Source organism: Elaeis guineensis, chromosome 4, assembly GCF_000442705.2.
Source record: "Elaeis guineensis isolate ETL-2024a chromosome 4, EG11, whole genome shotgun sequence".
Classification (NCBI taxonomy): domain Eukaryota; kingdom Viridiplantae; phylum Streptophyta; class Magnoliopsida; order Arecales; family Arecaceae; genus Elaeis; species Elaeis guineensis.
The window spans coordinates 24,191,131-24,263,219 of record NC_025996.2 but is presented as its reverse complement, the minus strand read 5'-3'; the positions used below and the strand labels follow the sequence as shown (position 1 = coordinate 24,263,219).

The 72,089-nt window shown below is 35.3% G+C and overlaps 2 protein-coding genes across 8 annotated transcripts; both read right to left on the bottom strand.

Annotated features, from left to right (window-relative positions):
* Positions 1 to 2,862: 2,862 nt before the first annotated feature.
* On the bottom strand, positions 2,863 to 11,238 carry LOC105043321 (DET1- and DDB1-associated protein 1). The gene is made up of 4 exons (XM_010920827.4): positions 10,903 to 11,238; positions 5,981 to 6,041; positions 3,262 to 3,323; positions 2,863 to 3,175 (listed from the first exon to the last, which is right to left on the bottom strand). The coding sequence occupies exons 1-4, from the start codon at positions 10,987 to 10,989 to the stop codon at positions 3,086 to 3,088; spliced, it is 300 nt and encodes a 99-aa protein (XP_010919129.1). The 5' UTR covers positions 10,990 to 11,238; the 3' UTR covers positions 2,863 to 3,085.
* Positions 11,239 to 14,532: 3,294 nt separating this feature from the next.
* On the bottom strand, positions 14,533 to 71,075 carry LOC105043322 (uncharacterized). Of its 7 annotated transcripts, none has more exons than XM_029264055.2 (14): positions 70,917 to 71,075; positions 70,220 to 70,362; positions 67,656 to 67,825; positions 67,418 to 67,564; positions 67,081 to 67,132; positions 66,382 to 66,556; positions 57,373 to 57,455; positions 51,571 to 51,783; positions 48,545 to 48,661; positions 40,213 to 40,360; positions 34,992 to 35,099; positions 17,976 to 18,041; positions 17,602 to 17,870; positions 14,533 to 15,109 (listed from the first exon to the last, which is right to left on the bottom strand). In XM_029264055.2, exons 1-14 carry the CDS (start codon positions 70,984 to 70,986, stop codon positions 15,032 to 15,034), a joined length of 1,839 nt encoding a protein of 612 aa, XP_029119888.1. In that variant the 5' UTR covers positions 70,987 to 71,075; the 3' UTR covers positions 14,533 to 15,031. The 7 variants fall into 7 exon arrangements, 4 of the variants coding, with proteins under 4 accessions (XP_029119888.1, XP_010919130.1, XP_019705743.1 ...); XM_010920828.4 differs by having other exon boundaries at positions 14,535 to 15,112; XM_019850184.3 differs by having other exon boundaries at positions 14,535 to 15,112; positions 67,430 to 67,564.
* Positions 71,076 to 72,089: the final 1,014 nt, after the last annotated feature.

Sequence of the window (72,089 nt, the reverse complement as noted above, 5' to 3'; positions counted from 1 at the left end):
TTGAGTAGTATTTTCAATAGATAGTACATCTTTTTTTTCAATATATAATTAAATATATCGATATTTTAAAATTTTCAAAGAGAATGTCAGTATTTTTTGGATATCTTCATCATCATCAATTGAAACTAAGATATACTTGCTCTATATTAATAATTAAAAAATTTCTATCTTAATTTAATTTTATATTTTTTTTTATCTATAAGAATACCACTATATAGAATGTTCAATAATTCTTGTCGTGATAATGATGAAGACAGTCTAACCATCCGACTTGCAAGCTGACTGTACTGTACGCTATCTTCGCCATTTTTTATTGTGCCATCATAATATAATAGTAGACGAACCCGAGCATTGATCATTTTTTAAAAAAAATCTGATAATATTAAAATCAAAATATTTAATATTAATAATTATTTTAATAAAATGACTTATATAATAAATGTATCCTATCATCAACTAATAGATAAAGATAGGTCCTATCCCATTCAGAAATTATATTAATTCTGTAGGTAATTACCGTAATCAAACGATACGTAATAGGATTCGAAAAAAATTTTGACAGTATTTTTTCTTAGTTCTCCCCACATGACTGGAGATGTTTGAAAAAAATTAAAGAAAAATACTGTCCAAAATTTCTCTCGAATCCTCTGCATATCGTTTGATTACTGTAATTACCTATAGAATTAATTATAATTCCCAAACTGTTCAAACTAGACAGTCAATTGACCAACGTAAATAATTCTTCAATCTGTATAAAAATATATAAATGTACGGATACCGTAGAATATGTACATTAATCAAGAGACGGATTTACAGTTCTATGTAATGTAATATATTTAAATTTTTTAATCAAATTTTAGAAAAAATCAGATTCCGATTAATTTTTAATAATATAACAAATAATATTAATACATTAATAGATACATTAAATTAACGAATATATTAGCAAAAAAAAGACTGAAAAAGTCCAGAAGGAGAGAAAGAAGGAAGAGGAAGGGAGGTGCGGTGTGGGTGGGGGAGGGGGCGCTGACGAGTGGCTGATCGGGCAGAGGGACAGAGAAGAGATGGCCAACAGGGGGGCAGTTACCATGTGGGGTTGGGGGGGCATCGGACGAGTGGCCGACTAGGCAGAGTGAGAGAGAAGAGAGGCCAACGAGGGGGGGAGGGCGCAGGCGGCCACCGCGAGGGATCGGGGGGTATCAGACGGGTGGCTAGCTAGGTAAATAGAGAGAGAAGAGACAGCTAGTGCAGGGGGGAGCCACTGAGGGGGAGCAGGACGGGGGGCAGGGCCCCCTATATTGTGTCCCATTTTTTGGCTAGGCCTAGCCCTGTTTGGTCCATCAAATTTTAGATCCTTATGGGCCGAGTCGGACCAGTCCATTTTGACAGTACTAGAGGACGATCAAGTTAAAAACAATCCAAAAAGCCAAAAATTGCCAGTCTTATATGATGATGTCTTCGAAATGTAAAGGAATTCTTTCAGACTACTTTATGTTCAAAACATCTGGTGGAATTTATAAACGTACTTCTCTTTTTCCTTTTAACTTCCGTAGTTTTCTACAAGACATCTTTATCTATTAGCATGGATCAAGATCCTCTGCCGTTCGGGGTGAACGGTAGGGGGGATAACTTTTCCCTTTAAAGGGGGAGATGCATGTGAGATGGACCCTCTCACGTGCATCACCATGTGCATCTCCCCCTTTAAATGGGAAAGTTACCCCCTGCCGTTCATCCCGAACGGCAGAGGATCCTAATCCCTATCAGTATCTCATCGCGGCCTGAAACAACACGAACAAACGCTATGCCCTTCATCATATACGACAATTATTTTATTGGCTGGGAACCATGCTATGGAATAGTAAATGATAATTAATTCTTATAGTTATGGATATGTTACCGCAAATATTTAATTATTTATGTAAATATGAGCAAGCTATTTATTTTCCTTGCATGTATTTTATGATTTATGTTCGTGTTATTATCAACTTCAAGGATAAGGATTCCTTGAAGGATGACCATTCCCTAAAGTGGAGAATGCTTGTTTTAGTTTTGGGCAATTGCTAATGCATATTATAATTTTCATCACTGTATCATTAGTTTACGCGGTTGGACAGGCTACAACCTGCAACTTATTGAAGCTAGTCCATAGACCTGGTCGCCACTTTAACTGATTATTTACTATCTTATTGAGTTATAAGCGGTACTTCATTGGAGGTACTGGATCATTAGGTTGGTTTCCGTTGTATCATTGTACAAAATAAAGGCACACTGCTTTTGCTTTGGTTTAATTCTGGACTAGTTTGCAACGTAAACACATGAGCGTGTTCCACAAGCACAAATGCTAATGGCTATACCATCCATGCTCCATTTCATAGAGACCCCCAATGATAATTCCTTGTACCAGAACATCCAACTTCCATTGAATTTCAAGCACAGTCGCTTTCGGATTAGAGAAGAGCACCACCTCAGATTGAAACCAAAATCTCTGATTGCTAAGCAGGGTGTGAGCATTTGGCAACCCCAGTTCAATAATGCAGTCACATCATTAAACTAGTACAATTCTCCGGTTTAACCTTTATGGTTCCGTAAAGGATGGACCATGAAATGTTTCCTTTGGATTAAATCTGGGTGGTAGTTTACTCTGCCTATTTCCTCTTTCACCTACATAGCATTTCTACTTGAACTTGGAACATTGCTGAGTATCATAGACATGACCAGTGTTACAACAGCCTAGAAGGATCTTCCAGATGGAAATTAAATGCCAATCAGTGGTATACAACCAAAAGCTCGTTAAAGTGAAATTTAAGAGGAGGAGGAGGAGGAGGGGGGTGGGAATACTGGAATGCTATGAGATATAAAACATATCACGAATAGAAATTCTACTTCCTTGTTCATCAATTAATTCATTCAGAAACTATAACTATTCACATACACCACATGCCTGCAAAGCATGCCACATACCCCCGGACCTCCCAAAAAAAAAAAGGAAAGAAAGAAAGAATGGAGAGCAAGACTTATGATGAAGACAGCAAGGTAGGAGTAGGCACACTGGAATATGGAAAAAAACTAGACCATCTGATGAAGCTTAATTGCAGCCATCTGCAAAGGCACCTCTAAGCTGCTTGGAGCCATGATCAGGAGTCAAATTATCAGAGGCAGCTCTTTTTGGTCTCAACTGCATGATAGATAAAGCACGAGAAATTAAGGGCACACAGCAGATGTAGAAATGTGCATAAAGAATATCTAAAAATGCAGCTTCACCTTTTCCACGGACTTCTGATAGAATCGTCTCAAAAGGATATGTCTGGTTTCAGTTGATATGACTGCAAATAGGGACAAAAAAGGCTGTTAAACTGTTAAATGAGAAATGTCTGCTCAATAATACAACATGACATCGATATTGTGCCTCAAATTGCAGATCTCATGATGAAATTCAAAGCTCTGTGTAGATACTGAAATATTGGATATGAATACCTCATAAGAAGACACTAAAAGTGATGCAGTAATATTTAAATATTAGAGAATTGGGGAAAGCATGCGACCGTGCAACAAAAGTGAGGGTTATTAACATATGTGATTGTTGGGGCAGGATAGCTGGATATGTATTGATCCAGGCAGAAGAGATATTGAAACTGGAAGGAAGATATTGGAGATAGTCATTCATGAGGCTAGCTCAGCAAAACTGGGCAGTCTGCCAACTCATTCTGCTTGACTCTACTCAGGCAGGTTAGCATACATCTCCAGTTGCAATAGCTGTTCAAATGCAATGATATTCTCACCATTTAGTACTCTGTCAAACTAGAATGTCCTAGTTATGTTGTCCTTATGTAACATAAGATCTCAGAATGAATGTGCCATTCATTTATAGAAGATTTGCAAGTCAGTGTGCCCAGAAGGGACGAGTTTAGTATATAGTATAAAAATATGGATAACAATAAGAAAACATGAGGTTGCTCCAGTCAAGGTTTCTGAATCCAAGCAACTGTTTAAAAGCTGCAACAAGCAGAGAAGCGAGTCTTGGATAGCAAACCATGTCACTGAAAAACAAGGATAGATCCTGATCTACATATGGATTACCTCCTTCAATGTCTGAAACCTACATTAGCATATTCCGACCCTTTTTCCCTTCCATCCTAATCAGAAATGACAATATGAAGATGAATAACGTGTTAGAAATAGGAGCAGTAACCAACTCCTAGACCGACAAAATGCTACAATTTCAATTAATGGCTATTTCTTCTAGAAAGAGGAATATGCAGTTTAGCTGAAAGATCTTTCAGAGCTATGTTGGAGGACATGGATACACATTCTAGCATGTTTATCCTATCCAAATACCTAATAGATGTATCTACATGGGCACAAAGTTTGAATCTCCACTTTTTTGCAGGTCCACCACCTAACCTTGTCACATTTTGAACGCCTAGTCAAATGTGGGAGAGTAATGCAATTCAAAATGGTGGATAACATATATTGGAAAATGTGCTTGGAAGATGTATATTCCCATAGAGGGCTTCAAGTTAAGGCATTGTTATAGGAGACAGTTAAGTACAAAATATTTAAAACACTAGTTTGAGACATGTGAAGTGCACATGATTTAAGCATGAATAAACAAATTACAGTGCAATATAATCCTTCATCATTAGACTAATACCACATCAAACTAATGTTGAGCAACATGTCCTCCAGAAACTAGCATTGGATAGAATTTCCATCGTCCTACCCCTGGAAATTTAAATCTTGCTCTTCATGTACGCACTTGCAATCTTGCGATAAGTACATGATCAGTTAAAAAGATTTTTTGGATCGTGTATACCGTAGGAGAGCAAAAATTCATAGCAGTTCCCAAGGGAAGGAAATGCATATAAATAAACAGCATGCTCCACTACAGTTTTTTTTCGGCTTTTAGAAGAAGAAGAAGAATGCTAATGTGCTAAAGTTATCTAGATTGAGAAATGGAATGAAGCTAGTTTTGGGAGTCAGCCATATCAGAGGAGCTTTTTGTTCTCATTACAGCTAACTGTAATGGTTCTGTATGTTAAAAGTTAACTAAATGGTAATATAATAACCGTTTGTTCCGAAAAGAAACTTCTATTAAATGAAAGGATGGGCTTAAAAAAGACTGGTATGCTATGTATTCAAGAGGAAAACCAAAGTGTATCTAGTATTTCTTTCAGAAACAATCACAAAAAAGTTCCAGAACTGCACCTAAGAGGTGAGAACCCATGTTGCAAAGGCCAGGGCCATTAGGTACGTCCTCATACATCTTTGCAGAGAAAGGAGAACAACTGCATGAAGTCTGGTTCAATGATAATGGATTCAGATAGTTTAATCTCGGTTTTTAATGGTGAGGTAACACACTCGCATGCAAGGAAACAACCCAGTGGACTGGCTTGACAATTGGGTAGAGAGGCTGCTAAAAAGCTGTGGAGGATTGCAAAAATTTTTTGAGATTTTTAGGACCTCGATGCTGAAGGCAACTCAGTCAAGCATTTTTTATCACAAAGCATTTTTTTTAAAAAAAAAGAAGAATCTTTCCCTTGTTAGTTCTATGTGGGGAGTGGGAACCTTTGAGTCAGATGGGTAATTGAGACAGATTTGCATCTAATCATTGAAGCATGAATCATCTGAACATAGACTACTTTGGACTCATCCAGTAGATCATCCAATTTAAAAGACAAAGGACACCACAATCTACATACATTGTAGTTAGCATGTTTCCAATGCCCCGCCTCCTCCCCCACCAACAAAAGACAAGCTAACAAATAATAAGTGCTTCAAGAAAAGCGCTTGCATCCTATTGTATCTTCTTTCCTTTTTTCTTTTTATTTTCTGGAATCAAAGACAGTGCAATTAGATATTTTACATTATGCAATTGCATGATTTTTTTCTAAATAGATAAAATATAAAATTAATATTTGTAGCAGTGCCTCAAAACAAGAGCCACTAAGAACTACTTCTGTGAGAGGATCACTGAAATTACCTTGATTAGGTGGTGGAAGAGTCCTGTTATGCGTAGGATGATATGTGATGGGCGTGAGTTTCTGAAAAGATACATGGGATTGTTATGGAAAAGCACAAAAAGAAAATACTTCGAATGATTCTGTAAAATATTTAATATTTAAGTCTAGAAATAAAAGTGACAGATCAACAACCAAGTATGTGAATAATGTGTACAAGAATGACTAACAGCCCCTTCAATACAGCCTTCATGCAATAAAAGAAATTGTTGATATCATTATAATAGATCAGATTTATATCAACCAGATTTTAAAGTGTCTGGATAACGGTAATTAAAAGGTGCTGTGTGGTTGCATGATTAAGGACATAGTGATAGAGAACCAGATGAGATGATATGTGTGTACACAACAAAAAGTTGATATAAATTTGCAGTTAAAGAAATTGTCGATTCTTCATGATACTTCTTGACATTTCAAATAATAGACCATGATGTTGCCATGGTTGCATATCAACTTTTCACATTTATGTCTTCAGGTTTAAATTTAACAAAGGTTTTATCAATACCATCAAACTACAAATGAATTGGTCCGAGAAATTATTCAATATATACATGCATCTTTACATATTTATAGATGCGTTTATATAATATGGAGACATCCTTGTGTCTGATTGTTTGAAGGTTCCTGTGCATAACTCTTCTGGACGTAGGGACATTGATCTATCTGAGGTGAGATAGGAACTGTGGGGGACATTGATCTATCTGAGGTGAGATAGGAACTGTGGAGAAAAGAAAGAGGAAAAAGAAGGGGATTTCTGAAATCTTGGCCAATATCATAGGAATGGATATTTATAATGCTCGGCTGAAATAGTAAACTGACATTAACTTCCTTATTAAGAAAATTGTTGGTTTATATCGGCAGATATAATAGGGGCCCAGATAAAGCTTATATCATTTGGTGACTGTCTGATGCTGACACAAACTGATGTCTGGGCTGAGATGTCAGCCAAAATAAAAACCTTGTAAGTTAGCTAACTGGAAAAATAAACTACTTCATGCAGGACCCATGTGGTTAAGGCCGCAAATGAGCAACAGTAGGCTTTAAGAAGAGGGAAAGTTTCATGTTTCGACCAGACTGATCCATTTTTGCTGCCACAAATTGATCTCAGTCAAGAGTGAGCTGAAACCAGCCCGTACTTTCAGGCTGCGGACACTTTCAGTTAGTTTTGTCCACAAACAACCAGTTTTAATCCAGATTTGGCCAACTTCTGTAGACAACCTAAATTTACCATGAATGCTATGATTTTTCTAGTGTTACTTCAGGATCATTTTTTTTCATTTCTTAAAGTATTCATTTTTGTCAAGATTTCATCTTTCTTAGTGTTGTTTTCTTCTTCATTTCTTTAATAATAGTAAAAAAAAGAGTCAAAGAAACAGCATGAAGAAAAAAATTAGAGGATGAGAAGAAGAAATCAGATGTGAAAATAGGAGACGTTCTATAATGACGGTGGAACCTTGACTTTTTTTCTTTTCTTTCAACAAAAATAACTATAAATTCTTCAAAAGTTTTTACTTTATATGGGCCCTTGTGTAAAGATGTCAAAACAACTAGCCCTGATCCTAAAAAGTAATGCTATGCAGCTTCTGTTATGCGCATAAGAAAAGAACTCTCAATAACATGACAAGAGGGAATTAATTGCGACTCCAAAAGTTGATGCTATGCACTACGTTTGTTTGAAGTCTGTTACAAAGTGAAAAGCTAGTTTCCACTTTTAGCCTGCCTGTGGGACATGGTGGCCTTTGAGATGCAGAAGTGCCATGTATAGTAGGTGCCTTACATGGAAATTCATAAGGATGGGTGCTTCCAACACTCAAAGTTCACTGCCTATGGTAGACAAATCCAACATGGAAATTAAGTTAGTTTACTTTTGGTAGCGGACCTAAACAGCACCTCACTATACACTAGGGGGTAGTTGAATGCTGAGTTGCCATCTTAAATCTAATGGTCCCAGAGGACTTCTCTTGTGCATGAAACGAGCACTGGGAAAGTATTTTTCAATCCTAAAAGGGCTCTAATCTTTCTTATTATGACTCTCGGACTCTTCCAACAAACTCTGCTCAAGAAGGAACTCAAAATCAACCAAAAACTCCAAGAACATTCAAAACTTCAAAAATAACAACCAAACATGATAAGTAAAGGCATCATAATTTAGCAGTCGAAAGATCTTAAATATGATTCCTAAAAAAACTTTCTAGTGACTCTTAAAGTTCTTTAAAATTTTTACTTACATGGCGTTGGGTGATCCAAATGAGATCACCACAGTTTTCTAAGACTACCAATGATCCGAATTCTAGGTTGATCTAATCCCTATTGATTTGAGATCACCATGTTTGGTAGGCCATGGTCTAGTGATTAAAGATCTCGAATTTTCATGAGTAACCTGTTTGATATTCCATGGGAATCCAGGATCACTGCCTATAAAATACCAAAACTACCCTTGTTATATTCCATAAAAATATATTTATCAATCATATAAATATATTATGATAAAATATTAACATATTTATTAATATATTAATTACTAATATATTCAATAAAAATATATTTATTAGTCTTATAAATTATTAATCCTATAAAGATATATTAATTATTATAAAATTAATATTTTTATTTATACTTATAATATATTATTTTTAATATTGATATGTATTTTGATTAGAAAAATAAAGCAAATAGAAGTATTATAATGTTAAATAATTTCATTATATAGTTATGAAGTGCAATAATATCTTTCCACTATAATTTAAAATCAACAATGAATAATAGTATGAAAATAATATAATTAATAATGTATTATAATATAATATACATCATAAATAAACATATAATATCAATATAATACAATATCATATATATAATGTTGATATCATATATTAATGGTATATTGATATGCCCATTTTTTTCGTTGGATCGAGGGATATTTTTGTTCTCAAGTTTCAACTCAAGATCACTCCAATAGGATAATCTTGGATTTCTAACCTCAAAGATAGGTATCCCATCACTAGGTTAGACAACGATTGGAGGGTGATTTGGGATCGCTACCATGTAGGACCATTGTGGTGCAACCAAATGCGATGATCTCATCATCTCCACCCACATCACCCTTGATTTTGAGATGATCATCCGATACTAAACACCTACTTAAGGAGTTTGGAAAGCAAGTAAGCTCTTTAGCTGGATCAAATCCGAATTGTTGAATGCTCTTGATACTAATATCTCATGGACTTGATCTTAATGAGATCTCGAGCGTTGTGAGATCTAGGCTGTTTACTAACATTCCCAAATCTTAGCTTTATGACACCAAATACAATAGATGGAGAGATCATTATCAAAAGTAAGCCTAGGTAGCACTACTAATTAGTGGAGGCTGTACTCTTTTCATAACAAGTAGAAATCATATTTGAAGTGGCATACTAGAGAAAACCCCATGATAAGGATGTGTGCCACATAAAAGCAGTATAAAAGGTAGGACTGAGCAAATAACCAAAAGTCAAAGAAACCCACCCAATCCGACCTAAAAAACATTGGTTTTGATCAGTTGAAAGACATAAATCGAATGGAATCGGATTAGAGTTTGTAAAAAATCAGTTATTTACGATCGGTTTCGGTTCCTATACTTTTACACCATATGAAACCAAACTAAACCGATGTAGTATTTCACAAACTCACTTTTATTTTAGGACGGCTTCGTTTAGGCTTCAATACTTCATTCTAAAAAATACTGCGTCATCTATTAGAATTCATAAAAATATTAATGTTTAATTGTTGATGGAAGCACATCAATTTGAAACAATTCTAAAGTGAAAGCTTTCAGATATAGTTGCTTTCAAATGAGTAAATCTTTTATTTTTTTATTTTGTTTTATGCAGGTATAAAAATAAGCTTAAAATTCATAACTTATAAGATTTAGATCTTTTTTACATTAAATTGACCAAAAAAAAAGCAAATAAGCTTAAGTGGGCCAATATCGAACTTAAAATCAATACTGGATCAACATTGAAGCCCAAATTGACACAACCCACTCGAATCCGCTACAAACCGTTTACTTCGGTTTCAAACAGTTTATACATAATAAACGATCGGCAGTGAATTGAATTTCCTTCAACCCAATTGGGTTCGATAGGATAAAATTTCTCTCTCAAACTGACCGAACACGACCCGTGCTCAGCCCTAATAAAAGGAGAAGTTTCCATCTCCACATTTTGCCTAGAGCAACTCTTGTAAAAGATAGTAAACAATGGTTGGGGGCTGATGTATGCGTATCGAAAGACACACGCATGCTTACATGCAGTCATGTCCAGCTTTACGGCAAAAGCAAAAATTATCAGTACTAGCTGAAAGGAGTCAAAATAAGAAAAATGTTTGGTGATTCGGTTGATTAAAAAAAAAAAAAAAAGCCTACGTCCTATATTTCTAGATCATATTATTGATGATGTTCATCATCTGTTTGTTCCAGCACTCGTTTATTTGTTTCTCGATCTTTTTCTACTCTGATCGAAGCTCTATACATGTTCAGGATGCAATTTCTAATTATTCTTCCAAGACATCATAAAATTTCTACCTGCAAAATACAAATAAATCTAAACCGAAGAGGAAAGCTTCGTCAATCGAATCTGAATCGGTCCCGACTAACCCTCACGGCCGGCTAAAAGATTTTCTAACAGAACCTCGCAAGATTATCCCAAAAAAGGTTTAACAAACCAAAATCAAGATTCGACGCAATCGATGCTTTAGAGAGAGAAGGAACAGCCACAGCAATCTTGAAACGGTTCGAATAGACCGGAAGGACTCACGGCAACACTCCGGATCAAATAGAGAAAGAAATCTAATAAAATAGATGATGGAGGGAAACAATCCCGACTACATAAAGAGTTAGGGGACTCACGGAAGGCTGGGCGGAAGGATCAGCGGGTCGGATTTGGCTGAAGTTGTGAGGATTGTAGGAGGGCCAGTCGGCAAGCAGAGACCCCATCTGCGATTCTTCTATAGCAGCACCCTTTCTTTTTTTTTCGAATGGAAGCAGCACCTTTAACTTCGCCCAGACGATATAGGTCTTTTAGAGTACTTACGGGAGCATGGCGCTCGGAACAGAAACGAGGTGCGCACTCTCCCTCTCTCGCTCCGGTTTTTCGTCTTCCTACTTGTCTTTTGCCCACTGAGGAGAAAACTCTCCCCCTCTCGAAACTCTTTTATGAAGGGGAAAGACGAACCCTGGGAGGGAAATAAGGGACCAGATGAAACCGAGGGCAGCCAGGCGGTTGTCTGGTGATTTAGGGTGCGTTTGGTTAGTCATTAAAAAAATATATATATTTTTTTTATTTTTTAATTTTTAAAAATTTAAAATTAAAATATAATATTTTATAATATTATAAAAAATAAAAAATATTTTTTTTTTCTTATCGTACTTTTTATCTCTTCGTGTCTTTTTCCCTTCCATCTCTGAACCCTTCTATCTCTTCATGTTCTTCACCTATCATCTACAAATATTATTTTTCATTTTATAGCAACATAGTTATCAAATTTTTTTTTATTTTTTTATTTTTATTTAATAATAAAAAATAAAAAATATTTTTTAAAAATTTAAAATTAAAAATAAAAAAAATGTAACCAAACCCATAGTTAACTAAAATCAAATTTTAATTAGGATTTAGTGGGATTGTGGATCTCCTTGCACCCGTTTTGGCAGAGTGGCTCGCGGGCCTTGCCCATGTTCTTTTTGGTAAAATTATATTTAGCTATTGTAGTGATAGGTTGACCTCTAACATGCCGTATTTTAGAAGTATAAGCATCTTTTGCTTCGTGATTATCCTTAGGATATTTGTTAACGGATCCTCAAGATAAATAAAATAAAAAGAAATGACTAAAGTAATTAGTAAAATAATCTTAGTAAAGACGTCCAGTATTCAAACCGTTATAGCGGGATATTTTTGCCATATTCCTCGAAAGAAAAGAATAACTCCTGTTCTTAGAAAATAAAGAATTTCTTTTGGATGGCATCAAGTGACATTTTATGTCAAACAGAACTAATAGGTAGAAAGAAAAGAAGTGCTAGAATTTTATTTTCAAAATAATACCTACTTTTGTTTCCGTTGAAAATAATTTTGTTTTGAAGGCTTGACCATTAATCAAAAGATTCTTCATTTCATCTTCTTATCCATTAGAAGAAAGTTTGAAAAAAAAAAAAAATCCTTCACTTTATTATTACAACAATACTCTCTCTCACTTCTCTTACAAATTAACAAGTATGGATATTGATGTAGTATACTTTAAAGTGCAGTCTAAAATGTAGAAAGTATACCTACTTTATATTGCGGACATAATAATTTCCACAAAATCAACCTACATGGTAAGCAAGTAATTACCTTTAAGAAAGTATTGCAAGCAATATGTCTAACTCAATTATTTATTTGTATTTTTGTGGATTTTTTTTTCTTTTTGTTTTTTTGGGGGGGGGGGAGGGAGTGAGAATTTGGTACGTGAAGTCCCCCAGTGAGAGGACCACTAGAAAATCTGTATTAAGAAATACGTCAACCTTTTTTTTTTCTTCGGGCAAGTAACTAAATATCAAATATATAGGAATAAGATCTACAATTCAGGCTTTGTTGGATTCTTTGGTAAATAAACCATCTTCTTTGTATAAAATACAAACTCTTAAAGGTGCATCTCCAGCCTTGCACCGAAAGAAAAAAAAGGGTGCATCTCCAGCCTTTAGGGACTCCAACCTCACCACCCATTTTTTGGTGACTGAAACGCACCATCTTCCTCCCCTAAGCATGCTTGACAAATTGAGAACGTCTTGGGTCATGATCGAAAGGGGGTGTTTTTAGACCATGGCACATTTAAGATGTCACAGGTACTTCACGCACGTTGACGATGACCGGTGGGTGGAACTGGCACCATGGGATATGGTACAGAACAAAATTTGGCAGACTAGCAACATTTAACCCTCTGGGCTTTGTTTAACAGTTTTACTCTGTCAACTACTTTCGGAACCCACTTCGTCCGTTTCGCTTTGTGGATTTTCTGGCGAAGGGAGCCTCCACAACTCACAGGCAGATGGGTCAGAACCAACTGTTTACCAGCAGACCTGAGTCGTCCGGTGATTGCCGATGTTTCAGCGCAACGTAGTTGGAACAGCAATTTTGTTCTCACATAACCGATCCACATGGCCCAAACCTTAATCAGCTCTCATGTCTTAGAATGCAAAAAATAAATAATAAAAATATCTGCCGGCTAGAACCGAAAAGGAATATAAAATTCTGGTACAGCTTTTCCATCCACGGTAGGCATAGTTAATTCCATATAAGGCGAGATAGGTATTAATTTGTGTGCACAAAGTGTTCTTATACCGATTTAAAATTCATAGCACCACATGACAACTGAAAATACAGTTCTGTGCACAAAGTGTTCTCATACATATTCAAAATCCATAGTAGCACAGGACAACTGAAAATACCGTTGTTATATTTTTGGAAAAATGAATATCTACAGTCCTCGTCTGATTACCTCTTTGCTAATCAAGAACACTCTTCTGTGACAATCAGTTGCCTCAAATATTTAAAACTAATCATTATTCGCTCCAATGTTTACTAAAATCATATGGTAATATCTCCCCATCCTTTTGTCTGCATAATGTTAAAATTAAAAAAAAGAGATTGCAAAATGTTTGTCAGGCATTCACGTAGTCCAACTTGGACACATTTTCCTGTGCACAGCCAATTGATGTCTTCAGCAAAGCTTTTTCTCGGCCATGCATGAATCATATTTACTTGGTTTTTTGTTGCTTCATGAGCACCTCAGCCAGCAAGGCATTAGAAATTAGAAAAGCATAATTGTTATTATTACAGAAAAGATAATTTATGTATACTCGATAATCCAAAATATTGTTAGTATATGTGTTCGCATGAGCGCACGGGCAATAAGTCGTGCAGCAATACTGCAGAGGAAATCAAGCGCAGGAAAGTCTTTCAGCTGGAGAGGAACACCCTTGGACCAGCTTGCCAACTATAAATTAGGTACAGGTGATTTCAGATTGTAGTAAAACATTAGTGGCATATTTGGTTGAAAGAAGTTAGACTCCAGAATGAAAATGAGCAACTCCTATTACAACCATTTGGTTGGAGAAATCTCATTTCTATTCCAACTCCAAAAGGGAATGGAATAACCCAATCCTCCAAAACTCTATTTGTGAGGATTCATGCAAGCATATATTTAATCTCACATCGATTATTCGCTCAAAAAATCTTCGATACTTGTATAAGATCAAAAAATCCAAATAATACCTTTCGACCGGTCTTTTTGGATGAGATCCTGAATTGTTACAAATGATATCAGAGCTAAATCAGTCTAGTCAATATGAACTAAGATATATTGCAGTATAAATTCATTGGAATTGACCACGAGTCAATCGTGATATTTACGAATGAAAGTATGAATTTGGACCTTTAGTTCGATGAGAATATCAGGACTTGAAAAAAAAAATATATGAGGACCCACGTGGACATATATTTAATCCAACATCAATTATTCACTGAGAAAATCTTGGATACTTATACAAGAACAACAAATCCAAATAATAGTTTCTGACTAATCTTTTTCGATGAAATCCTAAATTATTACACAATCCATATTTCTAGTATTCAAATTCTATTTTCATGCCTATTTCAATTCTCAATCTATTTTAATTCTTGTCTCGAGCCAAACACGCTGTAGATATGATTCCAGTTCCATTGTCCTCGTGCAACTATGCAAGCAAGCCTTGAATGTAAAAATCAACCAATCCAACAAAAAGCCACTTCCTTTATTGGAACAAGTGAACAAAATTAACATAAAATTATTAGTTTCTTGCTTCACTATCCCTTGGGATTTGTGAAAGAGAGAGAGAGAGAGAGAGATGAACGTGGTTATGATGGTTAGATATTATTCATTCTTGCTGCACACACATCTATACATAAATACATACATATGTATATGCATATAAAGGGCATAAAAATTATATATTTACCCATCTTTGATTAACCAATATGTTCTTCAACTTGATTTATGAACCTTTCTGCATCCGACCACCATTCACAATCTTCAACCGTGTCCTCCTCCTGCCAAACATGGTAGATAAGTTATGTTGGATTTTGCCAAAAACATAGTACAATTTTCTCACAAATCCATACACTCAAAGAAGATAATATCAACTAAATCACACACAAGTAAGAAATCTAGCTTGTAGATAGAAAACCTTACTTGTTGGTTGCAGCTATAAGGTCATGCAACCAACAAGAGCGGTATAGATCAGATTGGATTTCAATTGTGTAGACTCATGTTGAGGGCTCAAAAGATGGAGTGGATTCTGCTCACGTGTTGTACATTATGGTCAAGTATCTTAGAATGGCCTACTCAAATGATGTGATAAGATTCACTAGCAAGCACTATATTTCTGAAACAAAATAATGGAGTATACAAGCAACATTAAAAACACAATGAACAAAATAATACAACACAACAACATTTATCTACTTTTGAAATTCCTCATTTCCCTTTAGTGCCTCTTCTCTGTAATTGGGGTTTGTCCATGACAGGAAATGTTCCAACCTAATCTAACCGACTGGTGGTTAAACAGTTCTTGCCAAGTCCAAGTGGTGTGCTAGTATAGATAAAAAACATGATTTATCACACCTGCAAATATGATGAACATACATGCGGTTTTTTCAGAATAGCAAATAGGGAGTGAAACTAAACCTACATTAATTCATTCATATTCAGGTCAACTTTTCTGCAGATTGCATTTTTAATGTAATACTGTTCTTAGATGTTCAAGCGTGGATGCATGACTAAATGACTCCTATAATCTGCTAAGAATGAGCTTAACTAGTATGTGTCATATAAAGCCAGATCAGCTAGATTTTGGGTAGCTCATCAGATTTTCAAAATTGTAGCAACAGTGGTCTGATAAAAGATAAATAAACCATGAAGGAATTGTTAGAAGAATTCTTCTATAAAGAGAGTTTTATCAAATCGAAAACTGTTTTCAAACTAGTTTTGATATACTTCGGATTTATCTAAACCATACAATAAAGATAAGAGTTTTAAATCAAGTTATCTAGGGCCTGGTCGGATTGGCTGGTAGACTTTAAGAAGCAGAAACAGAGAAGAAACCCAGAAGCATGTGATCATTGTTCTAAGGCAAATTTCTGACCTTCATGCTGGTGTTTATCAGGAATTCTATCCCAAGATACAATCGAGATATCCTCTCTTGGAGCACAATCATAGAGGAGACTGACAGATCTTCCAAAACTCAGCAAATTAAACACAAGTAGAAGAGTATTTAAACACCAAAAAGATAAAGTAGGATAGAGAAAAGATGTGAAATACAATCGCTGCTGCTTATTCAAGTGTCCCATGCTGTCTGAACTTGTAGTCTTGTATAGACTACTAGAAAAGGCGAACAAAGGGATGCTTTGACCAATTGATAATGATGGAAAACGATCGATCAACGAGAGATACATCCGTTTGAAAAATACATTCATCCAGTCAAATAGTCAATTGACCGTTACGGCAACAAAGATTTTAAAAAATACGATGATTTAAAATAAAAGGATAAAAAATTTCAATAGTCGTACCATCATCCACACGAACCATGCCCCGTCATGCCACATTTTCACGTGCATGCGAGCTGAGCTAGGCTGGGTGGCTCACGCGTGTCCCTCCTTGATCCAAGCAAAGGTGGATAAGGAAAGAAGGTATATAAATATCAAGAAAAGATTGTCCCTTTCCAATGTAGGACTAAACTCATGACAAAACTTTAGGAACCTTTGGAGGGAAGAAAAATTTTGAGTTTTCCCTCCAACTCCCTAACCAGAATAGCTTCTGAGAACTGTGCTTGATTCATGTTCTGACATCACCTGCAGGTTCTGGAAGCTTTAATTTTTCAAAATAAATCATTGCACCAAACAGTGTATTTGCATTTTGAACTTATTTGGACTTTCTTTTGTTGAATACTTGTAGCACACCGTCTCTTGTAATCTATTATAAAAAAACATTAAAACACCCACTATTTTTCTGAAGTTTGCCACTTCTTCCATTACAGTCCATGTAGACAGAACTTAGATCTGATTGATCCCCATCTTTGATCCAAACTTCTCCAGAAAATAAATGTATAAGCAATAAACTGGATCATCTTTGATGTTCTAGTGCTTCTTTCGTAATTTTTTTTGAAAAAAAGGAGAAAAACATTAATGGGGTGAAGAAAAATGTAATGCTTCGCCCGCAGAGCTTGAATAAAGCATCCATATCTGGAAAAGGAACGCTGCATGCTTCAGTGCAAATGGGCTTTATGTCCAGCAGTGCGAACCAAGTAGCCACATGCAGACTACCCATTGATGCTACACAAATTATAGTTAGTTGAGCAAATAATTTTTCTTTTCTACCAGACTCAAACCAATAAAGGGATACCCAAATGCAACATTAGAACTTGCACCAGATGTCACTGCCAAGAAACCATCAGAGCTTCAAACTATATGTAACTAGAATGCAAAAATTTGGTAAAAGATGCAAAATCATGGGAAAAAACATAATGAATTGGCATACTCACCAATTTGCTTAACTCAGCTGCATTTCTCGTTTTCTCAATGCAGTCAGCATGTCTCATAGCTTCTTGCCACCAGCTGCTGTCCTTCTTGCAGCTGTCAGTAATCAACTCACCATTATCGCACGAATTGTTTTCCATGTTATTTCCATCAAACTGAGTATCAAAACCTATGTCCATAATCTCCCTGCAATTTTCTGTATTTACTGAACTGAATAGTGCCCTACTGTCAGGAATCAGATCCCATGGTACTGGACGCAATGGAGAACGGTAACCTAGTGCAATATCATTTTGTTCGGAACATATAAAGGACATCACAAACTTAGAAGGTAAATTTATAGACAAACCATCAGTAAATTGAGCTAATATCATCTGCATACCTCTACAATCAGGGTCATAGCATTTCTGATAATAGCCAGGCCTTTGGAAATCAACAATGTACATGACTGAACTAGCACAATAATTAGATATTATTTGTTAATGCATATAATAAAGCACAAAAAATGAGTATAGAAGCATCTAGTGACACAAGAAACTTAATAAACAAGCCCATTTGCACTAACTTGGCAGTCGGCATATCTCATGAATTATAAATAAAGTAAAATAAATGAAAGTACAATCAGCAAATACCTCAAAATAACACAGGAAGATGAATGCAGAAACGTAAAGAATGACAGGAGAAAAATGCTAGCATTTTATCATATGGCCCTCCTACATGCACAACTATATGATCATATGAGAGATCATCCTGCTTTGCACAAAGCAACACTGCCAATGCCAGTCCCAAGCCTCAAGGAAAAAGGTACAGGATTGATGTTAGGTTGACAAATAGTGGCAAAAAGCATGACAAACTATGAAAAGGATCCAACTTAAGACATCATGAGTATTAGGGAGCCCTTGACATATGTAGCATGCAATAATCTAGTCCACTTATAGCACAAAACGAGCAAAGATTCACTAGGTAATCACTTGTAAATGACACACTGTGGCATGACCAAGCTGATGAAAAATGAGCAAGGGTCAGCAAGGTCATCACCTACACTCGATGTGCCAAGATGATTGTGATGAGAGATAGGAAATACATTATAGGCTTAAGGTCTCTCCGAGAACTAACACGGCATAATTAGAGTGGTAAGAAAACAAGGTAATCACATCATTTGGAAGAGAATGCGAAGAAGCTAACCGTACAAATGACTTCAGTTGTCATTTGCCATTTCAGTTTGAAAATGCAATCCGATGTTTGGGGTACTAGAAGAATGTTTAACTTGCTACTTGGAATGCTAGAATTTTGATTGGAAAGAGTTGAGAGCCAGTGGACATGACAATATGAAGGGGAATCAATATTGGTTGTTTATAAGAAACAAAGTACAAGGTTGAATGTCCAAGGCATAGGAGATGGTCATGAAATTTAACAATCTGGGAATGATGATTTTTTAAAAAAAATAAAACCAAAGTAGTGGTGGTCAAAGAAATGAAGGAAAAAAGGCGTACATGCTAAAATAAAAAATAAAAAAAAAAACGGACAAACAGCTATTAAGATAGTTTTTTACAAAGGTTATTGTAGTAATCCATGTGCATGCACCACACATAGGTTTAGCAAAAAGAAGGACAGCATTTCTGGGAGAAAATTGAAATGTGAGATATATTAGAGGGTATAAGAGGAAGAGGATGATATAGACACGGAATTACATAGGAATGTAGGGAAGATTGGTGCAGTATATGAGAGGGTAAATGGTGGATGTTCATTTTACAATATAAATCTAATAGGATATTCAATTCTTGAGTTTGCAATGGCCTATAGTCAAGAAAAGGTCAATGCATATTTAAGAAGACAAACAAACATTTAGTTGTTTATACAATTGATAAAATTTGTCACTAACATATTATATTTTCCAATGAAGAAGGGGTACATCATCTTGCAAATATTGCAAAGCGATAATAGAACAAGGCTGAAAACACAAACTAAGATAGTATTTTCAGATATCCATATTGACTGTATGAAGAGCAGAAATGGATCCAATGAAAGCCGAATTTAAAAGGGAAGTTATTATATCTTTTAGGGATGAATTATTAAGAAAATCTTTAATCCAGGTGGATTATCAGACTCGATGTGGATCATTTTACCACTACGAGTATCCAAGAAGATCACTAGACTCAATGTGGATCACTTTAAGCACTATGAGGACTTGATGCAGATCATATTGGCTACTATGAATAAAAGCTGGACAAAATCCAGGAGCAAGATCTGTCACATCAAAAAGCCAAATCACACATCAAACTTCAGGAGGTAATAACTTGGTTGTACGATGCTCGATTGAGATGATCTTTTTTTTTTTTTTTGAAATTAGATATCTTTTCAAAATCTACAACTTTAGACCAGTCCCTAAAAGGCTAAATTGGATCAAAATTCCATCATTTGAGCCTGAAAATAGACTGATCAAACCGAGTCTTTTCTTTTCGAAAAAAAATTTGATTAGGAGTTATCTTCCAATCCTTGAAAAATTAGACAAAGCGATAGAAGGCAAAATTGATATAGAACTCAAGATCTATCTTCTATAAAATTTGAATATTTTTATGATTTTTTATATTTATCTTCTTTTAAGAGATCTAGTTCTATTTAAGCTACGAAGAGAAGTTCAACCCAACTCATTTAATGGTGGACATCTTTCTAAAAGATAAGAAGGAAAATCCGATCCAAATTGTACAAAGGTGGATCTCACTATTATAAATGGGGGCTATGTAACTTACTTTATAGTATGGAGAATTAATTAATAAAAGAAAAGGAAATCTAAGCCCTACTTTCACTATTTTTTCATCATCTTCTTTTTTCTTTTAAGAGATTCGAGTCGAGCATGTTGAAGAAAATTTTCCGTCTTTCCAATCGGATCAAGTTGGTACCAGAGCCATACTCCTATTTAGTGAAGTCCTAACTTGATCTGTTCAAATCAAATTCGTGTCAGAGCTTCGGTCCTCTACATCCATAGGAGGTCCAGACACTAAATACAAGTGGTCGAGAAAAAGGCTATTCGTGTTTGAAGTGCATCGAAGGACAAAAGGCAAGTATAACTGCTCGTTCTATCTCCATGGATGATGAGATGAAAGAATGTCTCACACAACTAGAGAAGATTACCCAACTCATCCAGGCCATATCTCAATTGGCGGTGCGTTCAATACAAGCATCAGCAACTCCTGTAACAAAGTTATTTTCTACATATAGAGATCAAGATTTATCATCTAGAAAGGAGGACCAACACTAGAAACAATCTTTAAGCAAAGCCAAACAGTTCAACCACGAGACGAGGAAGCAAGCATTTCCTTATCCTTAATTCTGATTTAACGAGAGCAAAATCCTTAAACAAGAAGAGCTCTGATGCAAGTAGATCATTAGACTCAATGTGGACCACTGTGATCACTATGGGTATCTAGGAGGATCACCAGACTCGGTATGGATCACTTTAGCCACTATAGAGACTCGATGTGATCATGTTGGCCACTATGAGTAAGAGTTAAACATAATTCAGGAGAAAAATCCACCACATCAAGAAGCTAGATCGCGCACCAAACTTCAGGAGGCGATAACTTGTATATGATGCTCGATTGAGATGATTTTTTTTTTTAAAAAAAAGAGGTATATTTTCAAGATCTACAACTTTAAGATAGCCCTAAAGAGGCCAAATCAAGTCAAAATTCCATCATTTAAGCCTGAAAACGGACTGATCAAATCGAAACTTTCCTTTTCAGAAAATACTTTGACCAATAGTTATCTTCCAATCTGTAAAGAATTAGACTAGACAATAGAAGATAAAGTTGATGTAGAACTCGAGATCTATCTTCTATAAATTTTAGTATTTTTTATGATTTTTATATTTATCATTTTTTTTAGAGATCTAGTTCTATTTAAGATAGGATGAGAAATTCAACCCAACTTGTTTAATGGTGGATATCATTCTAAAAAATAAGAAGAGGAATACAATCCGAATTGCGCAAAAACAGACCTCACTATTATAAATAAGCTATTTACCTTAGTTTATGATATGGAGAATTAATCAATGAAAGAAAAGGGGCTTTAAGCCCTACTTTTGCAATTCTTCCATCTTTTTTTTTCCTTTAGAGGGATTCGAGTTGAGTGGATTGAAGGAAATCTTCCTTCTCCCTAGTTGGATCAATCTCAACTTAAGAACTAAACCAAATAGATGTGAGAAATGTGGCTGTTTATATTATGAAATCAGCAAGAGAAGTTAATGGGAGTAGAAGGGGAAAAATTACACACATAAAGAAACCCAACAATTGACTGGTCAGATAGAAGAGGCAATAAAGTAAAGAAGGTTTGCTTTGGACCACGGCAATGAATGAATGATATCAAGGGCTTTGAAAGATAATAACAACATATAGAAAGATGGGAAAAATTAACAAAGTCTAAATATGTAGCATATGATAATTTAAATCATAGGTTAGGTTAGGTTTAGGAAGGTGAGAATGACATAAAAGTAGCTAAAATGAGAGAGAGTCTAAAGATACTGATCAAGTTAGATGCATTAATTGTAAGAGTGATATGATTTTCACGAAAGGAATTTTTTTTAAAAAAAAGATAATTAGCAATTTCAATACAATAAGAAAAAAGATAAAAATCTATTTCAATAAACCATTAAATGATAGTATTAAATGACAAGTCTACTTGAGAAATTTGTACATAAAAGGCAAGGTTATAGAGTTATTAGGTTCCTATTTGTACAATTTATAAAGTTGAAGTGGAGATAACTTTGAAAAGGATGCAAAAGAGTATCGTAATAGGAAAATATAAGATGCTGATTTTGTTTTGAAAAAACAAGAAGAACTTAGGTTAATTTGCTGTACTAATTTAATGAGGCTTTGAAAACCAAGAAGTTGCTGGCTGACTGGTGGTGTCGTGATCTATGAGTGAAGATGTATAAAACTGCTCTAATAATTGGGTCACCAAACTTATGAGACACTTCATCAAGATTAAGAAAATCCGTCAATCCCAAAGAACCTTAATATTTTATGCTAAAAAAGTCAACAATGGAGATTGCCTCTTTCACTTAGAATATTGGTAAAAAAAAATATAGAGAGAAAAGAAAAAAGGTTTAAATATTGCCTTCATTGACACAAAGAAAGCTAATGGTAAGGTATTAACAATTTTGTGGGATTTAAAGAGGAAGTTGTGCATAAATGTTTCTTTGAAGTTATTGACATGCATGCTGGAGCAATGGCAGGAATTACTTGTTATAGCACAACAACTGTATATTCCAACCACAAAGGTCTAAGATTAAGTATAAATACTAAGATGATATCTTTTTATGCTAATTGTAGGAAGATGTACCATGGTTTATATTAAGGAATGAAAAAACAAGGATCAAATCTATATTGATGAAGGGTGGGTACAGTAAGAGCCGAACTGAGAATTGTACCAATGAAGGGCTTTAATGGGTACTCATAGCCTCACAGGCACACCCCAAAACTCATGATATGGCCTTTTTTGGCTTCCATACTCCAGTATAGGGTTTCTTAACCCTTTTTTTTTTGACTTAGACTGTTTTTGCAAGGAAGAAGGCAGGGTATCAAGTTAACTATCTTAGCTATAGTTCTTGTGCCTATTGAAGTCAAAAACATGCATATTTATCACAAAAAACAACATATTATACGCTACCCAAATTACACATACAAAAGTTTATATTAGGATTTTTTTTTTTTAAGATGAGGTAGAAGTACAAGTTCACCGCACACACATTCAACCGCGCACCTACTTCATGTGCCCGGATGCTTTACTATATCTTGCTCTTGTAAATTTAATTCACAATTTTAACACATATTTTCAATTAATTAAATATAAAGGTTAACAAAAAAATAAATTTACTTTAAAAATGCCTAACCTCTCCAAGAAATCAACATATGATTATAATTTTTAATGTATTTATAAATAACTAATTCGTAAAATTTCTAAATTTGAAAACATAAAACAAATCCAGCAATCCAAAAAATAGTATATTCCTAGCTACATATTATGCAAAATTCTTCGCAAAATTAAAACAATTTAAATACTATAAATATTAAATTCAGAAATTAATTTTGAAAATTTGAAATAATCCAAAATATTCTTTTTCAAGGAATTTGTAGATCAGCCCAACTTATACATCATATAAAAATATCAACTTGAACAGAAGTGTCTTTGTTGGTTTAATTTTGGATTCGTTTAATTTAAGGGCCTAGGCTCTAGTGGAGCCCAAACAACTAAATCGACCCCATTATTGGTGAAAATTTGGTACCATGTGCATGTTACAAGTGCAAAAATGCTACCAACTTTTCCAAAATTTTACATGTTACTTTCGAATTATTTTTCACTAAACTTGATTTTTAGAATAAATGACAAAATAGAGGAAACAATTCACCAGGATTGTGTCTACTTCATATCTGGAAACTAAAACAAACAACGTTTGATTGAACTAGTTCCAGATTAAATGGATATTTTGATGTAGGATTTAGGGTTAACCACAAAACACCAAAATCCACATGTTTGTGCTTAGATTCATGCTTCAGAGCATGACTCCAAGCACCACATAATATTTGTATGAAATTTGGATGGAGTCACCTGTATATTTAGCAATTATTTCAGGATTTTGTTCTGGATTTTTTTTTTTTTTAACAAAAAGAGAGGGAAGAAGCATCTTACCTTGAGTTCAATTTGAGGGTCTCAAACTCTTTGATTTGAAGAAAAAACACTGATCCAAAAGCCCCCTCTTTCTCCTTCCTCTCTTTGTAAAAACCCAACAAAATGACAAATGGAGAAAGAGGGCTTTAGAAGGGTTCCCGAGTGGGACTGCCTAGTCTTGCCCTTACTGGTGGCTTCAAGGGAAAAACAAGGCCAACCAAATTACCTGATCTCAGAGCAATTCAGGCAATTTAGTGTACAATTTAGTTGGTTTCCCCTTGAATTGAGTCTTAGGGAACCAAGACACCTTTGGATCCATACAAGCTGGGTAGTTCGATTTCATTTGGTTAGTTCCTGTTACAATGGCAATCTTGATTGCTCACAAATCTAGCTTGATTCAGTCCTATTTCGATAAGGAATGTAATCTGTATAGTTGGAAACGAATAGAGCAGCTAAAGGATTTTCATTTCAGCTTGAAAATAAATCAGCAATCAGCAAATAAAGCAGTAATGGCTAATCAGTGGATCAGCAAATAAAGCAAGAATGGCTGAAATTATAAACCAGCCCTACCTATTATTTTTCTCTTCATTTCCTTACTAATCTAGCTAGTATAGAAGGCACTAGCTAGATTAATAAATAAGCCTGGCCAGCCACCCTTAAAGGACAGGGATTGCTATTCTTCTCTGATTTCTTTAATTTTCAGCATTAATGTTATTGCCTTCGGAGCCCTTCTCATCCCCGAATTAGAGAGACTCTTGTTAGAAAAGTATAAATCCTAACAATTTGGTATCAGAGCCCAACAATGATTCACTCTTTTTGCTGATTTCTTCTTCGATGTTCATGACGACTTCTCCGACATCTAAACCTATGATGAAGAAAAATAATGCCAAAATTGAAGGCACTCAAGCTCTATCGATCGAACAATCTCTCCAAAAGATATTATCCTCCATCAATGCCTTAACGTGGTGGCTAGAGAAAGTTGAAGATAACCAAAGATTCTTCAAACTCTACTCTCCTGTGCCTGATAGCGTCACACAAACAACGCCTTCGGCCCCGATGTGGCATACTTCAACCGGATCCCTCACCCACGCACAATGTTTCGAACAAAAATAGGGTTGCGGTGTCCCTTATTTTTATCAGAGAAAAAGATATGGTGTTCCCACAAGTCACCGACCCCTTTACAGGTAGGAGAGGCACTTCAGTGCAGCCCCACATAACCGATGCGCCTTATGGCCAAGGAATAGTGTTGGGACATGATAAGAAACACCTTGTTTCTAATTTTGGGGATTTTCTTTCAGCAAACCAGCAATCCAAAGGTTTGCATAAATAGCTCATCTTCATCTATGCACTACCCTCGCAAGATCCATACATTGGTAAGAAGTATGATGATGAATACTTGGAGGACTATAGACCGACCACCTTTACCATTAAGGCTGGCCAGTCTACTGCTGTTTTAGGATAGCAAAGGGTTGGTTTCATACTTCCACGGCTTTCAACTTTTACTTAGACAAAGATACCAGCAGCCCACCATGAGGTTCTACGTCAACAAGATGATGACGACCGAAATCCTTATGATCATGGCCGTGGACAGAGAGGGGCTACAAGAGTTGAGATGGTAGATGCTGAGTGAACTAAAAGAGATGAGCACTTGAAGACTTTAAAGCAACACTTAGCAGCTGTCCAAAATAGCATGAAGCAATATTATAATCGGCGGCACAAGGAGAGGGAGTTCTCTATTGGTGACCATATTCTTCTCCAACTACCGAGATACCAACAAGCATCTACCAAGAGTTCTTTTTAGTCCAAGCTGTCCCCTACTTTCTATAGTTCCTCCGAGGTGATAGAAAAAATAGGACCTGCGACTTATAGATGGAAGCTTCCTTCTGGGGCCCGTATTCACGATGTTTTCCATGTTTCCAAACTAAAGTCCTTCCGAGAAGAACCTCCCACCACTTGTACTTTGCCTCCTGAATTGGTTGAAGATCGACCACATATTCCAATGGAAGTGTTGGATCACCGTCACCATCATGTCGATAGTCATCTCCGAACAGGGATTCTTGTTTCTTAGAGGGATGGCACAAGAGAAGAAGCGACTTGGGAGGACCATGATGATCTCACCCTTCGCTTTCTTGATATTCACCTTGAAGACAAGGTATCTCGAAGGGGCGAAGAGTTGTAATAATGGCAACCTTGACCAGTCACAAATCTAGCTTGATTCAGCCTTATTTTGATAAGGAATGTAATCTGCATAGTTGGAAACAAATAGGACAGCTAAAAAATTTTCATTTCAGGTTGAAAACAAATCAGCAATAAATCAGCAGATCAGCAAATAAAGCAATAATGGCTAATTAGCGGATCAGCAAATAAAGTAAGAATGGCTAATCAACAGATCAATAAATAAAGTAAGAATGACTGAAATTATAAACCAACCCTCGCTATTATTTTTCTCTTTGTTTTTCTTATTAATCTAGCTAGTGTAGAAGGCTATAAATAAACCTTGCTAGCCACCCTTAAGGGGCAGGGATTGCTATTTTTCTCTGATTCCTTTAATTTCTGACATTAATATTATTATCTTCAGAGGCTTTCTCATCCTCGAATTTAAGAGACTCTTGTTAGGAGAGTATAAATTCTAATAGTTCCTCAATCCTTGGTTTATATTAATCCAAGTGATATGGTGTTGACTTGAATTTATTGAAGAAAGCCTGAAAGGATAAAGGACTTGAAAATCAACAACAAAGTATATGAAATCCAATTTCAATGAATATAGAAATGAACTCCAAGTTAAGATTGATGAACAAGAGATGGCACTGCCTATGAGTTTCATTATGAGGAATCTGTTAGGCAAATTATAATTAAGAGATACATGAAGAAATGTGCAACAAAATTATAAATGGTTATGCAGTCAATAAATAGCTTGTCACGCACGCACGCACGCACGCACGCACGCACGCACACACACACATATATATATATATATATAGAGAGAGAGAGAGAGGAATAAGAAAAGAGAGATGAGTATATGTAAGGTGCAGGACATGTGCAACTTTAAAAGAAAGTGATGGAGAACTCATTAACAGGCACGGGAATGTATTTCAAGAATCCAAGGGAAGCTTTAGCAACGAAGGTACTTTAGTTTTTGCAAAAGGATGCAAGAAGAGGGGAAGATCAAGGCAGCCTGGATGGATGTCATGGGACAGGATGTGAGAATGCTCTAAATAACATCAAAGTTGGCCGTAAATAAGAATGCTTGGTGAAAGTAGATAAATAAAGCTGAGGCCAAATTGTTAAGACTAGTCTTAACAGTCATTATTATGGTTTTATGTATGGAACATTTCCATGATAAGGAAACATCAAAAAAAATATAAACACACTGAACTACAATTTCATAAAGGAAACAATAAATTAGCTCATGAAGGTAAATGCATCAAATGTTGGATTCTAGACATGCTGAGGACACTCCAAATTCATAAACAGGTTTCAGCCAAAGCAGTGTAAAGTTTGGTAAAAGATGTACTACCCTATTACAATAACGTTGATCAAACTGCAGCATCCAACCTTAGGCTAAATATTATGTTTGGCTTTTGGGATTTTAATATTATCAAACATTTAATTCAATTCATGTTATTGAACAAAGCAAATTCACTGGAAAGAATTTATTTTAGTTTATTCGTCCATACTACAATTTATCAAAGTGTGAACATGAGAGTTTTGAGATTATTCGTCCATGCTACATTTTTTTTTAGATTATTGAACAAGCAAGTTTTGAGAACACTTAATTTTTATATCTTGTCAAAGTGTGCAACAAGTTAACAGCTAATAGATTTGCATCAGTAAAACATTATAAGAAAACACTGAGAGATTAATATAATTATACACATATGGAAGTAATTGAATAACTTTGAAGTTAAGATTCAAAAGCTCTGTTTCATTTTGGTGTCCAGCCAGACAAAATGTGCCTTGGCTACAGGGTTGTTTTGGTGGTTACATTCTACTTTTGTTAGTTTCAATTGGGAATTGTGAAGAAATATAAAAAGAAGATTAAAATTAAGAAAATTAAAAAATATGAAGAAAAATAAAATCAATCAAGAATAGTAAACTAGAGTCATCATCTGATACGCTAAAATTTGTTTAAACCTTTAGACCAATTGATTTGATAGTTTTGCATTGAAATAATTAAAAAAATTTCAAAATAAAATGTCACTGCATAATACTACCGGCAATCTAGCATCTGATAATAGTAATGACTTCAAGAGCTTTAGGTAGAAAATTTTGGACATGAAGTTTTCTTTTCTTTGAACCTCTGAGGAACATAATATGACAACACTTTTAACCAAATGGTATCAAAAATTGCAAAATTCAAATTTAATCTAAAGAAACCAATGCCAACATTTAAACAAATGAGAAATGCAAATACTAAGAACAAATAACCCATAGTGTTAAGATATATTTAGTATTTTAGTATTGCATATTTCTTTCCATGTATAGTGGAGGTTTTTATAGCATTATTGCTGTATTATTGCTGATCTATGTTACCATATGTGTATATTCTGTACTTTATATATTTTGATCAATGAAACTTCTACATGGCAAGCTCTTTTATCCCCCTTTCATGGTATTAGAGCAGGAACCCTAACTAAGGATATTGATTCATAGCCACCAACCACCAAAACCTCTCCTTCCTCCCTTCTCTCTCCCCTCTCTACTGCGATCCGATTTCTCTTGGCCTTCCCTGGTGCCGTTGGCTTTCCCTAGTGCCGTTGGTCTTCTCTAGTGCTGCCCAACTTCTCTTGCTGCCACCATTAGATTTTCCTACTGCTGTTTGTTTTCTTTTTTTGATCTTCCTTGGTGCTGTCCAGTTTCTCTTGCTGCCGCTGCTGGATTTTTCTACTGCTGCTTGTTTCTTTTTTCTTATCTTCCCTGGTACTGTTCAGCTTCTCTTGCTGCTGCCGTTAGATTTTTTCAGGTTTTCCTTGGCTCGCTTGGCCTTTCCCAGTGCTACTCGAACTCTCTTTCACTCTTTGATCTGCTATTTTTTTTCTTCTGCCGCCACTTGTTTTTCTGATCTTCCCTGGCACTGTTGGCCCTTTCTAATGCTGCTCGGCTTCTCTTAAGAAGTGATCTTTATTGGTAACTTTTGATCTCATATCTTTTTGTTCTAATGGTGCTTTCTTTTGGTGGCAAACATGTCTTTATTTACCGTAACACCGATAGTTATTAGCATCAAAACTCTCGTACTATTAGAACTCACAGATTCTACATATTTGATTTGGAAACAAGTTTTTCTAAATATCTTAAAGAATTTTTGTGTTACTCCGTATGTGGATGGGACCAACATTATCCCTCTTCAGACTATTGAAACTACTGATAAGAAGACAATTGTGAATTCAGAGTATTTAATGTGGAAGAAGATAGATACCACCATACTTTTCTGGATTAATGCTACTCTATCTCTTAGCATACTGCATATGGTTATATCCAGTTCACCCAAAAGAGCCTATGATGCATGAAAAATCATTGAGGCATATTTTCTTCACAAAACCACCTCTATGACCTTTTCTCTGAAATCTGAATTACGAAGCATCAAGAAAAGATCAATGGGCATGTGTAAATATATGCAAAAAATTAAATCCATAAGGAATGCCCTCTAAACGATTGGTGAAAATGAGCCCGATCACAATTTGATCATGACTGTTTTTCTGGCACTATCAGAGGATTTGTAAGTGCATTAAACACACACAGGATGAAACCTACATTTAAGCAACTTCGACCTCTTCTACTGTAAGAAAAAACAAAAGTTCAGCGCCGCGACGAATTGACGACACTTGTTTCTTCCACCACTGAAGGAGAAGCCCTTTATGCAAATCGCGGTCGAGGTCATCGTGGTGGACACAGGGGTAGTTTTCATGGAGGCTGAGGATAGCATGACAGACACAATTCAAATTCTGATCGTGGATATAATAGAGCACACATACATCCTCAGCCCTTTCCTCATCTTAACCAAAAACCCCATGTTCCACGATTTGGCACACAATGCCAGATATATGAAAAATTTAATCATTCTGCTCTTCAGTGCAGGCAACACTTCAATCATGCTTTCACCGCAGATGATATTCCTTGGACCTTCACTATTATGAGCCTTTAGAAGCCTAGTGAGGAAGTTTGGTATCCAAATTCTGGAGCATCTAATCATATGATTGCTAACCCTGGTATTCTTTCTTCCTCTAAACCTTATAATGGATATGAAAAAATTTCTAATTGGTAATGAAAATTTACTTAATATTACTCAAATTGATAAAACATGGTTGAGTACTCCTTCCAACTCCTTTACTCTAAAAAATGTTCTCATTGTTCCTTCTATTAAAAGAAATTTACTTTCTGTTCGTCAATTTTGCCATGATAATAATTCTCATTTTGAATGACTCTTTCGATTTTTCTGTAAAGGATCTGAAAATGGGGAAGGAGCTTCTCAAATGCCGAAGTTCGAAAACTACTCTCTATCCAATTTCTTCTAGAGTTGCAAATATAGGGAATAAGCAATGGTCGGTCTTTGTTGCATTTAGATTTAGTGGAGATATTTGGCATAGACGGTTAGGTCATCCTAGTCTGACTGTTCTTTCTAAATTTCTTAAATAAAATAAAGTTATTTCTGATGGCCATTCTAAACTCAAATTATCTGTTTGCAATGCATCCAATATGGAAAAACATGTTAAACTTTCTTTTCATAATTCTGAATCAAAATCTTCTTTTCCTTTTCAACTTGTGCATTTTGATGTATGGCAAGCACATGTGCCATCTATTTCTGGACATAAACATTATATCATATTTGTGGATGATTACTCCCGTTATTCATGGATTTACCTTTTAAAATTTAAACATGAGGTTTTTGAAAACTTTTTAGAGATTCAAGCAATGGTTAAAAATATTTATCATCACAACATTACAATTCTTCAATGTGACAATGGTAAGGAGTATGTAAATAAAAAAAATCTCTGCTTTATGTTTACAAACTGAGATTATTCAGAGATTCTCATATCCTCACAAACCACAACAAAATGATGTTGTCGAGAGGAAACATAAATATTTATCCAATGTTATTCGAAATCTTCTTTTGCAAGCTTGCATGCCTCCTTATTTTTAGGTAGAAGCCCTACAAACTGCTGTTTTTCTTATAAATCGTACACCTTCACTTGTTATTTTGAAAGAAAAATCACCTTACGATACTTTGCATGGTTGTCCCTTCTGACTTGCAATTGTAAAAGTTTTTGGATGCTTATGTTATCATGATCTACTGAATATTGCCAAACATAAGCTCTCTCCCCGATCTCTCCCTTATGTATTCTTGGGACTTTCAGATAAGCATAAAGGATTTCGTTGCCTATATCCAAGTGCTAGAAAAATTTTAATTTCTAGACATGTTATCTTTGTTGAAACTATTTTTTCATATCCCTGTCTCTCCAAATTTTTTACATCTTCCGCAACTGGTTCTACTGTTTCAGATTTTTACATGTTTCAAAATTTTCTTTCTAATCCTCCTTTATTGGGTGAGTCCTATTATTAATGCACTCTCGTTTCACTTTCATCCATATTTCTACTATTGATGGTTCTAGCACTTCTTGTACCGACTGATCCACTTTGTCTATTTCACCAATCTCTAAGTCATTAACTCAATTTACTACCAACTTGAATAATGATGCCATATAGGTTAAAGATAAGAACCATACCATTGCTACTAGTCACAAAGAGCTTCGAATCTATATAAGATGAACAACCTCCAGGGCTGTTGCATCCACCACTACGATCAATCCTATTCCTACACCTGAACCTCCCCTTTCACTGCATCTACTATAGACCTACCAATTTTACCATCTTCTTTATCTACTTCATCTATTGTTTCTCTACTTTTCCATACCCACTCTATGCTCATCCAATCCATGACAAAGGATATGAGTGCATCTACTTCCTTCCTCGCTTCTACGTATTCTTCTCTTTCCATCGAGCCTAACTCCTTTGTTAAGACTTTTCAAGATGCAAGTTAGCATGCAGCTATGATCGAGGAATTTGATGCCTTATTGACTAAGTCTACTTGAAATCTTATTTCTCCACCATCTATCAATCTCATTGGCTGTAAATGAGTATATAAGGTTAAGCAGAAGGCTGATGGTTCTCTTGAGCATCTCAAGGCTCGGCTTGTGGCTCAGAGTTACAAACAGCAACAAGATATTGATTTTGCATAAATTTTTCATCAGTTGTCAAACCGACTACTATTTGCACTGTTATTTCTGTTGCTTTCTCCTCTGATGGCCGCTTCGGCAACTTGATACGAAGAATATCTTTCTTCATGTTCTCTCTGAAGAGATCTACATGAAACAACCATCTGACTTTACAAATCCTTCTCTTCCTCATCATGTCTGCCACCTACAGAAAGCCATCTATAGACTCAAGCAGGTATCTCGGGCTTGGTTTCAATGCTTTACTTTCTTTCTGAGATTGGTTTTATTGGAAGTACCGTAGATCCTTCCATGTTCATTTGTCGCTCCTCTTCTGGCATTCTCATTCTTCTCTTATATATTGATGACATCATTGTTATTGAAAGCTCCTCTTTTTTAGAGGCACTTACAGACATTTTACAACGAGAGTTTGCCATGAAAGATTTGGAGCCTCTACATTACTTTTTGGGCATTGAAGTTACTAGATTTCCTTCTGGTCTTTCTTTGACTCAACAGAAATACGCGTGTCAACTGCTTGAGCGTCATGATTTTCTCACAAGTAAGCTGGTTGCTACTCTCTCCGAGTGCTTGTCTCTCGACTCATGAAGAGCGTCTTCTTGCAGATCCCTTTCTCTATCGTCAAATTGTTGGTGCTTTGCAATATCTTACTTTTACAAGACCAAACATCTCATATGCTGTTAATACGGTGGCTCAATATCTCCATGCACCTCATGAGACACATATGCAAGTTGTTAAACGTCTTCTCCGGTACATTTGTGGAACACTGTCCTATGGCATTTTCATCTCCCGCTGTCTGAATCCATCACTCATTGCTTTTTCAGATGCTGATTGGGCTTAACTGTCCAGATACATATAGATCCACTCTAGGATATTGCATATTTCTTGTTCTTAATCTAATCTCCTGATTAGCTAAGAAGCAACCTACTATTTCTTGCTCCAATTCTAAAGCAGAGTATTGATCTATGGCCTATACACTTGCCGAGATCATTTGGATCCGTCTTCTTCGTGATCTTGGCGTCTCCTTATGGGACTATTCACATCTATTGTGATAATGTTAGCACAACATACCTTGCTGCAAATCCCGTTTTACATGCCCGTATAAAGCACATTGAACTTGATCATCACTTCTTGCGGGAGAAAGTTTAATCGGGTGATTGGATGTGGTCCATATCTCTTCTGACAAATAACTTGCTAACATCTTCACAAAACCTTTGACCACTTCTCGGTTTTCGCTTTTGTGCACCAATCTTCGCCTCTATGCCAAAGATGCTCAACTTATCGAGGGATGTTAAGATATATTTAGTATTTCAAAATTGCATATTTCCTTCCATGTATAGTGGAGGTTTTTATAGCATTATTGCTATATTATTGCTGGCCTATGTTGCCATATGTGTACATTCTGTACTCTAGATATTTTAATCAATGAAACCCCTAGATGGCAAGCTCTTTTATCCCTCTTTCACATAGATTTGTCATTGAAAGGTAGTTCTATTTGAAAGTGATCCTGGCTTTGGATCAGATTCGGGCTGAAACTGCAATTCCCAATTATGGTTTCTGACGAGTGATGAAACACCCATAAAATGAACAGTTCAAATCTGTGTTGCTCGAAACTTCCGATAAACCCTACTAAAAACCAATCACAAGGACATATCATAACAACTCATATTGAGAAATTTAGGGTGCGTTTGGTTAGTCATAAAAAAGTACTTTTTTTGCTTTTTGATTTTTTAAAAAGCAAAAATCAAAAAGCAATGTTTGGTAACACCATGAAAAGCAAAAAGCAAAAATAAAAAAAATCAAAATAATTGCTTTATATGCAAAGCAAAAAATTTTTGCTTTCCAAAATTTGTTTTTTTACTTTTTTTACTTCCGTACATCTAAAATACCAAACCAAAAAGTAAAGAACCCGAATTCTTCTCCCTCGTCGAGCTCTTCACCTCCCCACCCCTTTCTTCCTCCCTTCCTGAACTCTTCTCCTCATTGAGCTCTTTTTACCTGCCATCTCCAAACGTTGCTTTTTGCTTTATAGCAATGTAGTTACCAAACATACTTTTTACTTTTTTGCTTTTACTCAATAGCAAAAATAAAAAAAAATAAAAAGTACTTTTTAAAAATCAAAAATCAAAAAGTGTAACCAAACGCACCCTTAACTTATTCATCCATGTTCATAATATTGCTTTTTAGGGCTGGAAAAGTTTAAGCTAATAATCTGTACAATAAAATTAACTCTTAAGTCACAATAAATGATGGTCATTTGGAAAATTGAAGTTCACAGTGTTCTTGAATTGCAAAAAAGAACATGCCAATTACACCCTTATTTGTTGTAGAAGCTTAAAATGCATATTTAGCAAAAATTTATAAAAGAGAGTCCCTATGCACATTACTAAGTTTTCGCACAGCATTGATGAAGGATGGTAAATTAATCAGTGAGTCTTGAAAATTAGCATCGGTTGAAATAAAAATAAAGAGAACAGGACAATCAGACAATAAGTAAAAAAGGTTACCATGATTGCTTTTATGTTCTCTTCCAATCCGCTCACAATATCTACTCTTTGACATATTATAGACCATCAAACCACATACTGAAAACCAATACCAACTCCGAATTCTTCCTATAATAGCATAAAAGAACATAACACAAGAATGTTTAGTACTTTAATTAACTTAATCATACCAAAGTCATAAGTTCAGTAAGACCGATAAGTATGATGTATTTGAATACAGATGCTAATGTTTACCTCTTCAAGCTATAAAAAGTAAAATTAAGAAAAAGAATTATAAAAACGTGCAAACATACCCAAAAAAAAAATCCAAAGGTTGAAGATACAGAAGAATCATTTGCACCCAAATTTTAAATCAAATGGCCAGTTGCATATCTAATGTTGTTCATGAAGAAAATTGGAGGCTATATGATCTAAATCTTGCCTCCATTTGGCAAAATTAAAATAAAATGTGCTGGAAGAATCGTAAATTATGTTAGTGATGCACACAAATCCTTGCATGGTCTCTCTAGCATGTCTAGCTTGAAATCCTTCCCTTCATGTGAACTGCATGGTACAAAAAGAATAACACCCACTAAAATAGCACATCACTAAAAATTGTAATGAAAAAATAAGATTACCTAAGCAGGAAAATACTCAAAACAATTTAGGAGTAAGTGAGACCAACTAAGACATCCTTCTACCGAAGCTTCAAGACATCTCGTGAGCTTACCATATAAGTGCTCTATACTATACATGCAATTAAATCTATATTAGTTGTTCTATTAGAATGTAGTGCACCTAAAAGTATTTACCTAAACATTAGTCTGATCCAAACACTCATTTGGGCACTTGGTTCAGATTGTAATTCGGTGATCAGGTTAAAAAAATCTTTTCAAACATGACCTAACATTTTGGGTCAGATCAGAATCCAACATTTTATTAGGTCTAGGCTCTAGGTGGTCTGCTTGCAAAAGGTTTACCTTTAGCCTGTGCCTGTAGCATGTCGATGGCAAGTTAAAGAGCCATACTATTGTGATGAAGCATGCAAATGTTGTGGGAAGAACTGTCATAAAATTTCACAATTTCAGGAAATGGTTACATGGAAACAATGATACTTCATGATAGACAACTTCCTCATGTTAGGTATTTGCCTTTGCGTAAATGAATGCTCATTGCAAGTGCAAGAGGACATCATCTAGTTGCAGGGAAAATATCTTTTTGGACTCAATAAAGCCTTTGGTTGAAAAGCATTATAGCTGGACTTGGATAAAACAAAATCTCACGTCATGACTGTCCAGTATGTCAAGCTTTAAGCAGAATAAACTAGAAGGCAGACTCAGATGCTACTATTTGATTCTATGGCACTTTGCTTGGCCATATTGATGAACAGTTCATTAGTGCACTGATTCTAATAAGGTGCTTCTGGAAGGATTTTAAAGAAGTCATGCTTTTATTCCCTGTAAAATACTAAAGATGCATCTCATGAGGTTGAGTTTTCCTGAGTCATTGAATTGTCAAGGGGCAACAAAGACGTTAACTTATATTCATGATTCTATGTTCCCACACAATTTTGAGATGATTATGAAATTTTGGTATTCGATGGCTTCAGTCTCAATACCAAAACCCATCTCAGTCTAGGGCTGGGTCGATGCATACCAGGACACTCTTGGATTGATTGCATCCCCACTCCTGGGACAACTTGACATCCAGGGACACCAATTTTTAAAAATTTTTATTCTTTTTCTAACTGACTAAGAACTACCCTGGTGCCTTACCAACCAACCCCAAACCAAGATGGGCTCCTCCAATACTAGGACTTGACCCTTGCTTTAAACCATGTATAAAAGAAAATATCAATAAACGAACAATTGACATTGGATTTTCTTTAATGCATGCTACCTCCTAATTCAGTCCATGTATTCTCATTTCTGGCAGTGGCACCCACAATACCCTTTAGTAACAATCATGCGGACCTGAAAGACCACTTATAATATGATCTACTAAATTGGACTATGTTGCTCAACCTTCAAAGAGCAATGGGTATTACTGCTACAAAAGAATCTAACAAACTAGAGGAATGCAATGACCATTGTACATCGTTTCGACTAGATGCGCCAACAAGTTAACCAAACTTCATTTCTCACATGATTGGCTTGAATTTCCTGAAGTGCTCCACTACATTTTAGGTATCTTTTACCATGCCATCAATCACATTTTAACATAAAATACACTTGTTATACAGACATAAAGGAATCAATTATCTAATGAATCCAACATAAAGTATCTCATATAAAGAACCATGGCTCTATTAGGGCACCATCTTCAACAATTTTGTAGCAAAAGCTACCTAAAAAGAGCCATTTGGTTGTTTTTCTATTTCGAGTATTCATTTTTAAAGAACAAAAATTCACTATTAGCATCAAAACATCTTTCTGGTTTACCATATGGTAAAGACTCTTTTTTTAATTTTTGGAGTTGTCAAAACACACACACACACACACACACAACAAAGACAATAGACATCCCTAATGAGAAACAACATATCTCATGCTCTAAACAACAAGGAAAAAAAAGGACAACTGAAAAAAATATAACAAACTTGATAACAGCACATATCGAAACCAAAATATGTTTATACACAAGCATAACTAAAGGGTGTTTTCCAGTAGAATTATATGAAAAGTGATGAAAAAGAAGCTTCTGAGTTGAGCGAGATCACTAGAAAAGGATAATGATATTCCCTACCAAGTGCCTTTGGTAGAGGAGATAAGTTGGGGAATAACCCCCCAAATGGGGATTTATCCCACCAAATGCCCCAAAACAGGCCATGAAATAGCCTTATTCAGATAAAAGTCCAAAAAATGAACCCATCCCCTCCAATTACAGGGTTGCCACCATCCACTCTTTAAACACACCAAAAGCATATGCATGGGGGTTGTACTTGACATAAAATCCAAGATTCCAAATCATTGCAAAAACTGATATGCTCACTTATACCCTCCATTTATCCCTCCAAGCCAATGGGACTTATCCCATGAAATAGGTTATCGGTTCAACAGTATAAAGGATAACCCTCCAAAAGTTATCCCCTCTGCCAAATGCAGCCTACAGGTTAGATGTTCCTATGCATATCAAATATGAAGTGTTCAGTTCCCATGTCAACCACTTTGTTCCACAACAAAGGATTCATCGGATCATGATAATGACTTAATTCATGCACATTCCGCCCACTGTGCCCATCAATGTAGAATGACGTAACAGCCAAGATCTAGGTTGTCATTAGAAACTATTCAGCCATCTCATCTCCCGCACTTCAAGTGGTCATGGGTAATATTTCCGGAGACCTCCAAGAGAGCATTAATTTGCATTTAGTCAAAGCATTTCTAAAGCATTATTATTATTTTCAAACTTTTGAGGCCCAATTTTGAAGTTGTCAGCTATATGTACTTAAATCAACAGCCAGTTCTTTTTATTGCTTCCAAAACCAACATGAGGTTGTCAACAGGTCAATCAATGGAACTAACTGCAATATTTCATGCCACGCCATTGTATAGGGCCTACTAAAAATTTCCTACATGCCTTTTCAAGATCCCAGAGCATCGCCATGAACTCTAGGTGTATTTGAGTACTCAATTTAAAGCCAGAATAACATGACTGTCATTTCCCTCCTTAATTAATAATTTCTGAAGTTTGAATTTGAATTTGAACAAGATAAAGATGACCCACAGGACAATTTGTCTGATCTAATAAATGACAGTGTTAAACTCTACTACAAAACATCAGACTATGTCAACTCAAAAGAAAGGGATCAAAAACATTAATATTTATATGTTTATATATATATAAGTTGAGCTACATCGCCTACAACCATATCAGGAGTGTCTGAGCCTATATCTCATTGAGGTAGTAGAAATAGTGGTTTACCTAAAATGAAACAGCATATCATCAGACAACAATCGTGATTTGCAACATATAAAATCCATAAGAACCAGAAATCAGAAGTTGCACAGCAGGTGGGGAAGTGGATTTGCATGTGCCATGGGAAAGCAGGTGTAACAACTCAGGACCTCACTTAAAAAGGCTAATTAGAAATTATATCTTGAAGTTCTTGGCCCTACTTAAAAGCCCAAGATTTTCTCAGCACACAATCAATGTGGGACAAAAACATGCCCAAATGGGTCCCCCCCAACCCCAAAACCCCAAAAAGGCTGGCCAAAGTTTGCAACATGGAATACCGTACTGCCCCATACTGCTCGGTATGGAGTATACCGTACCATACCGATCTCGTACCGATGCGCCATCTCATAGCATACCAACATTACCGTACCATACCGAACTACGTACTGATATCAAGCAGGATTTTATCGGTACCGGGTCCCATACCAAGACGACAAAACTTAGTTTGCAATTTGGGGCCCTTGACCTTGCTCAAGTACCCAAGGTCTCCCTAGTGCACAATTGATGTCGGACTAAAAACACACTTGCACAAGCCCTCGCATGCAAAACATAACTTCTAGCTAGCCTTGTTGGTGATGTCCTAGGGTCAACAGGGCCCCAAAAAACTCAGGACGTGGAAGGATCTGAAAAGAAATTCTATATATTATAGATTATTTGATTCTTGCAGCTTGAAGAATTTAAGTTATAACAAAAAACTAGTAAAACAAAAAAAACTAATTATATTTATATTTATGATAATAAGGAGTCAATCTATGGTAACACAAGGCAGCAAGGTACATAATGGTAAATGGGGTTGGAAATGTAAGGAAGATAATGTCCAAGGGGAAACATGAAGCAGCTCGTTGTGGCACCTCAAGCAGAAGAGCCTAGTATGGGACACTCTAAACATCAATATCTTTAGACTATATTTTGCTGCAGACCATATTTAGATTCCATCATATGCATAAAAGGCTGCACTCTGTCATTATTGACATCTGAGTTAACTTCTAGAAAAGTTTTGATCAACACTTAGCAATTAAGTCTTAATTCATTCTAATTTATGTAATATGGAAATTCACATGTGCGCACGTGCACACACACAGATATACATACATACATACATCTAATTTACGTAATATGGAAATTCACATGTGCATGCACACACAGAAATAAATACATACATACATATATATATGTACTTATGTTTGTATGTATGTATATGTATATGTAAGTGTATCTATATAATCCAAGTTATTGAACGCCAAGAATTCAAAGCAAAAAATAGCAAATACAAAAACAGTACAACCTGGAACATTTCCAATAGAGGCAATAGATTCCACAAATGCATCCAAAGCTGGAAATGGCGACTTTCCTGAGAAGTATGTGCTTGGAAAATCACTTCTATAAGTATTGAATAAAACAGTTTGTTGGGGATTTGAATTAGTTTCACGAGCCTGGTGAAAGAATAAATTAGTAAAGAAAAAAAATACCGCAAATGTTTGAAGAGAACATGCAAACATTTCATAAATAATAAAATGATCAAGTTCTATAATCATTTGAAAATTTGAACTGCATAGCCATCCGATGCTAAAATATACATACACAAAATTATGAATGGACAAAAGAAAATCTCCTTCATGCCTCAAAAAATGTATCTCATGACAAAAAAGAAATGGCTTTGGTACTCCATCAGTTTTCTCATTGCATTCATTATGGAGACACCTTGCAGCTATCATATGGTCACCATCCACAATTGGCGACTTCATGAAGTCTTCTGTCCTCATCATTAGCTATGACATATTTAAGGAACAAGGAACAAAAGTCTACATACGTACATACTTATTATACATAAGCATGCATGGATAAAGAAAACTTCCTTAATACCTCAAAAAAAAAAGTGTATCTCATGCAAAACAAATCATTTGTTGGGTATCTAAAAATTTTCTTGTTTGATTATTAGACTAACACCTTGTCAATATTTTGGCAATATTTCCTCATTTGAAATCCAGTAGTGCAATTAAGAATGTGCTGACTAATAATACAAAAATTTAAGTTTATTGGACACTAGTGAGTTAAGTGCCATGATATAACCCTATTTCATTTGGATTTGAAACATGGGGATCGTCCAGAGCACTTTCTGACCATTAGTCTCATCTTAACATAAAGCTTGACGTGTGTACAATTTATCATTAATCAGTGCACAAACATAATCAAATTCATTTTCAAAATATGAATTTAGTAATATCGGTATCTTTCAAATATTCATATACATAATCATATATTTAATTTTGAAACCAATCATATTCAAAAATTTGATTCAAAATAAATTCTACTTAACTCATCAGTCTTTAACTATGACCACAATTATACCCTATGATCGGGCCAGAATACCATACTTATACCCTGTGGCAGGGCTAGAATACCATACTTATACCCTATGATGGAGCTAGAATACCACACTTATACCCCATGGCTGGGTAAGAATACCACACTTATACCCTACGACAGGACTGGAATACGACACATTCCTGCGGCCAGACCAGAAACAAAATCATGAGCTCAGAGTGTCAATGCATAACCTCCAATTGCCAGGGTTCAGAACATAATCAAGCTGACAGTCCAAATCCGATTCATATCAAAATTCTCTTCATAGAATAACATATATATCATAATCAAATCAAAATTATGCATATATGATTTCATATCAGTAAACAGTTATAGTAATAATTCAAGAAATATTACTGCAAAATTTCATATCAATTTTCATTCGAAACATATTTTATAAGATTGATAAATCACATATACATCCATTAACAATTTGTTTGATATTTAAAACAATATTATATAAATGAAAAATCTAAAGAAGGTGCATCATTACTTACCTCACATGTAGTCCAACAAATCCACATAATTTCAAAAATTTCTCTTTCAAAATCTAATATCCAAAATCATACTTTTAACAAAATTTAACCATAATTATTTTCAAAATAAAACTCCTAAATCCTCACAAGATTGGCTATGCGATAGCACCTGACATCCAGTCAATTTAATCTAAGACATGAAATCGATCAACTGCAAATCTAGGATCAAGATAGGATGCGAGGATGCGATCGACGATGAAATCTTATGATGCTCAATCCGATCAAGATGAAAATCAGCAAACTATCCAACAATCAACGGTCAAGATCCCTTTACTAGAATCTATCAAAGCTACTAGAGGATCTTTCTAAGATCTAAAAAATTCTAAAAAGAAGACAACATCTAGAGAGAGCTACTTTTAAAGAGAAACTTGTAGAGAGAGAAAGTATGATTACTTCTAGAGAAAGAAAGTAGAGAGAAACTAAAGAGAGAAAGTCATGAAGAGAAACAAATCTAAGGAGAGACAGAGAAGAGGGAAGAGAGAAACTCTCTCTTTTCTTTTTTCTTTTTCTTTTTTTCTTTTTTTCTTTTTTCCTTTTCTTTTTCTTTTTTTGTTTTCTTTTATCTCTTCTCCATTTGGGCAAACAGGGGATTGATGTTTCCCCATTCTTTTCCCTGAAACAGGGGCTACGATCGGTGTGGCTGTGCCCAATGATGGTTGGGGATGTGCAACTGGTATCCCTGATCTGGCGATCAACGGGGACAAACAACACCGACAAATCAAGAAAAGAGAAGACTATGGAAATAGAGGTTTCCTTTTTCTAAATTTTCAGTGAAACCAGCAGCCGACGGCATTGTCTACTGCCATGGGAAGAAAGGAAAAAGAGAGGAGGGTCAAAGCTTACCTTGGGCTCCGATGACTCTCCAATCTAGATTTCCAGCAGGCACGACCATGGCTTTTGGAAAGCAAACTCCAGTGATTTCGCCGGCTTAAGGCCTCGATTTCTTAATGGATGAACAGGAAGCTCCTTCCCTTTAAATAGTGGAGAGGTGAGGATTTGGACCCCTCCCCGATGTCGATTTTGACTCCAATTGGGAGTCCAATGGACGAGAAGACTCCTAACAGGAGTCTTCTCTATGTTTTTTGGGCTGCTTTAAAATGCATGCGGTTGCTGGATTGGGATATTACAGTATGCAGTACATTTCCATCCCATATGATAATCACTTGGGAGTCCCATGCCTTCATCAATGACAAATCTGGCATATAAAGTATTTACCTAAGATTAAACTAGAAAGTTTTGCAATTTTGAGAACATAGAAGCAACTAGGAGTCCAATTATAGGAAATCTAAAAATAAACTAAGAAATTGAAGATAGAGAATAAAAACAATGGACCAGCCCACCTCGAGAGTAAATTCACAAGATTTGAGCTTGACTTTTCATGCCCAAATGTACATACATTAGCCAAGCAATATGTATAATTGTAGTGGCATTTTCAAACTTCCAAGATTACAATTCATCTATTGGTATCTAGCACTTGATGCGATGGTAATAATATCAAGTTCATATACATGTGTAGTTTAATGTACATACATTTTAGTCTTATAATTATCTAAATAGTTATGTTAAACAACTAGATTGCTATTAAATACTATGCAAAAATTTAAATTGAAGTACACAAAATAATGTAACATTTAAAATGGTTTAATATACTGGTCAAATAATTTTGGACATTTAGTTCAAAAATGTTCTAACCATGCATCCAATGATTCTGAACAACAAAAAAAATGAAATATATGCTTTCTTGGCTAGCTTTATCTTACTATTATTTGTCTAATTTTCCCAATGTTTTTTCTACCTTCGTTATTGAAACTCAAAAACTTGAATTATAATTTGAAAAATAAAGCTCAAAAAGTCGGGCCAAAACCAAGTTTTAAAACTTTGAAACTTGCCATGATTGACTAACAAGTCTATTACCAACGGAGTATTGGATAAAACCATCCGATTATGCTCATAGTTCCTGTATTCTTGCTGGTTAAGGTCTCAATATCAGCCAATCAGCAGCCACTCATGAAAAGGTCTTTGCAATATGCAATATCATCAAACAATCATGTGGATTAAGGATGCACATGCTTTATCATTAGTACATAATCATACAAGTGCATATTTCTCTTCAACATGCAAGATAGAAGCTTGTATCAATGTTCTGAATCCGGTGAGTGGAGCAGACTTGTTATGGTGGTGGGATCACATGTTCCCAATTCAACCATGGGTTAATTGAGGCTAGATCGGATGCTAGATATTTTGATTTCTACAGGTGTTTTCCTTCCCTCCCAAAACCTAAACAAGTCATATCTCCTCCAGTCCCTTGTCCTCCCTTCCATCTTCTCCATGTCCTACCCAACTTACCTATAACCTGGTGCTTAGATCTGGTCCTACCACACGAAGATGAAGAAGATCAAAAAAGGAAGAGATAGAGGTTGGAGCTGACATGTTGAAGGATAAAATGACGAAAAAAACAAAAGGAGGGAGAAAATCAGATATATCAGCTCCCAATCCGATTCCTATTGCATCCAAACTTGACACATTTGCTTCTACTAGATCTGGCCTCAATGGCTCAGATCCCGCCCCATCTAGCTTGTGTTCAATGGCTAGGTTGCGATCGTGAACAACTTCTCTCCTCAGCATCAAAGGTGATGGTTGCCAACAAGAGAGGAAAACAGATGGTTCTAGGGAATAATTATTCTTTCCTTTTCATTTTTTTAATATTTCTTCCACTATCCAACCAGATGAGGTACTCAAGGTTGACCTAGACAATTCAAGTGGTTGAACTATCCAAGTTGTCAAGTCAAACAAGTTTCTTAGAACCTAGGCATAATGTGGTCGTAGTTTAAGCCTATTGAGTTGAATGTGATATTTTCAAATCAGACTTCATGAAGATGAACAATATTGAATATTCTGGATTTGTGTTTTAAAATGAAATGATTTTGTGTTTATCTATGGTAAAAACACTTATTTAACAATTACATTTTAATTATTACATGAGTTATCTAGTTAAAGTATTCATTATTTACTGGACTGTTGAGCTTATTATTCGGACTTTTCTTTCATTATAGATTTGGAGAATTAATCACTGACGAGGTACAGCTATATGCACATGATTAGAATAAAGAGCAGTTTGCACCAACAAAGCTTAGAATTAGTATTGTTTCCTTAGTTTAATATCAGAAACATGTTAAAGGTTCTTCATTTTGATTAGTTGATTAGTGTTTACATAATGGTTGATGTAAGATTCTTGTGAATAAAAATTCTAGATATTTCTTAATAGTTTGGATATATTACTTATTAGAACTTGAAATTTGGATTTTGTTGCTTTGACTTGATTCTGCTGCATTATTATGACAATAATATGGAAGTGTTGCATGCTTGTAGAAGTGCCCTATGAGTACACGGTGGTTGCCACATCCTTGTCTCACAATTTCGAGAAGAGGGAATGACTATACTTTTATTTATTTTTAATTATCTCTAAAATTAATTTCGATGGTCTTTGTCTTGCAATAAATTGGAATAAAAAGATGGACATTAGGGAATGAGAGACACCAAAAATAACGATCATTGCGCTTTTGGAGACATCTTAAGGGTTTGAAGCTATTAAAGAGGCTTCAAATGATTCAGGAGTAAAACCATCATCACAAGTTAAGCGGATATTCTATGCTTCTGCCTTCATATCACTTCCTCGAGGCCTTCATTAACAAGAGCAAGTAGCTTTACAAATCAATATTCTAATTCTATCGTGATTCCCTCATCTCATGGAAGTGCAAAAGAAAAAATATCATTCCCCACTCTAATCTCAAGTATTGTTTATTGTTGGATGGCTCATTACACCATGGAGATTATCTCACTTTGTCTTAGATTTGAAATGGGTGACAAGTATACAACTAAATCTATATTTTGGGGACTGAAAGGTTAGTTAGGTTAAAAGCCATTGAATATTTGGAAGAAAAAGGAAGCATGCTGAAACAAAGTGCCAATTCTTTTGACATTGCTACTAGTACAATTTTTCACTTCCAAACAACTAGTCCATCAAACAGGTTGTCTTCTGAAAAAAATCCCAAACTATAAATACATTACAAAAGAAGGTAATTGTAGCAAAGACATGATTATGTTATAATGATATACTTTCATATACTACACAAGAGGACCATAATTGATGGTAGCCATAGTGTTATTACCCTTTAGAGCCTGTTCTTTTGTAGATAAATATCATGAAAAAGTTGGTCAACATTCCCATTGACTAACTACCCATGTTCTCATGCTTTTCAAGTAAATTACTTTCCTATGGGTAGCATTTACCCATGAAATGGGAGAAAATCCTACCCACCTAAAGGGTGGCTAGAATATTTTCCCATCAATCAAAAAAAATAATTTTTTTAATTCATTCCCAATAAACCCTTAACCTTATAATAATAATATAATATATTATATTATTATAATATAATATACTATATTATATTTTAATATAGTATACTATAATATAATATAGAATATTATGTTATAATATTATAATAAATTATTATAATGTAATATAATCTACTATATTATTATAATATATTATAATAATATAATACTATGATAATATAATAATATAATATATTATTTTATATATAGGATTATATTATATTAATATAAAATATTAACATAATATAATATAATATAACAATGATATCAAAATATATAATAATATAATATATTATTATATATTAATATATTATAATAAATTATAATATAATAATATAACATAATATATATTATATTATACTAATATATTATATTATATTATTATAATATATTATAATAATAATATTATAATAATATATTATATTATATTATATACTATGCTATTATAGGACTCATTTGGTTTACAAAAGTGGAGGAAAAAAGAGGCAATTCCTGAGAAGTGGAGAGACATCTTGTTTATTTGGAGTTTTAAGAGAGTAAAAAAAGCTCTTCCCATAGAAAGTCAATTCCCATATTTCATGAGAAGTGAAAATCCATGAGTGAGATGGATTTTCGCACTTTTCATAAGATAAAAAGTAGTAATACTTTTTTCTTTCTCAAAATATCTGTTTAAGATCCACAGCTAAGATTTCGCAAAATATCAATTGATGGTTAGGATGAGATACTAAATAATGATATTATATTATATTAGTATTATCCTAATATTTATATGAATACAATATTAATATTAATATCAATATTAATAAATATTATTTTAATATTTATACTAATGTAATATTTTTATTAATATTAATATAATATTTTTATTAATATATTAATATTTTATTAATATATTAATATTTATATTAATACATTAATATTCTTATTAATATAATATTATATTTAATATTATATTTATATCTATATTAAAATATTAATATTATATCAATATAATATTAATATAGAATAGTATTATACTAACATAATAAATTATTATGATCTAATGTTGCATTATAATATATTAATATTATATTTATATTAATATAAACATAATATTAGTATTTATATAAAGTTTAGGAGCAAAAAAATATGGTCTTATATCTACTAAGGGTATAATAGATATTTTACACAATTTTTCTAAGAAAATGAATATTCAACCAAACATAAGCTACCCTGCGATAAGTCACTTTTCCATAGTCAACCACATATACCAAAATCCTATTCTCAGAAAATAACTTTCTAGAAAGTTGCTTCCTAAGAAGAAAAGTTCTTTCCACAAATTAAACGAGTCCATAATATATAATAATATTATTATTATTATATTATATAATACTATTATATATAATAATATTTATATAATAAAAAATTTTATGAAAAATATGGATAAATCTTAGCAACTTATCTAAGAAACAAGTAATGCAAAAGAACATGGATAACAGATTCTCGAGTCATTTTCCAATGCATAAAAGAATATGAAAAAATTATTTTTCTGTCTAAATGTTGCCTGAAAAATACTTATCTTAAAAAATACAGATTTCTAGATAAATTTTTTACCCTAAAAAAAACAGGCCCTTAATAAATCCTACTTCACGCAGGAAACCATCAAATACTTAGAATTCACAAACAACACACATATATAGATGCATATGCTATACAAAACAAAAGTGTTGTTCATCAACATAAAAGCCCAAGTTTTGTAAGTTCTACCACTTCAAATTATCAAAAGATCACTTCTAGGTGAACATTTGATGTCAAACTACTACAACAAAATAAGGCAGTAATTCATTTTTCTAACTTGTATATTAGTAATTACAAAATGTATGAAAGGAGCTCTAATAAGACTTAGTCTCACAACTAAATATTTAAAGAGTAACTCTGTTACATATCAAGTTAGTCTTTGAATTAACCAATTTCAAATGTCATATTGTCAATCAACTATAAGTGGCATTACATACTATTTTTCAATAATTTTTCATATATCCATCATAAACAAGCAAACATCATAAAAAAAAGATTGGACCAACGCACGAGGCTTCTACCATTGCAAGGCCTAGGGAGGGTTGGATGTACACAGCCTTAGCGCCACATGCGGAGAGGCTATTTCCATGTGTCAAACTCATGGCCTCTATATCATCATAAGGCAACCTTACCATTGCACTAAGGCTCACCCTCTAACAAGCAAATAATTAATCAACATAATTAAAGCTTACAAGAAAAGTATTGACATAGTTGATATGGTTGTAGAGTTTTGTGTAAAACATACTCCAAAGACAAAAACCTGACCTCAGAATCAAAGTACAAGATTTTGTTGCAATCTAAATCCATTTTGCATTTTAGAAGTTTTTCACAATCGACATCCATTCTGCAGATGAGGGATTCCATAAACACCTGCTGCTCACTCTGCATCCAATTTCCAGAAAGATGAACAGCATAAAATCGGGATCAGATAATCTCAGCATTTCCATTTTTACCTAATATATTTTGGCACACAATAATGTGAAACTGTGAATTCAACAATATGAATGGGTTACACGTGTATAATTGATATTTTAGGTGTAGAAGGTGACAAGAATAACATACAGGAAAAAACAATCTCAGCTAGTGCACAACAACCATAGTGCTTAACTTAGTATAACAAACAACAAAGAATGACAGCAACAACAACAAACTCATTTATTAAGTCGGCTATACTGCAGATGAATCCCAAGTCTCTTTAAAACAATTGGGCTTTAGCAACTAGAAGAAAACAAATTGTAGAAAAAGACCAGCTACATCAAACAACAGTGACGGATATGAACTGTTATTGAGTACAATGAAATGGTTGCAGGCATTGAAACAGTACTGTTTTTATTCAACAGATAGCATATCTTTCTCTAACACGTTAATCTGAATACAACAACAGCTATTCATCAGGGCTCTTTTGGCTGAAAAATGCAAATGTCTGCAAGATTCACTTAACCTTTCAAAAGAAGCCCATGTAAATTGTTGATATCCATTCCTTTGTCTATGTGATCATTATTGGATCAGTAAACCCAACCTAGTGGGGCTTCCTAAGCCTTCCAATGAAAGAGTGATTTTGCATAATAAACATGCTTTTTGCCTATCCAAGAATTCTGGCATAACTAATTGAAAACTTATACAGAGAAACATGTCTATGACACACAATCTACATACTTAGGGAAGTGAACCAATGGATAACAGTGATGTGACGTCTCTTTAAATAGCAAATGCCCCATTTCTTATTTTTCAGAAGCATATCATTCAAGATTTCATTCAAATTTTTTGCTGCCCGGCTGCTCCATTTCTGACGAGTATGGAACTAGATTATTCTATGTGACATCAGGATGAAAAGGCTAATGCTTATGAGAGTTGTTCACCAATTATGCATATACTTATGAGCAAGGTTTTATGTTCCAGTTGGATGAGGGGCGTCCCAGCCATCCCATCCCATTCCTGTGAGAAAACATGACCGAGATGGAATCGAGACTACGAAACCCATCCATGCAAGGAGAGAAGAAGAAAGAAGAAAGAAGATGAAAGGTAAAAAGTGAAAGTAAAGAAGAAGAAAAATGAAAGAAAAGAAGGGAGAAGAAAAAGAAAGAAAGGAAAGAGAAAGAAGAAAAAGGGGGAAAAGAAAGAAAGAAAGGGATAAGAAAAAGAAAAAAAAGAAAGAAAGAAAAGAAGAAAGAAAGAAAAGAAGAAGGAGAGAGAGACGGAGGATATTTATCAGGATGTCTGACTGGGACAACTACAAGGACGAGACAGGATAGTAGGGCATCCCATTCCATAAAGATACTGGGACACCTCTATCCCACAGGATTTAAAGCCTCGCTCATGAGCATCTCTCCCATAACAATTTGAAGAAACTAATTTTAAGGTGAAGACATAGATCACTGAACTTGCTCTTGAAACTTCTAGTTTTTCTTTTCTCAATCCAATGCAATGTTGTTGGACCTCTCTACTTTTAAGTATCCTAAAGCCTTATTTCCAAGTTCCATTCTATCTTGCCATTGTTTTAATTCAGCACTGATGCTTTGTGTACCAATGGTATGCCAAAGGCTGCATCAAAAACCTAGCCTAATAAAGAGATTGCAGGAGTGTATATGAAACAGATCAAAATGAACTGTATGTTCTTTGGTGTATATTTCTTATGTCAAAAACATTCTTCTTACTTCATATGACTAAAAGGAAATTTTATATGTCAAAGAAACTCCAACATAACAAATCTATCACCAACCATATGAAGGTGCTGTTTGGTTACAGCCTAAGTTTAATAATGATACTTGAATAAATGAATAATAGCTTAAGGTACTTATTCCTCTGCATTTCTAAGGGATGGAAGGGTAGAGGTCTTTGGTGTCCCTTCCAGTCAAGAACTGGGGCCTCACAATCACAATCCAATATGCATCTCTCTCATTTGGTGTCTTAGGCATAGGGGGAGCACACCTATCCATCATAAACTTGGCGATTAAACTCTATGCAGTGACGATATTATAGGGGAGGTCCTGTAAAGAAATAGCTTGATGGCAGAATGATAAAAAGCTTACCATCTCTTACCGGACTTTTTAAATATTTTTAAATAGGAAAAGGTCATCTTATTCAAAACACCAATTATTTCTTCTCTCCCACTTCACACCTCAGAATGCAGCCATGCACTACTCTTATAAACAGAAATGTGCTTTCACATCTTCCTAACCTGAAAATGGCTAAGAGGAAATGTTCCTTTTTGAGGTTTCTAACATCAAAAACATTCTTCTCATGTCATAATAGTAAAAGGAAATTTCATATGTGAAAGAAACTCCAACATAACCCAGAAATAAGTACCTTAGAAGAGCTTTAACCTTTTAAAATCTCAAAAGCACCAGAGCACCAATACCTGTTCTATTGGGGTGCCAAAAAAGTTTTCGCTGAACATGCCTAAATAAGTGGACTTTATTCAGGTTTATTTGAAAATGTTAGCAAACCAAACAGGGTTGAAAGAAATGCAGACTATCCAGAATGATATTAACAAAAATAAAAGCATAAAAATGAAACAATAAATAAGTTTAAATGATGAAGTTCAAAACAGAAATTTCATCAATGGTTTTTCAAAATGACACTAAGGATTTTATAGAAAAGAAAAGCAATAGAAATATAGTTAAAGATCATTGCATAATCAGCTTCATCATAGCGCTCCCTTTTCTGGAATAAAAAAGAGAGAGAAAAAAAAAGGAAAGAAATCTTAGCAAGAGAGCGTGACTATTTATGATCTACAAAAGAAGAAAATGAAAAGTTTAGTCAAAACGCAAAACAAATGAAAATAAACCTACCATATTCTTACATTTGAAACGTCCAGTGGGCATCAGAAAAGAAGTTTTTCCAGCTTTGGAAGAGAAAGCTAGACGGAAACAACGATTTCGAGAATAAACAGCATTGTCCAAAAAAAGCTGACATGAGGATTCAGGACAGCTTGTGTCTTTCCTAATGTACAATTTGTCAAGCTGTGGATCACTTCCCCGTAAACTTGCAATATGTGAACATACCTGACAAGGAGAAAGTTCTGCAACAAGTTACTCTTGCTTTTAGATACAGACCAAATATGTATGAGATTCAAAAAAAAATGCCGATAATGTATTACAATTTAATATACAATGACAAGAATTCATTCTTTCAAACTAAAATTAAGGGACAGTGTATAGCATTACATATTATAAAACAAATTAAAATGCTGAAAGCCTAAAAATCATGTTCTAACCAAAGAAACCATAGATGATCATACTGTGCTAACTATGTATTGACAGAGGCAACCTGGCTCTTGGAACATTCAATTTTCAAATTGGCTTCACAAGCAAACTTCCACTTGAAGTCCTGTATCTGGATAGAATCATCTTTTTTCATGTCATTAAAAAAAAACACACATATTAAAGTATTTTGATAAATAGTCTGCCAGACAACGCCACTACCTACCTTACATAACAGCCCTGATCCCAGACAGCCACACCTAAATTTATTTCTAGTCTAGCGACCATGATGTACAACCCAATAGGAATTGCATGACTATCATCACCAACATAAGCACAGGTAGGAGTGGTGAAATAATCATGTTTCTTTCATTGTCGCCATAGGAAACTCAGGGCATCTTTACATGTCAACGTCGAAGCATGGCAATCATTGCATGCACTGCAGATGTGTCAGAAGTGCCGAATCTGCTCATGTATGAGTTGTGCTGAACTAATAGCCACAAAAAGTCTAACGCGCAATTGCATATTAACAATAGGATGCATGTTGTCATGGATGTGATTGCAGTAATCTTGTAGTCATATTCATACTGGTCCACAGTGGTATACAGCTGGAAATATGACAAAAAGCACAGAAACTGCTGGCAGATTTCCAGTTAAAATCTACAATTCCAAAGCATACATGCCGATTATATTGATGACACTGATCCTGAAGTGAATGACTCCAACTCATTCCACACCATATTGATCAACTTGATCCCTTCCTTGAGAACATAAATGCCAAGAGAAGGGGCCATGGACAAGCAACAAATGATATGATGCATGTAAAATGCCATAAGAATCTCATCTTCCTCTCTTCTTGTAGAACCAACAAAACAAGAAAGAATGTCAAGAACCTCAAGGCTGTGTTTGGTTCAAGAATCAACACCAACATCTTGAATAAATCATTTATTCAGCAAATACCAAATGATTACCATTACTAAACTCTGAGAGTTTTCTGTTGGTCAGCAGGGTTATGATTGCTTCAATTTGATCAAAATCATATGGAGGCATGAAGGCAGGGGAAAAATGGACTCATGGAGGCAAATGATGAGTTCATTCACCTAAGAGGTTGGCTTTAATCGTTGCATGCAGAATCCTAATCATGGTGCTCGAGGTAGTTGCCCAGCTCCCTGTTCATGGATATAAAACGCAAGCAAGAACAAGGGTCACGAAAGGCACCACAACTCCTCTATATCCTTTTGCTCTAGGAGGCACCTTGAGAACATAAATTATAGCACAAAGGGAGTTGGGTTGATGGGGATGAATGGTGCTGGGTAATCCCAGTCACAATGGCATCAGGGATTATCCTCATCTTTTTCTCTGTGGTAGTGTTAAGTCGTGTTTTGTGTATAATGAATCCTCCTTGGTGTCTCTAACCAAGGCCTGCCAAACCGAGTTGTAAGGCCTGGCTGGGTCCAACAACCAGCAGGCCAAGCTCATATGCGGCTTTGGACTGGCCTGCTTTTAGAGTAAGGCCCAAAGGCCTCTCCGGTCCATTGACGAATCCTCACTAGAGATGAGGTCATATGCTTACCTTTCTCTTCTCACTGACTCTCTCTCCCCACCTCTCTTAGCAGTGCACTGCCAGCCGAATTTTCACCGAAAAGAGAGACTGAAAACCCTTCCCTGTTTTGGTATCCACCAACCAGGTTCCCTGTTCTTGGAACCAATTGCCGTTGGTTTCCTCTTCGACCATCTCCCCGCGACATTCTGCAACTGACATCAAAGCCCCAACTGCCAGCAAGCAGGTTGAGGCTCGATTCAGCATCAAGCCTTGTTTGAAACACTCAAACACCTATTTTCCTTTTTTTCTCCAACATTCTATCAGCCATTCACCATCGTCACCCACCATCACTATTGCTTGTCATCAATCCTCTGGCCAACACTCGGTAGCACCATCACCAACACCATAGGTTCTATGTACCCACGCTCTCTCTTGATTCTATCATTTTTTCTCTTTCTCTCTCATCGTCTCTCAAGTGATAAGTGGACCCTAAAAGGGTCCCTTCCCGATGATCTTGGTCGACCCCAATAAAAGGGTAGAGAACTCCTAGTGCAACGTATCACCCCACTCGAACCCTCATCGCTCATTGCCAGACTCCATCATCATTAACCCATGTTGTGTTATCATTGCATTGGTCCAACACTCGCTCCATCATTTGATTCATTGGACTAACTGATTAGGCTAACTCAAACTATTGGACACCACCACCTGGTCAATCCTCTTTTTCCACAATTGGCCGTGCCTTTTCTAATTATTGGACTTAATTCTGTGTCGGGGTGCTCTCGTCTAAACAAGCTGCCTAGCAAGGGGTTACCATTTGGATATATCTGTTTGCTTGAAAGATAAATAATGATCCACCTTTTCTAGATTATTCAAATAATTAATATATATATTTGATATTAAATAATTAGTCGATTCATATGTGATTTATAAATTTTATGGATCCATGTTTTGAATGAAAAACCATATTTATGATTCCGAGGCAACATTTTTGGATGAAATATTATGCATATCGCTTATAGATAATTATGAATGTCACTTACCGATAAATATGCATGTCATTTATTGATTTGATATCGGATATGCATATTTTGATCAGAATATGAATTATATTATTTTGTCAACAGAGCTTTGATATGTTTTAGATTTGAACTCGTAACCAGACTATGTTTCGATACCCTGCCAGTGGAGGCTATACCTTGGCACCTTAATATTCTGCCAGTGGTAGTTATCCATAAACACTTCGATACCTTGTCAATAAGGGATATATATTGGCACTTCAATATCCTTCTAGTGGAGGTTACATGTTAGCACTTCAACATCCTGACCGGTTAGGTTATATGCTGGCACTTCGATACCTTGTCATTTGGGGTTATACGTTGGCATTATAACTATTTCTGAGCTCATTATTCAAGCCTAGCCATGGTGTATAAGTATAGTCATAGAAAGGTTATTGAGTTAAATTATGATAATTTTGAAATGTTTCATAGATATGAATATGAATATGGACATGATATTTTAAATCGTATTTATGAACATGAACTGAGCATTTGAGAAATTATGGATATGACTTTGCCTACATACTTATTGTTAGAAAAAAGTTTATTAAATTATCTAGTTGAGGTGCTCATTTACTTAACCCGACTGTTGAGCTCACTGTTTGGACTTTTTTCTCATTACAAATTCAAAAGATTAGACATTGACAAGGTATTGCCATGGGCATGTGATTAGAAGTGATAACCGATCATAACAATTAGCTTAGAATTACTATTGCTTTCTTGGATTATTATTGAAAATATGTTGTAGGCTCTTTATGTTGATTATGCTTAAAGAAAGTTGATGTTAGACTCTTGTAAACAAGAAATTCTGGATATTTCTCATAGCTTGGATTTATTAATTATTAGATTGTGGAATTTCGATTTTAATTACTCCGATTTTATTCTGATGCATTATTATGCTGATATGATAGAAGCCTTGCATTCTTGTGGGGAAGTGCCCTATGAGTATGTGGTGGTTGCCATGTCCCTAGCTCGAGATTTTGGGTTAGAGGCGTGACACGAGTACTGGATGAAGTACGTGTTGGTGACTGATAGAGTAAGATACCGGTTCAGTAGCATACCAATACTCGATGTGTTGTGGCATATCGATTCTATACTGATACATCATTTTAAATAAATTGCTATTAAATTGAGATAGCAAGTAGTATGCATACATCTAAACATGCAAGAGATTTTACAGAAATGTTTGAACATTATTTTATTTATTATTATTTTTAATTCAAGAATAATTTTTAATCTAAAAAATTATATGATGAACCAAAAAATCACAATTTCTTTGGCATTGTGTAGATAATCCTTAGATCTACAACTTATCACAAAGTCAAGCCAAAAAAACAATATTATGGCATGATTTCCGCTCATTTTTCTTATTTTTTGCCTATTTTAGGCTTCAAGAAGAAAAAAAAACTTGGGAGAGGAAAAGAAAAGGGAGTTTTGCTCACTGAGAGTTGGATTTCGGATGAAATCTATAAAGATTGGGGCTTCTTCAGCATTTTTTGTTGAAAAGAACACACACACACACAGAGAGAAAGCTGAGAAGGAACGATAGGCCTTCTTTGCACCTCCCCTCTATTATTAAGGGCAGGACAAGCATTCAAACTGGCCCGAACCATCCTGGATTGAGCAAAACCAAGCAATTCTGCTTGATTTAGGCTGGTTTGGGACCTGTCTTGACCAGACAGGCAGTCTCGATTTCGATCCGGGGTGGCTCGGGATAGGACGAAAATCCTTGTCTCTTACAATAAGAGTAGCATGCAAGGCCCTATTTACAAATACGAAGTATGGTTATGGGAGATCAGAAAATCTTTTGGCAAATTTGGACACATGGTTATGGATAGCATGTAGATGATGCATATGCATAGCCATACCTAGACTAAGGCCACGCAACCCATACTAGCCCACCAATGCCTCTCATGCACCTAGTTTACATTCACCATCATCTCATCCGGTACAATGCATGGAGTACATGAGATGACATGGTGTGTGGTGCCACCAGTACATGGCACTCCAATAATATAGATTGTACCTCAACAACACCCATAATATAAACTCAACATCTAACAAGGACATCCATGAGCCCATTAGGCTCTCGATGTGCGGTCAAGGTGAAGACCATGAAACATGTATTCTGATCAACATTTATTTATGAAAAACTGACAATCATATATATACGTCTTGATATTGTATGGTCAAACATGATTATTTCACAGATAGCATGTAGGTACTTTAACATGATTTACATAATTTTAGTGGTACTATAGTTTTATGATTAAATCGTGCTTATTTTTATTGAGGGCTGCCATTAAATTAATGTTAATGCATGTTAGGATGCCATTTGGCTCGAAAGGCACAGCAAAATATCAGCACACACATATTCTCATTCTTGACCATACACAATAGCATGTTGAGCTTTTAAATAATGTTTTAATAAAAGAAGTAACTCTTAAATATGAAGACGTTCAAAGTATGATTCTTACGAAAAGGAAAAAAACATCACAAACCATGCATTAAAAAGCATTCCATTGCAAATATGCCTGTGCCTATCACACACCAGCTTGTGCCCAATGTTGGTAAACCAAGGCACATGGGACTTGCCATGCTAGCCCCTGACTAGCATAAGCATAGCACACAGCACATGATTTCTAGTTCTATGTTAATGCAAAAATACAGCAGGTATAATTTCATAGATGATGGCAGCATCATACTTGAAATGCATAGAATCTTTTACAAATTTGAAGCTTGGGGAAAAAAAGGAATTAACTTATGAATTTAAGATTGGCATGTGAATACCTCTGAAACAAATGCACCAACATGTGAGTTGTCCTTAAAGGCAGTCTTTGGAATGCGGATGATCAAATGACGTGAAAATTTTTCTATCACAACTCAAAAAAGTAATTACAACAATCTTATAATGGTTAAATTTAAACAAAAAAATATGATTCCAAAGGATGAAAAATATTTGAAAAGATCTTTATTTAATTCAGTTCATTTATGTAATAAATAAGAAAAATTTACACAAAATGTAGTGGTACAACTAATATGAATTATCCAGCAGAACTATTGAAAATGCCATAAATAAGAAACTAAGTAGTAATTGAAAGATTGTAACAATGTCATTTTAATTGGCTTTAAACACAATTCGAAATGAATGAACACACTAGAGTAAGGGTTTAAGACTTTAAGTCCTAGTTAGAGCATCCGTAATTCCGTATCATTCTAGGGCTTGTCAAGACACCACCAAGATGCCCATACCTTGACACTCGGGATGACTTGATACCTGGGTGGTTCACTGGGATGACCATTCTTTTTTTTTTCAAGTGTATGTTCGTTTTAATGATTTTTTAGATGTTTTTGGAGTTCTTTTGTTCATGTGTATGTTCCTTTTAATGATTTTTTAGATGTTTTTGGAGTTCTTTGTCGAAATTTGGGCCCCAAGCTAGGTATTTTAAGCTAGTTGAAATAATGATAACAAAATCGGTACTAACACTCATGGCTTTGATGAAAACTTAAAATAACATTAAATTTAAACAGCATATAACTTATCAATCATATCATGTATTCGAATGACGTGCATATTATATATCATACGAAACTCAATTTATTGTTATTTATATTTTTCAAGCTTGATAGGAAATTTTTTAAAAATTTTAAATCAGTGTGAATGAGGAGCATGTATGTTGCATGCACTTCACTCATGCCTTCAAATTCATATTTAAAGGATGTGCTGGCATAGGGCCTCTCATGGACCTTAACTCAAGGACTAAGATTTAATCCTAAATGCAAAAAAAACATTATCTAATCCTTAATCAACAACCCTAAAAGGCCTATAGCTTCTAAGTGACTATTAAAAATATAAACAAGCAAACAAAATAGAAAATAGAAAGTTTGGCATCCCAGCAAATTATTGGATCACCAGATCATCCAAAGTATGAAGACAATGGTATTGGCTGTCCCAATCACCATCATAGTTTGTCCCGACCAAGACAATTTTGAATGAGCCAAGTTTTTCTTGTCCTGGGGTCTCAAACCCATCCAATGACTCAATACCTGACCAACCAATCTAGGATAGGCAGAATGGACCAAGATAGATTGGGTCTCTCACCCTTAAACTAAATTTTCAACGTATTTTTTTGAATTCATAAATAACATCTAGGTATAAAAATTAACATCTACATACCAAAAAGGACTATAAGGTATTAAGAATAATAACAAAAAAGCTTATAACATTAGAAATATGTACAAGGTTTATAACACTCCATACAAAACATCTAAAAAGTCAATAATGCCCACATAATACATATAATGTACTATCATTGTTTGTTCTTTTATAACACATGATTAACATAAGGTCCAAGCATTGTCAAATATGTGTACAATGCTTGACAGCAATATTATTAGATGTTCTAAAGAGCGGCCATGATATGGAGGAGACTAGTGACAATATAGCAATTGATCAGGCACAAAGATGAATTATTTAGAAGAAGAAGAAGAAGAATTTTACATAGATAAACTAAAAAATAAGAATTAAGTCAGCAGGACCGCTGCAAGGTTGATCCTGGAAGGGACAATCATTGTCACATTCTTTCTAAGTGCAACCGTGCAAGGGCCAAATTGAACCATCAACAATGAGATAAGTGGTCTATTGATCTATGACTTTCTAAGAATGCTGTGTCTGTTGTGGGTTTGCAGTAATTTAGCCCAAGAAAATCCCAGCTTCTAGTTGTGTGAACATGATGCTGACGGTTTAGTGTTATAGAGAGTGCCTTAAGAAAATCTGAAATTTTCTTTGCTTAAGTCTCTGTAAGCATAGCTGGAAAGGCAGAAATTTCGTGCTTATAGTTGTAGGCAATTGAATTTGGAGCTTTCTCCCTTCTCCCAGAAAGTGAAGTGAGCATGTCATGGTGTGATGCAATGACCGAGTTTGGATCTTCATGTTGCTTCTCTCTCATGCCATGCGAAGTGCACTTAATGTGCAAGATGTTATAACACGAGCAGTCTTATTGATCAACTACCCATACACTAATTCTTCCTTGTCCCACTTCACTGGCTGATCTTCCTCCACTTCTATGCACGATCCCTTCTCCACCAAAAAGATGAGCTTCATATTTGGGCAGTCGACTACAATACGTCCAAATACTTGGCACTCGAAACACTTGCGAGGATTAGAGGCAACAATATTGGAACGGCCGAGGTTGCTAAGGATGCGCTTGTCGTTCTTTTAAGGTAGTTGGAAGGTGATGGCTTTGAAGAATGCCGACATCTTCGACACAAAACTCTCTTTGTCAAATGTTCCATCTCTATTCCTCAAAAGCATAAATTATTTGTTCTTAGTTGTTGCTTCTCCACTTTTATTGCCAATCGTATTACGTCATTGAGCATCCAATAAGGTTGAAGTTGCACAACTTGCTCAATTTTAGGCTTCAATTCTCCCAGATATCATGCTATAGTTTGCTCTTTGGGCACCTAAATGTCGCACATCGTAAGGAGTTACTCAAATTCCATTGTATACCCTTCTATGGTCATGTCGCATTGCCGAAGATTGTGGAGCTTAATGAATTTATTCTTATTCATGAGGGAACTTATATTTGAGTTTGTGATGCATCTTGTCCCACGTTCGGATCTTACTGCATCCTTCCTGCTCACATCGTTGCTTTAGATTTTTCCACCAAATTGATGCATACTTTTTTGAGCTTGATGGGTGACTAGATTGATGCATCAATCATCGAGAACTTCATTAAGTTCAAAGACTCATCCAAAGGTGTGGAGTCAATCAATGAACTTGTCAGGTTGCATGTGTCCTTCAAAGTTGGGATGTCTATTTTGGTACCAAAGTTACAGTTGATGCAATGTGGTCTTACATTCATGTTGGTGTCGTGTATCTTCTACACTCGATGAAGATGCTTTTCTGCTATAGAACATATTGAAATTCTCCACTTTTTCATCGAAATACTCACTTTCATCATCAAAGGGTGCTTTGTCAAAGTAGTGAATGGAATGTTGGCAATGTCAGCATTCACATCGCTCTTGCCATTGACGAACCTACTAATTTTCTTGTCGAAGTTGTTCAAGCTAATAGCACAAATCATCTAATTCTATGTCTTGTGGATCTTGCTCATGTTGCAAGATGGCATCTTGAAACCATGCTCTAATACCAACTACAGGGAGGTGCTGAACTTGGGCTAAAAACTCAGAGGAGGAAGGGTATGTTGCTGCAACCGGCTGTGGCAAGGTAGAAACTCCACTATGGCACATATGACACAATGCAGACAGTAGTTGGAAGAGGGGCAGAAATGGATCACTCTTTTCTAAGGCCAAAAATACAACCTTGATAGGCCAATCCAAGGATACAGCTCTCACACACTCACTCGCAAACCCTAGAAATCTACCAAAAAGAGGAGAAAGACAACAAAGTAGATATTAGGGAAGAATAATTCCCACAATAGAATCTCCAATAATCAATATCTCAAGTATCTCTTGTATGATTACATGAGGAGCCCTAATAAGGGTATTTATTAGTACAAGAGGACTCTTTCCTTCAACCTTCCAATATAGGATTCCAAGTCCTATACTAACTTGAAAAATCCTAACTATTAACTATTCTAATAATATCAAAAATTTTCAAAAGAAGGTTCACAAAAAATCAATACTTCCCAAGAATTAACAAACATCAACTTTTGTAACTAAAAAAGGTAAATTATTAATCTTGAAAAACTACTTGACCCATGATCCATGCAGCCAAAAATTCTCAAAGGTGTGAATTATTTGTTCTTAGTTTTTGCTTCTCGCCTTTTATTGCAACTGTATCACACCGTTCAAAGTCCAATTGGGTTAAAATTGCATGACTTACTCAATTCCAGACTTCAATCCTCCAAGATATCATGCTATAATTTGCTCTTCAAGCTCCCTGATATCGCTCGTCATGAGAAGTTGCTCAAATTCCATTATGTACTCTTCCAAGGTTATCTCACCTTGCCAAAGATTATGGAGCTTAAGGAATTTGCTCTTGCAATAACATTCATGTAGGAACTTGCATTTGAGTTCGCAATGCATCTTGTCCCATGTTCCAATCTTGCTGCATCCTTCATGCTCACGTCGTTACTTCATATTTTTCCACCCAATTGATGCACACTTGTTGACCTTGATAGTGACTAGCTTGACACATCAATCATAGGGAACATCATTGAGTTCGAAGACTCATCAACAGTGTGGAGCCTATCAACGATTTTGTCTAGTTGTAGGTGTCTGTCAAAGTCAAAGATTTCTATTTTAATACCAAAGTTACAATGGATGCGATGTGGTCTTCGTTCATGTTAGCGCCATGTATCTTCTTCGCACGATGAAGATGCTTTTGTCGTATACAGATTGAAATTCTCCACTTCATCAAAATACTTCTTTTCATCATCAAAGGGCACTTTGTCAAATTAGTGAATGGAGCTTTGGCGATGTCAACATTCACATTGCTCTTGCTATTGACAAAGCTGCTGATTTTCTTATCAAAGTTGTTCAAGCCAGCGACACCATTCGTCTAATTTGACGTCTCATGGATCTCACTCACTTTCAGCATGCTCTTCAACATTGCAATGGTGGGGAGGCATCTTGAAACGATGCTCCAATATAAACTGACAATGAAAGGTGGTCGAGCTTGGGCTAAAAACTTGGAGGATAGGTATAACGACGCAATCAATTGCAGCAAGATAGAAATTCTACTACTGCATGTACGACACAAGAAAAACAATAATTGGAAAAGCAGGGGTGGATCACTCTCTACCAAGGCCAAAAATACCATCTTAGAAGGCCATTTCGTTGTCAAAGCTTGGGCTAAAAACTTGGAGGATGGGTATAACGATGCAATCAATTGCAACAAGATAGAAACTCTACTACTACATGCACGACACAAGAAAAACAATAATTGGAAAAGCAGGGATGGATCACTCTCTACCAAGGCCAAAAATACCATCTTAGCAGGCCACTTCAAGGATACAACTCTCACATGCTCACTCATAAACCCTAGGAATCCACTAAAAGGGAGGAGAGAAAGAGAGAGAATAGAAAGAAAATAAGGGAAGAGTAATTCCCACAATAGAATCTCCACTAATCAATATCTTTAAGTATCTCCAGTATGATTATAGGAGAAGCTCCAATGGGTATTTATAAGTAGTAAAAGAGGACTCTTTTCAACAACCATTGAATATGGAATTCCAAATCCTATTCTAACTTGAAGAACCCTAACAACTAACTTTTCTAATAACATCAAAAATTCTCAAAAGAAAGTTCACAAAAAATCAAAACTCCAAAAAAATAACTAACATCGACTTTCCTAACTAAGATAGGAAAATAACTAATCATCAAAAACTACTTGACCCATGCGTATGGGACACTCGACTTGTGCAATCAAGACTCACGACCTATGCAGCTAGGACACGACTAGTGCAGCGTCATGTGCATCCTAGGCACTCCGGCATCACATAGAAGGCAGCAAGCACTATCGTACTATGAACCACAATGATAGTCCCACAATATCAATGGTTACTGAGAGGGAAAATGTACGTGATAATAAAAATGGTAATAACATATTTCTTTAATTTTATGCCTTTTTTTATTTGCCCATATAAATTTTTCATAATTAGAAGGAGAAAGCAACCATCAAACAGAACATTCAAGAAAAGTCAAAAAAGGAAAACCAACATAAATACAGGTGAAGCAATGAGCAAAAAAAAATCTAAAGGATCTCCAAATTGTGAACAATGGGAAGAATGTGAAGGCCTAATCCATGATCAAGACCCGATCCACTTGATTGGACCGATCCAAATGGCCCCCAGCCCATGACCATTAGGAAAAGGAAGAAAAAAAAAAGAGAAGAAGAAGAATCCCGATGGAAGTCTTCTTCCTCGTCCAACTCCCTGTGGGAGCCGAATTCTTGTGAGTAGTTGGAGGTTCACCTTTGCCTTTAAAAGGCCATCCTATTTCTTGCAAGACTCCATCATGAGCACCACCCCTCCTTTCTTCCTATTTCTTCCTCTTCATCCTGTTAAAGTTCACAGTATCCTAGATTTGTACCCATCAAAATCAGGGCCGGAGAGCTCGTCAAAGCCAAGGTAAAGCCCGGTCTTCTCCTTTGCTTTCTCCTCTTTCCCTAGCCCTAAACCACCCCTTGCCGGCATTGATTTTGTGGAAATCAATCAAAAAGAAGAAAATCCCCTATTTTTCTAGTAATCTTCCTCTTTCCAACCAGCAACATTGCTGCCCTTTGACATCAAACCCCTAGTTGAGCTCCTCAACTCCTATAGCTTCCTTTATGGCAGAACCATGGCTGCCAATGATCGGTCAATGGCCAAAAATGAAGAAGCCCGATCCCCCTATTTTTTTGATTATTTTTTCTTTGATTTCTTGCCCGCTAGTCACCATCGTCGGCTGTCCACCACCGCATGTCGCCGGCCCTCCGACATTGACCATCACAGCGGTCCACCTCCCCCTTGTTTTGCCCATGAAGAAAACAAGAAAAAAAAAAGAAAAGAGAGAGGAGAAGACCCATCTCTCTCTCTCTCTCTCTCAATTCTCTCTTTCTCTCTCTAAGTCAATCCAACACCCAATTCAAAGTCCTATCATCCTTTACTATGGACCCAAGTTGACCCCATTAAGGAGGCCTTAAACCGCCCCGGTAGCCGGACGACATGCCGATCCCACCTTGGCCCTTACCGAGAATCTCTAAAATATGGTTACCACTGATCATTGTTGAATTACCTAAACCACAATTGATCATGACCAATTGAGTTCACCTTGTTCGCACTAGCCTGGTTAGTCAAGCACCACTGCCTAGTCAACCTTGTCCTTCCTATATCCTGATTCAGATATGAAGCTGTACGCCTTAAGTGCCCAAATTGGATTATTGCCCAACTTTAACTATTCTCTTGGGTTTAAAAGTTATTGATGATGGATTTTAATGGCTTTGAATAGATTTGGATGATTCGCATAGTTGAACTTTGAAGGCCTAAGACGGATAAGGTAAGTAGATCTCATTAAATTTCAAAGCATCATATTTTCTGTGCATATGGTTCTCCATTGATGCAATCATATTTTTCTTAAAACAAGGATCAACATATGTGATGTAAAAATTATACTTTATTATCAATAATTATTCCATGAATCCTTTTGATGAAAAGATATATTTATGAAGCACAAATCTTATTCATGACATTTAGAGTTTTTCCACCTACTTATATATGTATTTTAAAGAAAAAGAATATAAATGCCTTCAAAGGCTCTCAGATAGCTATGTATGATCCCTAGAATCGAGAAAGATTGACATCCAGAGCTAGCATCCATACAAACATAAGCCCTGCCAACAGATATAAAGTTGACATAAGAAACATGAACTCTGTCGAAAAAGAACACAAGCCCCGTCATGGATATAAAGTGAATTAGAATGAATATTTATGAGCAAAATTTTAAACTATAATAAAATAAAAATGCATGGCCAAGAATGACTTATGATTTTATTTGTAATCATATTTATGAAATATTCATGATTTATGCATACATGATTTGCTTTACGACTTATCTTTTTATGTTGTACTATGAAATGCTTAATTTTATAATATTTATTATTTTCTTAAATGATGCATTGTTCATATGAAAAATTTATGCTTGATCTAGTAAGACAGTGTAACTTTTTACTTACTAAGGTACGTAACTCATATATCTTTTTATTTTCTTTTTCAGAGGAATAGGATCGCTAGGAACGAAGGATGATCCAAGCTTGGAGTTCATGCTAGTGAGCTTGGAGATTTTGTAGTGGAAATTTTTAGTTTTTTTATTGACTATGAATATATAGTTCCTGACTTTGAATTTTGAGATTATGGATTTTGGTATTTAAATTTAGATTTAGTCGCGCTCTGAACTAGTATTTATTTAATTATTTGATAGATGATGGATTTGGATCTTTTATTTTATTCAAGATTATGATTGTTGGCTTTGTGTTATTGTGGGCTGTATCTCTTAGTAGCATGCCCATGTTATGTCCTTGATTTGGGGCATGACAAAGAATAGATTGCAAGACAAGATATTTCGAGCCAAAACCAAAAAAAGGCCTAGATTGTCAACCATCGAAATAGATATAGAAAGAAGAACCACAACAAAAATTCTCACACAAGTTTTATCCATTTAAATCAAAGGCCATAATGAATTACTAATATTATCTATTCCATCTATAGAAGCAAATTAGCAAAATGCTGGAACCAAGTGTTCTAGCTTAATCGAGAGCTATGCATCAGTTATTACATTTTATAACGTAACAGCAACACTATTTCTTGAGTGGTGTGCATACTATAAATATTCAAGATATTGGAAGATTTAGTAATGGCAGAACTAATAGAAAAAATTCTGAGTTAGAGATTAAACATCAAAACAATAATGAACTAGGCAAAAGAAGGGTTATGAATTGCATCTGGAGGATAGGAAGAATTACGCAGATACTAAGAGGAGCTTTTAAATAATGTAAACTTTTATTAAGCCAAGATAGATTGTACCTGAAAAAATTATTCCAAACATAAAATAAATATTTAGGCCTAAAATTGGAAAGTAATGCATCTACAATGAGATTCCAACAATGATAAAAGTTCAACTAATAAAAAAGAAATTGGTGACATTAAATTTCAAATCTTTCAAATATTATCACTTGATCAATAGTGGAAAAAGCAAGATGCTTAAACCATAAAACTTGATCAAGAAAAAAAAAAGATAAAGTGAACTAAATTGAATAAATTGCAATTACTTAATGAAGCTACTAGAAAAAAAACATACCTTTGGTAGATGAATCAAGCTCTACCACCCATTCTTCATTTCCTTGTATAGAGTATTTGTCAAATAAGACTTTATAAGTGACAAATATCAAGGTGTCTACCATTTCATCTACATTTCTATCATTGTTGATTTTCTTGTCAAATTCCAGATCAAAATACAAGTGGCAAGGAGCACCCTGAAGAAGTTACTAGTCAAAACTTGCAAGTGAAAAGTGCTATTAACTTCAAACTAAAGATTGGCCCGCAAAAGAATAATTTACATAACAACTACTACAAAATACACAGATGAAACTACCTGTTAGTGAGCATGAATAAAGTTTGACAAATATTCAGTGCATTCTAAAAATCAATGTTAACCATTTTAGGAAAAAAAATTATGCAGTCAAACAAAAATTTCACCATAAACTCAGTTTACAACAAATCAAAATGAAGCTTGAACATTTGTTGTTAAGCTTGCTTGAGATGGAATACCCCCCTCATTTAACAAGTCCAACATATGAAATATATTTAGAAGATAGCAAGCCCCACGTTTTTTGAACAACCATCATGAAATAAGGATCATATTGTCACGGTCACCCACCTAGGACCAAAATCTTGAATGTACATTACAAAATTGAAGCCCACTTCAGTTCAGATAAATCAGGAACAGGGCCTGATATTTTGTTTTTGCCTTGGAGAAAAATTAGGCAAAAGTATATACCTCTTGAATAACTTCATAATGGTGGTGTAATTTGGAATCCATGTTTTTGTACCTGGAAGAATAAAATGTCAGCACAGAACTCAGGAAGCCAAAAAAAATGTCAACATGTAAAAAACACTACTGCATCCCAAAATTTAGATGTGCTATTTTTCTCTGCTTCTGATATTGCATATTTAGCCTTTAAATGATGGAGCTACTTTTGTGTCATTTTCCTTTTATTTTCTTTTGACAATAGTTCTAAAAGACCATGAAAGAAACAACTAATAAAAAACCAAAAAAAAAAACTGCAAGCAAAAGGAGAAGAAACCGTGTTGAGCAATCAAAACTGAAATTTAACCTTCCCCATAACTCATCATATGTAGACACAAGGAATCGTCTTTGCCCGCTCAAGTGATCTTGATAACTAAACACACTAGCATGTGCATGTGTTTTCCAGAATCTCATTGCCTCATCTTGTCTAGGAAAAGTTGCCCAGACCTCCTTCCTAAAATGCAAACCCATGTTAACAAAAATCACAAAGAAACATTTTCTGCTAACCAAGTGTTTTGAATCAATACATTTCTATATGTACATACCTGGGGATCAGACTATTCTGCTCTCTGAGATCGACATGAATTTCACGTAATAATCGCAATAACTGTGATGGCTTTTTTACTGGAGCACCATGTGGGGAACCATAAAAGACAATTGGAGAGATCTGCTTGCTTTTATTAGATTTAATTGCAACAGATGTTGATACAACAGGCTGAAAGAACAGCGATTTCATTACTTATCAACAATTATTCTCAATTATGTACAGTCTAAAACATTGATACAAAGAATGAAGCAAAGTTTTCCCAATAAATATCTAGGAGACAAGCCATTACTAAATAAAAACCACACAGTACATTCATCAATTATCACACAAATTATTATAAATGACTAAAGATTATTTTCATGTCAACTTATCTGCTATTTGATATTTGTTTTTTCTTTTTACAAGTAATATGCTTCCTGAACAGGAAAGATCAACATCTAAACTAAAAAAAAAAAAGAAAAAAAAAAAGACAACAAAAAACACTTTAAGTTTTAATGTGCATTCACTTTGATACCGAATTTTGTTTTACTGCAACTTCAGTTATAAAACAATTGATTGAAAAGTTGCTTTCCGAAAATTATGACTCATCATTAACCAAAATTTGAATAGATTCGCATGTCATGCAAAAGTCTATTTGGCGAGCTCAGAATTACTTAAACAAGAAGTATGGCTTGAACGTGGAATTTTTTTGGTGACAAATTTGTGAGCATGAACATTGATAAAGATAAGTGATAGTATCGATAAGTTTTCCATCTTTATATTCCAATAAGTTTGTTTAGATCACAATCATAAAGAACCTCAATCCACCAAAATTATATTCATGGTTCCCATTCCATATACCTGTCCTGAATAAACTACTATTCAAATATTTTACCAAATGAATTTATAACCACATCCAGTACTCTCATGATTTCCCCAGCTTGGATTTTGTGATAATAGCTATGACTTAGACTTGGAACTAACTTAACATTCCATAATGTATAAGCTGTTGAACTGAAGTTGATCATGATTCCATTACTACTGATAGCTAATTTATTGATCATTGAAGTAAAAAATAAAAAAATAAAAAAAGGAGTGGAATGAGAAGATGGTACAAAATGATATTTATTAACAGTTCACGTAATGTGGTAACTGAATAGATTCAATTACTACATTATACTATGAATAGACTAATGTCATTATAATGATATTTGTTCATATTATATAACTACATTATATAATGTATATCATTTTTTGGAGTGGTAGATTCGTACCTGAATCTGATTATTCAGGTTCTGAGTGATTAGTGCAAAACAAAGCTTTGAAGGGCTGTTCAAGTTGTAGACTGCAGATTTTTTACCAATTAGATACAGTAATATTATGGGACCTAGTTTGGAGGCCATATTTAACCGATGTTTGACAATGTATAAAAGGAATTTCTATCCTAAAGAATTTCATTTAAAGTGTGAAGAACCACAAATACCTTAGCAATATCGAATTTGCAATTGCAACCAAAATTTGAGAAACACATCAAAAGGACCAGATTCCAGACAAATAAATGACTAAATTCAGATATGCATGTCTTTATCAAGCCTTAGAATAGTTATGGTTGAGAAAATTTGAGAGTCAACACAGTCTAATGTATAACTTGAACTTCAATAGTAAGCAAACAAAGCAAAAATCAAGTTCCATGAACTCAGTGGGGGCATTTGAGCAAGGCCTGTCTATTCGAATCTGATCTAACTGCATTGTACCTGACCTAATTAAACCCAACCAACAAGATCGAACTATCTCAAGCTTGACCCAAACCAAGACAACACAACTTAACATAGTTAAACTGAACCTAACCCTACCAATCTAGACCAAGAAGAGCCGGCCCAATTCAACTTAGAGTAGACGTAAGTCAACCTCTTAACTTTGAAACAACCTCCAAGTTTCCAGTTCTAAAGATCAATTTTAGCAACTTCCTTCAAAACGATCACAATATTATGGAATTGCGGCTTATCAAACTATGCAATACCATGGACTTGAATTGGATTTTCAGAAAAGGAAAAGAAAAGAAAAGAAAAACTTAACCGTATTGTCATATGATCAACAATAGGAAAGAAAGACACAGGAAGGTTAAAGGGAAAAAAGAAAAAAGAAATAATCAGGAAAGTGGATGAGTGACAAGTTACTTATTGAAACAATTCACAATATGCTGAAGACAGCATCAGCCATATCATTCACTTTATTAGACTAACAGAATGAGGCAAAAATATTACAATAACCAGCTTCCAATTGAGCAAAATCTGAATCCTAATTCTCAAATTACCTATCTATAAATACTATGATGACCAAATAAAATACCAAGAAAGAAGATCGAATAAAATACCAAGAAACATGATCAAGAAAGTATATTCACAACGGTCAACAGCATTTTGTGATTTCTTTTTCTGATAACCCTTTTGTGTCATTTAAAAACAAAATCAAGCACAAAGCAATCTCCTCCAAAGAAAGCTCGGGCAGCAAAATCTCACGGCAAATAAAACCAATCTTTAACGTACTCAAACTTTGAAACAGTGAAAAGAAAGAAAATCCTACCTCCTCTTTATTAGGTGAAACCCGCTCTTCCTGCCTAGATGAGGTCGGTCTCACCACTTTGGCAACCAATGAGGCTCCCCCTTCCACCAAGCTCGCTCTCTTGGATCTCTCCAGCCGTGATTTCCTTTCTTTCAGTGCGGATTCTGTGTCATTTTACCCCAAGAAGCACAAAATGAATCGGAAATCAAAGGACTAGGGTTGTCATCCCATAAAAAGATGGATTGATGAGTGAGAGACATATCACAGGGCATGGCATCAACAGGCATAGTGTATAGGGTTTGGCGAGGTTGGGAGAGAGAGAGGGAGAGAGGGAGAGAGAGAGAAGGAGAGAGAACAGATGAGAGAGAGAGAGAGCGCCAGGGCGATCTTGGACGCCAGGAGGCTTTGGCGAGGTTGGGAGAAAGAGAAAAGAGAGAGGAGGGGGGAGAGAGAGACAGAGAGGGGTTGGGAGAGAGAGAAAGAAAAGACAGATGAGAGAGAGAGAGAGAGCGCCAGGGCGATCTTGGACGCCAGGAGGCTTTGGCGAGGTTGGGAGAAAAAGAAAAGAGAGAGGAGGGGAGGGGGAGGGAGGGAGGGAGAGAGAGAGAGAGAGAGATCTTGGACGCCAGGAGGCGGAGAAGAAAGGGGAAGGCGGACATTGCGACCCTTTCATAGCATATATTGAGAGAGGGATTAGGATTTGAAGAGGAAGTCTTACCGGGAGTGGAGATTCCGCACTTGAAGCAAGCGAAGAGTCGATCGACGTCGTCCTTGGGATCGTACGCCATGGCGATGGCGAGGTCTGTTTTCCCACAGCCAGTATAAAGGCTACTCCAAGGCGCTCGTATTACTTGCGCGTTCCTTGCGCGCTTGCGATGAGCGGGAAAAGAGATCATTGGTGCGTTGCCCCCGGGACCAACGAAAGGCAAGGTGAAGCTGGCATCCACATTGAGGCTGCAAATGAGCCGGATTGACCCTTTATCCGACCCGACTTACTTAAATCTGATCCAATCTGTTCTAAAACACCTTCGGAAGCAAGTCGGATTCTAAATTGAATCTGTTTTCTTTTCAAGATCAACGTTTATTGAATTCTGACCCAGATATATTTGATTTCTGAGTTGGATCTTCCACTTTTATAATTTGATCCAATCTAATCTACTTGATTTCTGAATCTATTTTAGATCTTCTATTTTTATGGCTTGATCCATTTTGAACCATATACTATGATGATCTAAATCTATTTGGACCTCTAAGTGATTGAAAACTTGTATCGATAATTTAATACAAAGATAGGTTTAAAATTATTTTATATTTTAATTTATTTTGAAAATAATATTATTTATTATTTATTTTATATGGTTAATAGTAGTTTGCTACGTAGTTATTAAAATATAATTAGCTTTATGTATTTAAATTTTAATTTTTTAGATTGGGTCCAAATTATATATGGATCCGACTCCACTCAAATAATCCATTAGGTCGAAAATTTTGACTATAAACCTAATGCAATTTTCTATCGATTTGAATTTGAATCTAATATTATGATCCAATAAAAAAATCAAATTGAATTAAGATCCCTCGTAACCCAATCCATTTGCAACTCTACTGACCACAAATGGCTACTGCTTGGGTACGAGGAGACGAAGGCAATGGCCGCGGCACCGGCCACCACCAGGGAGAGGAGATAAGGACAGTGAAGCGCATTCAAACTCTATTTCCTTCCCTTTTATGGTTAACAGGTCAACTTATGTGGATTCTCGGTGGGCATTTAAACTATGCGGCACTTCATGATAGGCCAGTCTACCGCTGAGCTGGTATATTTGATCTAAGTAATAATTTGTCTTTGTGAAGACAAAATCATATTCGTGAAGAGAATTTGCTGTCGCAAGTT

Coding starts and splice junctions, on each gene's coding strand:
- LOC105043321 (XM_010920827.4), bottom strand. CDS start 10,989: ATGGGGTCTCTGCTTGCCGACTGGCCCTCCTACAATCCTCACAACTTC. Junction 6,042..10,902: donor ATCCTTCCGCCCAGCCTTCC/GTGAGTCCCCTA, acceptor GTATCTTTTCAG/AAACTCACGCCCATCACATA. Junction 3,176..3,261: donor ATCAGAAGTCCGTGGAAAAG/GTGAAGCTGCAT, acceptor TCTATCATGCAG/TTGAGACCAAAAAGAGCTGC.
- LOC105043322 (XM_010920828.4), bottom strand. CDS start 70,986: ATGGCGTACGATCCCAAGGACGACGTCGATCGACTCTTCGCTTGCTTC. Junction 67,565..67,655: donor CAGAATAGTCTGATCCCCAG/GTATGTACATAT, acceptor TTTGCATTTTAG/GAAGGAGGTCTGGGCAACTT. Junction 35,100..40,212: donor CTCTATTGGAAATGTTCCAG/GTTGTACTGTTT, acceptor ATGCTATTATAG/GAAGAATTCGGAGTTGGTAT.